Source organism: Lolium perenne, chromosome 4, assembly GCF_019359855.2.
Source record: "Lolium perenne isolate Kyuss_39 chromosome 4, Kyuss_2.0, whole genome shotgun sequence".
Taxonomy (NCBI): domain Eukaryota; kingdom Viridiplantae; phylum Streptophyta; class Magnoliopsida; order Poales; family Poaceae; genus Lolium; species Lolium perenne.
In genome coordinates, this window is record NC_067247.2 from 335,406,967 (window position 1) to 335,479,055 (window position 72,089).

General features: G+C 44.4%; 4 protein-coding genes, 1 long non-coding RNA gene and 1 pseudogene across 5 annotated transcripts; 3 read left to right on the top strand and 3 right to left on the bottom strand.

Annotated features, from left to right (window-relative positions):
- Window positions 1-19,627: 19,627 nt before the first annotated feature.
- Window positions 19,628-20,909, bottom strand: LOC127347896 (putative cyclin-dependent kinase F-2; annotated as a pseudogene).
- A 5,364-nt stretch (window positions 20,910-26,273) lies between these two features.
- LOC127347897 (uncharacterized) lies at window positions 26,274-27,396 on the top strand. Its single transcript, XM_071818256.1, has 2 exons — window positions 26,274-26,667; window positions 26,813-27,396. The coding sequence occupies exons 1-2, from the start codon at window positions 26,274-26,276 to the stop codon at window positions 27,394-27,396; spliced, it is 978 nt and encodes a 325-aa protein (XP_071674357.1).
- A 4,359-nt stretch (window positions 27,397-31,755) lies between these two features.
- On the top strand, window positions 31,756-33,048 carry LOC127347898 (putative cyclin-dependent kinase F-2). Its single transcript, XM_051374038.1, has one exon. It carries the CDS (start codon window positions 31,756-31,758, stop codon window positions 33,046-33,048), a length of 1,293 nt encoding a protein of 430 aa, XP_051229998.1.
- Window positions 33,049-33,761: 713 nt separating this feature from the next.
- On the bottom strand, window positions 33,762-34,541 carry LOC139839317 (uncharacterized). Its single transcript, XR_011756907.1, has 2 exons — window positions 34,117-34,541; window positions 33,762-34,010 (listed from the first exon to the last, which is right to left on the bottom strand). It is a non-coding gene; the product is annotated as an uncharacterized lncRNA (long non-coding RNA).
- Window positions 34,542-42,627: 8,086 nt separating this feature from the next.
- Window positions 42,628-43,758, top strand: LOC127296535 (putative cyclin-dependent kinase F-2). The gene has a single exon (XM_051326644.2). The coding sequence runs from the start codon at window positions 42,628-42,630 to the stop codon at window positions 43,756-43,758; it is 1,131 nt and encodes a 376-aa protein (XP_051182604.1).
- A 2,532-nt stretch (window positions 43,759-46,290) lies between these two features.
- On the bottom strand, window positions 46,291-49,382 carry LOC127296534 (pentatricopeptide repeat-containing protein At3g29290). The gene is made up of 2 exons (XM_051326643.2): window positions 47,425-49,382; window positions 46,291-46,817 (listed from the first exon to the last, which is right to left on the bottom strand). The coding sequence occupies exons 1-2, from the start codon at window positions 49,012-49,014 to the stop codon at window positions 46,650-46,652; spliced, it is 1,758 nt and encodes a 585-aa protein (XP_051182603.1). The 5' UTR covers window positions 49,015-49,382; the 3' UTR covers window positions 46,291-46,649.
- Window positions 49,383-72,089: the final 22,707 nt, after the last annotated feature.

Sequence of the window (72,089 nt, forward strand, 5' to 3'; positions counted from 1 at the left end):
ATGAAGCTATTGAAAATTATTATGAGAGAGGAAAATATGGTTGTAGAAATTTGCATGGTACTAAAACACCTCTCTATATGCTGAAAATTTTGAAGTTGCTCGTGTTTTATCTTCTTATGCTTGTCACTTGGTTCTTCATGAATTTATTTGTGTACAATATTCCTATGCATAGGAAGTGGGTTAGACTTAAATGTGTTTTGAACCTTGCTTTTTGATGCTCTCTTTTGCTTCAACTCTCATCCTTATGTGAGCATCATTAAAATTGCTAAGCCCATCTTAATGGCTATAAAGAAAGCACTTCTTGGGAGATAACCCATGTCTTTATTTTGCTACTGTTTTGTTGTGTCTTGGAAGTTGTTACTACTGTAGCAACCTCTCCTTATCTTTATTTTATTGCATTGTTGTGCCAAGTGAAGTCTCTAATAGAAGGTTGATACTAGATTTGGATTTTTGCGCAGAAACAGATTTCTATCTATCACGAATTTGGGCAGGGCTCTCTGTAGGTAACTCAGACAAATCTGCCAATTTACGTGCGTGTTCCTCAGATATGTACGCAAAGGAAGTACCTCTTGAAAATTCGTGTTTACTGGCTGTTCTGTTTTGACAGATTCTGTCTCTGTTTTTTTGCATTGTCTCTTGTGGACTTTAAGTAAGGCTTTCTAGACGTGGAGAGATGTAGCTAATGTTTTATTGAGTTCTTGCAATGTGTCACTACAGGACTAAAGTGCATTAAAGTTTTTTGAGTACTAACCCCTCTAATGAAGTTTATGAGAAGTTTGGTGTGAAGGAAGTTTTCAAGGGTCAAGAGAGGAGGATGATATATGATCATGAAGAGTGAAAAGCCTAAGCTTGGGGATGCCCCCGTGGTTCATCCCTGCATATTTCAAGAAGACTCAAGCGTCTAAGCTTGGGGATTCCCAAGGCATCCCCTTCTTCATCAACTTATCAGGTTTCTTCTATTGAAACTATATTTTTATTCGGTCACATCTTATGTGCTTTACTTGGAGCGTCTGTGTGTTTTTATTTTTGTTTACGTTTGAATAAATTCGGATCCTAGCAATCCTTGTTTGGGAGAGAGACACGCTCCGCTTTTTCATATGAACACTCGTATTCTTCGCTCTTACTTTTAATGTTCAATGACAAAAGTTGGAAGCTATTGCACTCATTGTTATTTGGTTGGAAACAGAAAATGCCTCATATTGTCTTGGATAATTTGATACTTGGCAATTGTTTTGAGCTATCATGTAGATCATGTTTACTCATGCATCATGTAGTTTAAACCTATTAGTGGAGAACTACCATAGAGCTTGTTGAAATTTGGTTTGCATGATTGGTCTCTCTAAGGTCTAGATATTTTCTGGTAAAAGTGTTTGAGTAACAAGGAAGACAGTGTAGAGTCTTATAATGCTTGCAATATGTTCTTATGTAAGTTTTGCTGTACCGGTTCATACTTGTGTTTGCTTCAAACAACCTTGCTAGCCAAAGCCTTGTACTGAGAGGGAATGCTTCTCGTGCATCCAAAACCTTGAGCCAAAACCTATGCCATTTGTGTCCACCATATCTACCTACTATGTGGTATTTCCTGCCATTCCAAGCAAATACTTCATGTGCTACCTTTAAACAATTCAAAAGCTATTATCTCTTATTTGTGTCAATGTTTTATAGCTCATGAGGAAGTATGTGGTGTTTTATCTTTCGATCTTGTCATTTACGCCGGACAGACTTTCACCAATGGACTAGTGGCACATCCGCTTATCCAATAATTTTGCAAAAAGAGCTGGCAATGGGGTTCCCAGCCCCAATTAATTAACTTGCATTAATAATTCTCTTCACATGCTTTGCCCTGATCTATCAGTAAGCAACTTAATTTTGCAAATAGGCACTCCTTCATGGTATGTGAATGTTGGAAGGCACCCGAGGATTCGGTTAGCCATGGCTTGTGAAAGCAAAAGGTTGGGAGGAGTGTCAACCATAAATAAAACTAAAATACATGTGTAAACAAAAGAGAAGAGGGATGATCTACCTTGGTGGTAGAGATAACGTCCTTCATGGGAGCCGCTCCTGAGAGTCTGGTTGATGAGGTAGTTAGAGTACCCACTACCATTCGTTGACAACAACAAACACCTCTCAAAATTTTACTTTTATACTCTCTATATGATTTCAAAACTTAAAAAGCTCTAGCACATGATTTAATCCCTGCTTCCCTCTGCGAAGGGCCTTTCTTTTTCTTTATGTTGAGTCAGTTTACCTACTTCCTTCCATCTTAGAAGCAAACACTTGTGTCAACTGTGCATTGATTCTTACATACTTACTTATTTGCATTCATCATATTACTTTGTGCTGACAATTATCCATGAGATATGCATGTTGAAAGTTGAAGGCAACTGCTGAAACTTACATCTTTATCTGTGTTGCTTCAATGCCTTTACTTTGAATTTATTGCTTTATGAGTTAACTCTTATGCAAGACTTTTTGATGCTTGTCTTGAAAGTACTATTCATGAAAAGTTTTGCTATATGTTATCAATTTGTTAGCAAACTATAGATCATTGCCTTGAGTCACTTCATTCATCTCATATGCTTTACAATAGTATGATCAAGGTTATGTAAGTAGCATGTCACTACAGAAATTATTCTTTTTATCGTTTACCTACTCGAGGGCGAGTAGGAACTAAGCTTGGGGATGCTGTTACGTCTCCAACGTATCTATAATTTCTGATGTTCCATGCTTGTTTTATGACAATACCTACATGTTTTGCTCACACTTTATAATGATTTTATGCATTTTCCGGAACTAACCTATTAACAAGATGCCACAGTGCCAGTTCCTGTTTTCTGTTGTTTTTGGTTCCAGAAAGGCTGTTCGGGCAATATTCTCGGAATTCGACGAAACAAAGACCCAATATCTTATTTTTCCCGGAAGATTCCAGAACACCGAAGGGGAGACGAAGATGGGCCAGGGGGCCCCACACAACAGGGCCGCGCGGGCTCCACCCTGGCCGCGCCGGCCTGTGGGGAGGGAGCCCTGGCGCCCTTCCGACTTCGCCTCTTCGCCTATAAGAGCCCTTTCGACCTAAAAACGCGATACCAATTGACGAAACTCCAGAAAGACTCCGGGGGCGCCGCCACCATCGCGAAACTCCAATTCGGGGGACAGAAGTCTCTGTTCCGGCACCCTGCCGGGACAGGGAAGTGCCCCCGGAAGCCATCTCCATCGACGCCACCGCCTCCATCATGCTCCGTGAGTAGTTCCCCCATGGACTACGGGTTCTAGCTGTAGCTAGTTGGTACTCTCCCCCCCATGTACTTCAATACAATGATCTCATGAGCTGCCTTACATGATTGAGATTCATCTGATGTAATCGGTGTTGTGTTTGTTGGGATTCGATGGATTGTTACATTATGATTAGTCTATCTATAAAGTTTGTGAAGTTATTGTTGCTGCAATCTTGTTGTGTTTAATGCTTGTCACTAGGGCCCGAGTGGCATGATCTTAGATTTAATCTCTATACTTATTGCTTAGATTGTATCTACAAGTTGTTTGCACATGTCTATGTCCGGAACCCGAGGCCCCAGAGTGACAGCAACTGGGATAACTGGAGGGGAAGGCTTAGATATGAGGATCACATGTTTTCACGGATTCTTAATGGTTTGCTCCGGTGCTCTATTAAAAGGAGTACCTTAATTTCCAGTAGATTCCCTAGAGGCCCGGCTACCACCGGCTGGTAGGACAAAAGATGTTATGCAAGTTTCTCATTGCGAGCACGTATGACTATATATGGAAAACATGCCTACATGATTAATAATCTTGATGTTCTGTCTTAATGCTATTTCAATCCTGCCCAACTGTAATTTGTTCACCCAACACTTGTTATTGGAGAGTTACTACTAGTGTAGATAGCTGGGAACCCCGGTCCATCTCTCATCATCATATACTCGGTCCTATATGTCATTGGAAGTAGTATCAACTATTTTCTGGTGCCATTGCTCTCATATTATCACCTCTGCTGTGTTATTATCAGCATTATCGCTCTCATATTACTGCTGCTTTTACATCACCCCTGTTACTAGTGCTTTTCCCGGTGCAGCTGAATTGACAACTCAGTTGTTAAGGATTATAAGTATTCTTTACCTCCCCTTGTGTCGAATCAATAAATTTGGGTTTTAATTCCCTCGAAGACTGTTGCGATCCCCTATACTTGTGGGTCATCAGTCATCTCACATGATGATCGGACTTGGTGTAGTTGATTTGGTTTGTGTAATCACTAAGACAACTCGAGAGATATTGTTTTGAGTGGGAGTTCACCTAGTTAATTTTAAGAATTAATAGTAAACTCAATTTGTCATAAACTTATTCTAAACTCTTTGCAAATATGTTGTAGATTATGGCAACCTCTACTATCAACTTTAATTCGTTCCTAGAGAAAGAAAAGCTGGAAAACAATGGAAGCAACTTTACGGATTGGTTCCGTAACTTGAGGATTATCCTCACTGTTGGACAACTGCTCTATGTGCTCGATGCACCGCTGGGTGACCCACCTGCAGAAACAACTACCGATGAGGCTAAAAATATTTACCTCACTCGGAAGAATCATTACTCCACGGTTCAGTGTGCCATCCTCTACAGTTTAGAATCGGAGCTTCAGAAACGCTTTGAGACCCACGACCCTCATGATATAATCAGTGAGCTCAAAATGATATTTGAAACTCATGCGGCCGTGGAAAGCTATGATGCTTCTGAAAAGTTCTTTAATTGTAAGACGGAAGAGGGCAGCTCCGTTAGCGAGCACATGCTCAAGATGTCTGGGCACGTGAAGAAACTCCAAGACTTGGGAATAACGATTCCTAACGCCTTTGGGATTCATCGTGTTCTTCAATCACCGCCACCTAGTTACAAGAACTTTGTGATGAACTACAACATACAGTGCATGGACAAGACGTTACCTGAACTCTTCTCAATGCTGAAAACTGCTGAAGTGCAGATAAAGAAAGAGCACCAAGTGTTGATGGTCAATAAGACCACCAAGTTCAAGAAGCAAGGAAAGCCTAAGGAAAAGGGTAAATTCAAGAAGGGTGGAAAGAAAGCTGATGCGCCTCCTAAGAAACCCAAGGCTTACCCTAAACCTGATACTGTGTGCTATTACTGCAAAGAAGAGGGACACTGGAAGCGGAACTGCTCAAAGTACCTAATAGATATGAAGAGCGGCAACATCAAAAAGAAAGGTATATCTGATATACATGTTATTGATGTGTATCTTACTAGTAATCGTAGCAGTGCCTAGGTATTTGATACTGGTTCGGTTGCTCATATTTGTAACTCGAAACAGAAACTACAGAATAAGCGAAGACTAGCAAGGGACGAGGTGACGATGCGCGTTGAAAATGGATCCAAGGTCGATGTGATCACTGTCGGCACGCTTCCCCTACATCTACATAAGGATTAGTTTTAAATCTGAATAATTGTTATTTGGTGCCTACATTAAGCATGAACATTATATCTAGATCTTGTTTATTGCAAAGCGGTTATTCATTCAAGTTTGAGAATAATGGTTGTTCGATTTATATGAATAATATATTTTATGGTCATGCACCTGTGATGAATGGTTTATTCTTGTTAAATCTCGATAGTAGTGATACACATATACATAACATTGATGCTAAATGAAAGAAATTAAATGATAATTTGATAATGCGTGAAGCACACGTTCGTTGGGAACCCCAAGAGGAAGGTATGATGCGTACAGCAGCAAGTTTTCCCTCAGTAAGAAACCAAGTTTATCGAACCAGTAGGAGATGAAGGCCACGTGAAGGTTGTTGGTGGAGGAGTGTAGTGCGGCGCAACACCAGGGATTCCGGCGCCAACGTGGAACCTGCACAACACAATCACAATACTTTGCCCCAACTTAACAGTGAGGTTGTCAATCTCACCGGCTTGCTGAAAACAAAGGATTAAACGTATGGTGTGGAGAATGATGTTTGCTTGTGAAGAACAACAAAGAACAGAGTTTGCAGTAGATTGTATTTCAGATGTAAAAGAATGGACCGGGGTCCACAGTTCACTAGTGGTGTCTCTCCAATAAGATAAATAGCATGTTGGGTGAACAAATTACAGTTGGGCAATTGACAAATAGAGAGGGCATAACAATGCACATACATATCATGATGACTACTATGAGATTTACTTAGGGCATTACGACAAAGTACATAGACCGCTATCCAGCATGCATCTATGCCTAAAAAGTCCACCTTCGGGTTAGCATCCGCACCCCTTCCAGTATTAAGTTGCAAACAACAGACAATTGCATTAAGTATGGTGCGTAATGTAATCAACACAAATATCCTTAGACAAAGCATTGATGTTTTATCCCTAGTGGCAACAAAGACATCCACAACCTTAGAACTTTCGTCACTTGTCCCTGCATTCAATGGAGGCATGAACCCACTATCGAGCATAAATACTCCCTCTTGGAGTCACAAGTATCAACTTGGCCAGAGCCTCTACTAGCAACGGAGAGCATGCAAGAACATAAACAACACATATATGATAGATTGATAATCAACTTGACATAGTATTCAATATTCATCGGATCCCAACAAACACAACATGTAGCATTACAAATAGATGATCTTGATCATGATAGGCAGCTCACAAGATCTAACATGATAGCACAATGAGGAGAAGACAACCATCTAGCTACTGCTATGGACCCATAGTCCAAGGATGAACTACTCACACATCAATCCGGAGGCGGGCATGGTGATGTAGAGCCCTCCGGTGATGATTCCCCTCTCCGGCAGGGTGCCGGAGGCGATCTCCTGAATCCCCCGAGATGGGATTGGCGGCGGCGGCGGCGTCTCTGGAACTTTTTCCGTATCGTGGCTCTCGGTAATAGGGTTTTCGCGACGGAGAGTTTAAGTAGGCGGAAGGGCAGAGTCGGAGGAGGCACGGGGGCCCCACACCATAGGTCGGCGCGGGCCCCATGCTGGCCGCGCCGCCCTATGGTTAGGGCGCCTCGTGGCCCCACTTCGTATCCTCTTCGGTCTTCTGGAAGCTCCGTGGAAAAATAAGACCCTGGGCGTTCGTTTCGTCCAATTCCGAGAATATTTCCTGTGTAGAATTTCTAAAACCAAAAACATCACAAAACAGGAACTGACGCTTCGGCATCTCGTTAATAGGTTAGTGCCGTAAAATGCATATAAATGATGTAAAGTGTGTATAAAACATGTGAGTATTGTCATAAACTAGCATGGAACATAAGAAATTATAGATACGTTTGAGACGTATCAAGCATCCCCAAGCTTAGTTCCTACTCGCCCTCGAGTAGGTAAACGGTAACAAGGATAATTTCTGAAGTGACATGCTGCTATCATAATCTTGATCAATACTATTGTAAAGCATATGAAGTGAATGAAGTGATTCGAAGCAATGGTAAAGACAATGACTAAACAACTGATCATATAGCAAAGACTTTTCATGAATAGTACTTTCAAGACAAGCATCATTAAGACTTGCATAGGAGTTAACTCATAAAGCAATAAATTCTTTGTAGAAAGTTTTGAAGCAACACAAAGGAAGATATAAGTTTCAGCGGTTGCTTTCAACTTCAACATGTATATCTCATGGATAATTGTCAACACAAAGTAATATGATGAATGCAAATAAGCAAGTATGTAGGAATCAATGCACACAGTTGACACAAGTGTTTGCTTCTAAGATGGAAAGAAGTAGGTAGACTGACCAACATAAAGTAAAAGAATGGCCCTTCGCAGAGGGAAGCATGGATTACTATTTTTGTGCTAGAGCTTTTATTTTGAAAACATAGAAATAATTTTGTCAACGGTAGTAATAATTCATATGTGTTATGCATAAGACATCCTATAAGTTGCAAGCCTCATGCATAGAATACCAATAGTGCTTGCACCTTGTCCTAATTAGCTTGGATTTACATGGATTATCATTGCATAACATATGTTTCAACCAAGTGTCACAAAGGGGTACCTCTATGCCGCCTGTACAAAGGTCCAAGGAGATAAATCGCATTTGATTTCTCGTTTTTGATAGATCTCAACTAAGGACATCCATACCGGGACAACATAGAAAACAGATAATTGACTCCTCTTTAATGCATAAGCATTCAACAACAGATAATATTCTCATAAGAGATTGAGGATTAATGTCCAAACTGAAACTTCCACCATGATTCATGGCTTTAGTTAGCGGCCCAATGTTCTTCTCTAACAATATGCATACTCAAACCATTTGATCATGATAAATCACCCTTACTTCAGACAAGACGAACATGCATAGCAACTCACATGATATTCAACAAAGGTGTAATAGTTGATGGCGTCCCCAGAAACATGGTTACCGCTCAACAAGCAACTTATAAGAAATAAGATACATAAGCTACATATTCTTTACCACAATAGTTTTTAAGGCTATTTTCCCATGAGCTATATATTGCAAAAACAAGGAATGAAATTTTAAAGGTAGCACTCAAGTAATTTACTTTGGAATGGCAGAGAAATACCACATAGTAGGTAGGTATGGTGGACACAAATGGCATAGGTTTTGGCTCAAGGATTTGGATGCACGAGAAGTATTCCCTCTCAGTACAAGGCTTTGGCTAGCAAGGTTGTTTGAAGCAAACACAAGTATGAACCGGTACAGCAAAACTTACATAAGAACATATTGCAAGCATTATAAGACTCTACACTGTCTTCCTTGTTGTTCAAACACTTCACCAGAAAATATCTAGACTTTAGAGAGACCAATCATGCAAACCAAATTTCAACAAGCTCTATGGTAGTTCTTCATTAATAGGTGCAAAGTACATGATGCAAGAGCTTAAACATGATCTATTTGAGCAAAACAATTGCCAAGTATCAAATTATTCAAGACAATATACCAATTACCACATGAAGCATTTTCTGTTTCCAACCAAATAACAATGAACAAAGCAGTTTCAACCTTCGCCATGAACATTAAAAGTAAAGCTAAGAACACCAGTGTTCATATGAACGAGCGGACCGTGTCTCTCTCCCAAACAAAGAATGCTAGGATCCGATTTTATTCAAACAAAAACAAAAAACAAACAGACGCTCCAAGTAAAGCACATAAGATGTGACGGAATAAAAATATAGTTTCACTAGAGGTGACCTGATAAGTTGTCGATGAAGAAGGGGATGCCTTGGGCATCCCCAAGCTTAGATGCTTGAGTTTTCTTGAAATATGCAGGGATGAACCACGGGGGCATCCCCAAGCTTAGACTTTTCAATCTTCCTGATCATATTGTATCATCCTCCTCTCTTGATCCTTGAAAACTTCCTCCACACCAAACTCAAAACAAACTCATTAGAGGGTTAGTGCATAATCAAAAATTCACATATTCAGAGGTGACATAATCATTCTTAACACTTCCGGACATTGCCCAAAGCTACTGAAAGTTAATGGAACAAAGAAATCCATTCAACATAGCAAAAGAGGCAATGCGAAATAAAAGGCAGAATCCGTCAAAACAGAACAGTCCGTAAAGACGAATTTTTTAGGGGAACTTAGCTTGCTCAGATGAAAAAGCTCAAATTGAATGAAAGTTGCGTACATATCTGAGGATCACGCATGTAAATTGGCAGATTTTTCTGAGTTACCTACAGAGAGGCCTACTCAAATTCGTGACAGCAAGAAATCTGTTTCTGCGCAGTAATCCAAATCTAGTATCAACCTTACTATCAAAGACTTTACTTGGTACAACAATGCAATAAAGTAAAGATAAGAAGAGGTTGCTACAGTAGTAACAACTTCCAAGACTCAACAAAACAGTAATAAAAACATACATGGGTTATCTCCCAAGAAGTGCTTTTCTTTAACGCCTTTCAGCTAGGCGCAGAAAGTGCAAATCAAGTGTTATCAAGAGAAGAAGCATCAACATCATAATTTGTTCTAATGATAGAATTAAAAGGCAACTTCATTCTCTTTCTAGGGAAGTGTTCCATACCTTTCTTGAGAGAGAATTGATACTTAATATTTCCTTCCTTCATATCAATAATAGCACCAACAGTTCGAAGAAAGGGTCTTCCCAAAATAATAGGACAAGATGCATTGCATTCGATATCCAAGACAACAAAATCAACAGGGACAAGGTTATTGTTAACCGTAATGTGAACATTATCAATCCTCCCCAAAGGTTTCTTTATAGAACTATCAGCAAGATTAACATCCAAATAACAATTTTTCAATGGTGGCAAGTCAAGCATATTATAGAGTTTTGTTAGGCATAACAGAAATACTTGCACCAAGATCACATAAAGCATTACAATCAAAATCATTGACCTTCATCTTAATGATGGGCTCCCAACCATCTTCCAACTTCCTAGGAATAGAAGTTTCAAGTTTTAATTTCTCTTCTCTAGCTTTTATAAGAGCATTTGTAATATGTTTTGTAAAGGCCAAATTTATAGCACTAGCATTAGGACTTCTAGCAAGTTTTTGTAAGAACTTAATAACTTCAGAGATATGACAATCATCAAAATCTAAACCATTATGAATTTATGATCTACAACAATGGGATCATTGTCCCCAATATTTTGAAAAATTTCAGCAGTTTTATCACAAACAGTTTCAGCAGTTTTAGCAGTTTCAGGCAGTTTTGCACGCTTTGTATTAGGAGTAGAAATATTGCCAACATCAATTATTTTACCATTGATAGTAGGAGGTTTAGCAACATGTGAAGAATCAACATTACTAGTAGTGGTAATAGTCCAAACTTTAGCTACATTATCCTCTTTAGCTAGTTTTTCTTCTCTTTCCCACCTAGCATGCAATTTAGCCATCAATCTAATATTTTCATTAATTCGAACTTGTATGGAGTTTGCTGTAGCAAATGACTTAATATCTTTATCTTCATTAGGCATAACTTTCAATTTTAAAAGATCAATATCAGCAACAAGACTATCAACCTTAGAAGCAAGAATATCAATTTTACCAAGCTTTTCCTCAACAGATTTGTTAAAAGCAGTTTGTGTACTAATAAATTCTTTAAGCATGGCTTCAAGACCAGAGGGTACACTTCTACTATTGTTTTAAGAATTACCATAAGAATTACCATAACCATTACTATTATTAGAAGGATATGGCCTATAGTTGTTACCAGAATTATTCCTATAAGCATTATTGTTGAAATTATTATTTTTAATGAAGTTCACATCAACATGTTCTTCTTGGGCAACCAATGAAGCTAAGGGAACATTATTAGGATCAACATTCGATCTACCATTAACAAGCATGGACATAATAGCATCAATCTTATCACTCAAGGAGGAGGTTTCTTCAACAGAATTTACCTTCTTACCTTGTGGAGTCCTTTCAGTGTGCCATTCAGAGTAATTTATCATCATATCATCAAAAAGCTTTGTTGTGGCGCCTAAGGTGATGGACATAAAAGTACCTCCATCAGCTGAATCCAATAGGTTCCGCGAAGAAAAATTCAGTCCTGCATAAAAGGTTTGGATGATCATCCAAGTAGTTAGTCCATGGGTAGGGCAATTCTTTACCAAATATTCCATTCTTTCCCATGCTTGAGCAACATTTTCATTATCCAATTGCTTAAAATTCATAATGCTACTTCTCAAAGATATAATTTTAGCAGGAGGATAATATCTACCAATGAAAGCATCTTTAGATTTAGTCCATGAATCAATACTATTCTTAGGCAAAGATAGCAACCAATCTTTAGCTCTTCCTCTTAAGGAGAAAGGAAACAATTTCAGTTTTATAATGTCTCCATCTACATCCTTATACTTTTACATTTCACAAAGTTCAACAAAATTATTAAGATGGGCAGCATCATCATCAGAACTAACACCAGAAAATTGCTCTCTCATAACAAGATTTAGTAAAGCAGGTTTAATTTCATAGAATTCTGCTGTAGTAGCAGGTGGAGCAATAGGAGTGCATATAAAATCATTATTATTGGTGCTAGTGAAGTCACACAACTTAGTGTTCTCAGGAGTATTCATTTTAACAGTAATAAAAATAAGTAAAGCAAACTAAATTAAGTAAAGTAAAACAAGTAACTAATTTTTTTGTGTTTTTAATATAGAGAAAGCAAACAAAACAGAAAATAAAATAAAGTAAAGCAAGAAATAAACAAAGTAAAGAGATTGGAAGTGAGAGACTCCCCTTGCAGCGTGTCTTGATCTCCCCGGCAACGGCGCCAGAAAAAGTGCTTAATAACGCGTGAAGCACACGTCCGTTGGGAACCCCAAGAGGAAGGTGTGATGCGTACAGCAGCAAGTTTTCCCTCAGTAAGAAACCAAGGTTATCGAACTAGTAGGAGATGAAGGCCACGTGAAGGTTGTTGGTGGAGGAGTGTAGTGCGGCGCAACACCAGGGATTCCGGCGCCAACGTGGAACCTGCACAACACAATCACAATACTTTGCCCCAACTTAACAGTGAGGTTGTCAATCTCACCGGCTTGCTGAAAACAAAGGATTAAACGTATGGTGTGGAGAATGATGTTTGCTTGTGAAGAACAACAGAGAACAGAGTTTGCAGTAGATTGTATTTCAGATGTAAAAGAATGGACCGGGGTCCACAGTTCACTAGTGGTGTCTCTCTCCAATAAGATAAATAGCATGTTGGGTGAACAAATTACAGTTGGGCAATTGACAAATAGAGAGGGCATAACAATGCACATACATATCATGATGACTACTATGAGATTTACTTAGGGCATTACGACAAAGTACATTGACCGCTATCCAGCATGCATCTATGCCTAAAAAGTCCACCTTCGGGTTAGCATCTGCACCCCTTCCAGTATTAAGTTGCAAACAACAGACAATTGCATTAAGTATGGTGCGTAATGTAATCAACACAAATATCCTTAGACAAAGCATTGATGTTTTATCCCTAGTGGCAACAGCACATCCACAACCTTAGAACTTTCTGTCACTTGTCCTGCATTTAATGGAGGCATGAACCCACTATCGAGCATAAATACTCCCTCTTGGAGTCACAAGTATCAACTTGGCCAGAGCCTCTACTAGCAACGGAGAGCATGCAAGAACATAAACAACACATATATGATAGATTGATAATCAACTTGACATAGTATTCAATATTCATCGGATCCCAACAAACACCACATGTAGCATTACAAATAGATGATCTTGATCATGATAGGCAGCTCACAAGATCTAACATGATAGCACAATGAGGAGAAGACAACCATCTAGCTACTGCTATGGACCCATAGTCCAAGGATGAACTACTCACACATCAATCCGGAGGCGGGCATGGTGATGTAGAGCCCTCCGGTGATGATTCCCCTCTCCGGCAGGGTGCCGGAGGCGATCTCCTGAATCCCCCGAGATGGGATTGGCGGCGGCGGCGGCGTCTCTGGAACTTTTTCCGTATCGTGGCTCTCGGTAATAGGGTTTTCGCGACGGAGAGTTTAAGTAGGCGGAAGGGCAGAGTCGGAGGAGGCACGGGGGCCCCACACCATAGGCCGGCGCGGGCCCCATGCTGGCCGCGCCGCCCTATGGTTAGGGCGCATCGTGGCCCCACTTCGTATCCTCTTCGGTCTTCTGGAAGCTCCGTGGAAAAATAAGACCCTGGGCGTTCGTTTCGTCCAATTCCGAGAATATTTCTTGTGTAGGATTTCTGAAACCAAAAATAGCACAAAACAGGAACTGGCGCTTCGGCATCTCGTTAATAGGTTAGTGCCGGAAAATGCATATAAATGATGTAAAGTGTGTATAAAACATGTGAGTATTGTCATAAAACTAGCATGGAACATAAGAAATTATAGATACGTTTGAGACGTATCATAATTCTACATACATGTGGCACTGTCGTCTTGGTTATATTGGAGTGAAGCGCATGAACAAACTCCATTCAGATGGATTACTTGAATCAGTTGATAGATGCGAGGCATGTCTGATGGGAAAAATGACTAAGACTCCATTCTCTGGTATTATGAAGCGAGCTACATACTTGTTGGAAATCATACATACTGATGTATGTAGACCAATGAGTGTAGCATCGCGCGATGGTTATCATTATGTTCTAACTTTCACATATGATTTGAGTAGATATTATTATATCTACTTGATGAAACATAAATCCGAAACTTTCGAGAAGTTTAAGGAATTCCAAAGTGAAGTAGAAAATCAACGTAACAAGAAAATTAAATTTATACATTCTGATCGTGGAGGTGAATATCTAATTTATGAGTTTGGCATGCATTTAAAAAATGTGGAATACTTGCACAGTTGACACCGCCGGGAACACCACAACGCAATGGTGTGTCCGAACGTCGTAATCGAACTTTATGGGATATGGTTCGATCTATGATGTCTCTTACATATTTACCATTATCTTTTTGGAGTTATGCATTAGAGACAACATTATTCACTTTAAATAGGGCACCATCTAAATCTTTTGGAACGACACCGTATGAATTGTGGTTTGGAAACAAACCTAAGTTGTCGTTCCTTAAAGTTTGGAGCTGCGAAGTTTATGTAAAGAAGTTACAACCTGACAAGCTCGAACCCAAAGCGGAGAAATGCATCTTCATAGGATACCCTAAAGAAACAATTTGGTATACCTGCTATCACAAATCCGAAAGTAAAATCTTTGTTGCCAAGAACCGATCCTTTCTTGAGAAAGAGTTTCTCTCGAAAGAAGTGAATGGAAGAAAAGTAGAAATCGACGAGGTTACTGAACCTTCTCTTGAAAATAAGAGTAGCGCAACACCGGAAGATGTTCTTGTGCTGCCTACACCTATTAGTGAGGAAGCTAATGATAACGATCATGAAACTTCGAACGAAGTTACTACTGAACCTCGCAGGTCGACGAGGGTTCGTGCCACTCCTATTTGGTGCGATCCCGCTTTAAATGTCATGATTGTAGAAAATAATGATGAAGACCCTGCGACGTATGAGGAAGCAATGATGAGCCCAGATTCCAACAAATGGCAAGTGCCCATGAAATCCGAAATGGGATCCATGTATGATAACCAAGTATGGACTTTGGTAGACTTACCTGATAGCCGCAAGGCTGTCGAGAATAAATGGATCTTCAAAAGAAAAACAGATGATGATGGTAATATTACTGTCTATAAAGCTCGACTTGTCGCGAAAGCGTTCCGACAGATTCAAGGGGTTGACTACGATGAGACTTTCTCACCTGTAGCGAAGCTAAAGTCTGTGATGATATTGTTAGCAATCGCTGCATTTTCCGATTTTGAGATTTGGCAGATGGATGTCAAAACGGCATTCCTTAATGGTGACATTGAGGAAGAGTTGTACATGGTACAACCCAAAGGTTTTGTCGATCTTAAAAATGCTGACAAGGTATGCAAACTTCAGGGTTTCATTTATGGACTGAAGCAAGCATCCCGGAGTTGGAACCAACGCTTTCATAAGGTGATCAAGGACTTTGGATTCATACAAACCCATGGAGAGGCTTGTATTTACAAGAAAGTGAGTGGGAGCTCTGTAGTATTCCTGATATTATATGTAGATGACATATTGTTGATTGGGAATGATGCAGAACTTTTAAGTAGTGTCAAAGGCTATTTGAATAAGTGTTTTTCAATGAAGGACCTTGGAGAAGCAGCATATATTTTAGGCATCAAGATTTATAGAGATGATCAAGACGCCTAATAGGGCTTTCACATAGTACATACCTGGATAAAATTCTAAATAAGTTTAGAATGGATGAGAGCAAGAAAGAATTCTTGCCCATGTTACCAGGTAAGACCTTGAGTAAAACTCAAAGTCCGGCTACTTCAGAAGAAAGAGAAAAGATGAACAAAATCCCCTATGCCTTGGCCATAGGCTCTATCATGTATGACGTGCTATGTACAAGACCGGATATCGCACATGCTGTTAGTTTGACCAGCAGATATCAAAGTGATCCAGGAATGGAACACTGGACAACGGTCAAGAATATCCTGAAGTACTTGAAAAGAACTAACGATATGTTTCTTTGTTACAGAGGTAACCAAGAGCTTGTTGTAACCAGTTACACCGATACTAGTTGGAACACTGATCCGGATGTCTCTAAGTCTCAATCCGGATACGTATTTATTTTGAATGGTGCAACAGTAAGCCGGAGGAGTGCTAAGCAAAGCGTTATGGCGAAATCTTCAACTGAATCGGAATACATAGCTGCTTCGGAGGCTTCATCAGAGGCGATATGGATGAAGTGTTTCATTACGAAGCTTGGTGTGGTTCCTAGTGTGTTGGACCCGATGACCATCTATTGTGACGACGTGGGTGTCATAGCCAATGCACAGGAGCCAAGGTAACACAAGAAGCTGAAGCATATAAAGATACGTTTTAATTCTATTTGCGAGTATGTCGAAGATGACAACTTAAAGATTTGCAAAGTACACACTGATCTGAATGTGGCAGATCCGTTGACTAAAGCTCTCCCTAGAGCAAAACATGACCTACACCAGAACGTCATGCGTGTTAGGTACCTTACAATGTAATCTAGATTATTGTCTCTAGTGCAAGTGGGAGACTGTTGGAGATATGCCCAAGAAGCAATAATAAAGTGGTTATTATTATATCTTTGTGTTTATGATAAATGTTTGCATCCCATGCGATAATTGTATTAACCGGAAACATTAATACATGTGTGTTATGTAAACATAAAAGAGTCCCTAGTAAGCCTCTTGTTAAACTAGCTTGTTGATTAATAGATGATCATAGTTTCATGATCATGAACATTGGATGTTGTTAATAACAAGGTCATATCATTAGGTGAATGATGATGGACATACACCCATAGTAAGCGTAGCATATGATCAAGTTATTTAGTTCTTTATGCTTCAAGCTTTAATATGCATAGTAACTTAATCCTTCGACCATGAGATCATGTTAATCACCTACACCGGATGGATACTTTGATGACACCAAACACTACTTCATAAATGGGTTGTAATAAAGGTGGCACTAAGTGTTCGGAAAGTATAGGGTTGAGGCACATGGATAAATAGTGGGATTTGTCCATCCTAATGACGGATAGATATACTCTGGGCCCTCTCGGTGGAATGACATCCAATTAGCTTGCAAGCATGTGACTGGTTCACAAGGGATATCATAGCGCGGTACGAGTAAAGAGTACTTATCGGTAACAAGGTTGAACTAGGTATGGAGATACTGGCGATCAAACTTCGGATAAGTAAAATATCGTGAGACAAAGGGAATTGTTATTTTATGTGTATGGGTCTTTCGATCACGAAGTCATCATTGAATATGTGGGAGCTATTATGGATCTCCAGGTCCCGCTATTAGTTATTGATCGGAGAGGAGTCTCGATCATGTCCGCATAGTTCTCGAACCGTAGGGTGACACACTTAAGGTTTGATGTCGTTATAAGTAGATATGGAATATGGAATGGAGTTCGAATGTTGTTCGGAGTCTCGGATGGGATCCAGGACATCACGAGAAGTTCCGGAATGGTCCGGAGAATAAGATTCATATATAGGAAGTCACTTTCCAATTTTGGAAATGATCCGGTGCATTTATGGAAGGCGCTAGAATGTTCTAGAACCTTCCGGAATAAATCACTATGGAAGGTGGAGTCCATCCGGGACTCCACCAACCCTAACCAGACAACCAAGAGGGAAGGTGGAGTCCATGATGGACTCCACCACCTTGGCCGGCCAAGGGAGAAGGAAAGGGAGCAATCCCACTTCCCCTAGGTTTCACCAATATGGCAGTTTTGGAGTTGGACTTCAATTTGATTTTGTGGCCCAAATCCTAGGGGGTTCCACCTATATAAAGAGAGGGAGAGGGCTGGCCACCACTTGAGCCGCACCACCCAGGGAACCCAAGGCTGGCGCCCAAGTGCCCCCTCTCCCAAACTCTAGCTACTCCCCTCCTCCCTATTCTCTCGCGGTGCTTACGGCGAAGCGCTAACGGAGATCTCCACCACCACCATCACCACGCCGTCGTGCTGGTGGGATTCCGAGGAGGATCTACTACATCCGCTGCCCGCTGGAACAGGGAGAAATACGTCGTCATTAACACCGAACGTGTGACCGAGTGCGGAGGTGCTGCCCGATTGGGGCACCGTCAAGATCTTCTACGCGCTTTTGCAAGCGGCAAGTGATCGACTACATCAACCACGAGATTTATCTCGTTAACGCTTAGCGATCTTCAAGGGTATGATGATCTTCACCTCGTTGCTACCATCTACTAGATTAGATCTTGGCTTGTTATTCGTTCTTGCGGTAGGAATTTTTTTGTTTTCATTGATACGAATCCCTACACCCTCCATTATTATTTAGTCTTTCTAGAGAAAATAAGACAAACTAGTATTGTATTTATTAGTACGACTTAGATATATAAACAACCAATTGAAACAACAACGCCCAATAAAGAGAGAAAACCACTTCATTTTCAGTGTTGTTGTTGACTAAAGCTAGAATGTAGAGTATTTCAGAACAAAATTTGGGACTAGAATATAGACTATTTTAGAACGGAGGGAGTATTTGTTAAGCAAATAGCTTTACAAACTACTTAGCGAAGAAGGTGTATGGCAAGAACTAATTCATAACAAATACCTCAACTCAAAAACTTTATCCCAAGTTAAGGCAAAGGTCACCGACTCACCTTTTTGGAAGGGACTTATGAAAGTTAAGGATGATTTCTTTCGTATAAGATTTTTCAAAATCGGCAATGGGGTAAGCACACGTTTTTAAGAAGATACATGGCTCGGTGACACACCTTTATCTCATCAATATGCATGCATCCTTAAATAACATAGTACAACGGAAAAAAAAAATTGGTGGCTGATGTTTTATCTCATAGCCTGCTAAATATAGAATTTAGATGAGCTTTTTTGGAGAATAGATGGGCAATGGCTGCACTTAGTGCGCCGACTCATGGATGTCCAACTAACATAACATAAGGATGTGTTTGTTTGGAAGCTAACTACCTCGGGTGTGATGTCCTATTGACTATTATCTATATTTGTTTCGCATCCAGGGCGACATCTATAGAAATTTTTGAAGAAGATGTTTGACTCCTTGTTACCAATATGTGATTGAAGCTTAGCTGGAGTGTGTCTTGGGCGTTATTCATGTTAGCACGGTTGCAAAATGAGCGACTAAACTTTGGCTAGATACAACGCTAAAATGCTCTAGCAATTACGCACATGAATAACGGAACAAGGGTGAAGACAACTCTTTGTCTATATTAATTATTAAGAAGTACTCCCCGTTCCAAAATGAGTGACTCAACTTTATTTAGATACAAACTAAAATACATTTAGATGCATTCATATCTAAAACAAAATTCACTTATTTTGGGACAGATGTAGTATTTTCGGATAATTTGTGAAATAGAACTACATGGCACGCTTCAAGCACAATCAATCATCAATTGAACACTAAAAAGTATTTTCGCATAATCTGCAGAAAGACAACTACAGTTAAATAATTACAGTTCGAAGTACCTCTTCTAGAACCTACGTACGTACATGGAACACTTCAAGGACAATCAGCCATCAATTATTGCACCTGTTACACGTTCTTACACTCTGCACTTCTACATTCAACGAGTTACATCATTTACAGTTCCAAGGCAAGGATGCCTGGTCTATTTTCTAGCATTTACATGGATCCATCAAATGTGCTTTCTCCCACATCGCCAGTGGGATTCTAAGTACGTTGCTCTCCTTGGGTGTCGCTCGGGTGACGAACTTGATAAGCGGCACATTCTTCTTCGTCGTAGCTGGAGCTGGAGGGACGATGTTTCTGATCCGCTTCACTTTCTTCGTTTTTTGTGTCTTGATCCGTCCCAGATTCTTCTTCTTCTTCGGTGTCGCCGGCCGAGAGAGCTTTATCCGCACCACGATCTTCCCGGGCACTGGTAACTTGTCGATCTCGGGCAAAAACCAGGGGAGTTGGAGCGCGGCGGCCGCCGTCAGCCGCTTATCAGGGTTGCACTCAAGAAGCCCTTTCAAGACTTGGAACCCGTCGTTGGACAGCATCTCTTCATGGAACAGCTCCCCCAGCCTGTCGTGCTGCGAGAACCATCGCATCGGCAGAAACGTGGCCGCGAGCGGCAGCGACGCGAACTCCGGCCACGCCTTCTCATCTGGCAAGCCAAGCAGGCTGAAGATCTCCCAGAGCTGGCTGACCTTGGCAGTGTGCCTGCTTCCGCCCTTGAAGCTGAACAGCATCTTGCCTCCCGCGAGCATCTCGGCCATGACGCATCCCAGCGACCATGTGTCCACCCGCGCGTCGTAGTCCGGCTTCCCCAGGAGCATCTCCGGCGCCATGTAGGGCGGCGTGCCTGCATCCCCATATGGTGTCTTCTCTGTCGCCAGTGACAACGCTAGCCCGAGGTCGCAGAGCTTGAGGATCTTCCCGTCTTCCCCGACGAGGATGTTGGCCGGCTTGATGTCGCGGTGGACGATGCCGCGCTCGTGCATCTTCTGGGCGCCGGTGAGAAGCTGCCACATGTAGCGGCGCACGACGGCCTCCGGGAGCGGCGGCCTCTTGGACAAGGATGTGTGGAGGCTCGGACCGACGTACTCCATGGCGAGGGAGAGCTTGGTGGTGTTCGGATCACGGACGAAGCCGTGCGATCCGACGACGTAAGGGTTTCCGGCGCAGGGCCTCGAGGAAGCGCCCCTCTTCTTGGAGCTCGCTGGCGTCGGTGTCGGGGCGGAGGAACTTGATGGCCACGGTCTTGCCGGTGACGCAGTGGCGGGCCTTCTTGACGATGCCGAAGGCGCCCTCGCCGAGGACGTCCGTCGCCTCGTACTCCTCCATGCTGCCGACGCGGACGCGCCTCCTCTTGCTGTAGTAATCATCTGATGATCCTTGTTCCGTCGCGTGGCCGGCGTCGAGGACGGCAGCATGTCGCTTGCCGACGGCCATGGTGGGTTTGTTGGTTGCTGCGGTGGAGGGGGGAGATGAGGTGTGGGAGACGGCGGCCGTGGATTGGGATCGAGGAAGCATTTGGCGGTGGATTCGCGGCATATATACACCAGTGGAGCCAAACGCGCAATGGCCTCGATCGACACAGAACTGGCCTCCTCTACCTCGACTCGGATTCAAGTTGAACGTACAGTCGTCGTTAGGGTTAGCTGCTTCGACAGGTTGCATCACCGGATTTGGGATTCCGCGCGAGGTGAATCCGACTCCAGTTCCTTTGCTTGGCGCCTGCGTCTTCAATTGTTTGCACGGCGTAAAGACACGACCAGAACTACGCGCGCGTCTTCCTTACGCGGGGAGATCGAGACGGCCGGATTGTGTCTGGTAATTAACCCTGTCTACTTCCTCTATGGCGGTGGCTGGCGCATAGCTGGGTACGGTGTACACATCCACCGTGCATGCATGTGTGCCAATGCTTTTTGTTCATCTGAGCAGAATTTTTGAACTGACATGTCATGTATGGTTGATTGGGAGGAGTGTGTTCCTGCTAATGGTCATAACCAAGTGTATGAACTTGTGTCTTGCGTGTTTGTAGCTTCGCAATGCATAAACAAAATAATCTCAGACATTCCTCAAGAAAATGATTATTTAGCTTTACGGATCAAAGATTTAACAAAGTTTCTTCCCATGGAAGGATAAACAAAAAAAAAAGGATGTTGCGGTTACACTTCCCATAGAAAATAATCAAAATATGCAGCTAGGGTTAGTTGTCGCGGGTGCGTTCGCGGACATCAGGGGTGAAGCCACCCTTTTTTGGTTCGGTGAGGCGTGGCAAGGCAATCGAATAATCTCAGACATCACGGCAAATACACGGCGATTTTACCTAGATTCAGGCATCTAGCAAAACTCGAGCGAGCTTACGCCATTCCTGTCTGATCTTAGATTACAATGGCTAACTTGCTTGCCGTGGTGTCTACGCATGGAGAAAATTAGGTGGCAGCGGGTTAGGCAGAAGCGCTTCGTTTCAGACCGCAATTTCTTTCAAATTTATCCATTTTATCGCCCTAATGGCAACAATTTTAGAAGGGGATTAGATATGGTCCGTTTGGGTTTTCGGCAGAAACCAAAAGGACTGTGAAAGAAGATTAAATGAGCAATAAGATTAAACGATTAGATGCTGACGTGGCAGAATACTAGAAAAGGTATGACGTGGAACTAAAACTCACGCAAGTGACATCCTTATTGTCGTTCTCCTCGTTGTTCGCCGAGAATCCGGAGAGAGTCATGCTGAGACTAGCCCTAATGGGAGTATCATAAGTAGTATTATGCATGCCATGTTGGCAAAAATCTGATGTGGCACACCAATTAATGAGGTGAGAGATGAGAGTGGTATCATAATATGATACCGTATCATAGCACGTAAAACAAGAAAACTTAGTGGCAAACACATCATGTACACAAATTTGCATTGAGATTCTAGAAAATATTAAATGTGATGATACTATGATACTATCTTATGATACTATGCATTGTGTGGGTAGTATCATAAACTAGTATCATGTCCATGATACTAGTGTATGATACTTCCCATTGTGACTAGTCTGAGGCCTGTGTTCGACACCTAGAGTTTTGTGAGACACCGACCGTTCCTTAATTATGGGACACAAATCTACGAGAATACAAACCAATGATTTGGCCACTTGTACTGATACCGTAAATTCTCATGTTCGAATGTATGTGTTTCTATACTGCATGTGTACTGGACCTGTATAAATATTATCTGTGTGATGAACCTGAATAAATATTTTAAATATACGCTGAAAAGTCTGAAAAAATAAAAATAAACATACCGCCGGCACACATGTGCTTATATCTCTGGCGAATAAGCCCCCGCCACTAGAACAAGCTAGTATCACCGGCGCACCAGCCTGGTACGCCAGTGGTAACGACTTATTGCGGGCGCACCGCGCTGATGCGCCCGTAGTGAGTGAGCTACCCCTGGTGCACAAGCCTAGTGTGCCGGCGATAAGCCGATACCACCGGCGTGTTTGCGCTGACGGGCACATATGCGCTGGCCATAGGGAAATTAGGTGCGACAGCGATGAGGTTTTTTCTAGTGGGGCTCCTCAATAGGTCGATGCTCATTTAAACTTGACAACCTATCTAATATATCTCACAAGGACAGTTTTGTAAAATTTGACTGTTAATTGAACACAGTGGACACAACTTTAAAAGCTTGTCAATAACAAGAGATGATGGTAGACCAAAATAATCAAGAGCTAATTCCACATCATTCTCCGCATATGTTGGCTGCCTCAATCACCTACCCTTTTAAACAATTTTTTGGCTCATGTATTCGTTGAACCTAGCAATGACGGTGGCTCACTTAGCGTTGATGAAGGCATTGCCTAGAATTTACTTAGACATATCTTTGGGTGAAAACTCATGATCTGACATGGTTGGATCCAATGACAACGGGTCGTGTGTTTCTTTTTGATGGTGTTGTGGTTAGAGCACCTCGCATGTTACCCTGAAGTTGCTATCAGGGGAGATTGATGCTATCGTTTGATGTAGCTGTTTTGTTGATAGGCTTTTTACATTTTTTAATAGTTTTGTTATGCGAGTCCTCGATGTCTTGACTTAATCTTAATATCGTGTTGGCGCAAAGGCCATATATAACCTGTATCAACTTGATATTGATATATTTATTTTGTAAGAAAATTTCTCAAAGGGACCAATGCGGAAAAGCTTTTGGAATTACTTAATTCTTGTATTTTTATATCATCGTTGCTACTGCATGTGTCGATATTGTAACTGAAAAAGACACCGCAATTTAGTTTCAGTTTGCCACTCCCTGTCAAAAACTACGCAGTAGCTAATGGAAGAGAATGACGAAAGAATAACATAGTAGGCACATATTGGAAGAATAGAAGAGCACACATTAAGTACATGTACTAGCACTCAAAAATAAATAAATTGAAACCACACTTTAAGTTTGATGTTCACCGACCACTAGTGAAATCTTTAAAAATAGGCTTATAAGTTAGAATTGACCATTCAGAATGGACGGAGTTTTTGGTGATGGAACTCGAAAATATATAAATTGAGACCACATGTTAACTTCAAAGTTCACCGATACTAGTGATTTTTTGAAGCCTTACAAATAGTAGAATGGATGGAGTATTTTGCCTTATAAATAGTAGAATTAATGGATGGAGTATTTTGGTAGTGCTTCTAGGATTGGTCGTAAGGAGTGTGGACTTTTGCCTCCCGGACACCATTACGTCCAGAATTTTCAGAAAGAGATCATATTAATTACTAGTTGTTTTTATTGGTAGACAAGTTTTTTTTTTTGAGCGGGGGAAAACGGCCTTTATTAATCAGAGGTAATCGATACAAGGAATCCCTCTGGCGGCCTAACTAGCCACACCCGGCGGCCTGGTGCATCATAAACTGCACTCCTAGCTAAACAGTGTGCTTCTTTATTCGAAATCCTAGCTTCGTGGCGGAACTCAAGAGCATCAAAGTCGCCCTTAGACTCCCTGATTTCTCTCACAATGTGAGCATAACTTCCGAAAGTCCCCTCGGCCAAGCTAGTGACAACATTCGTACAGTCCGTTGCCACCATAACCCTCCTGACGTGTATGTCCTTTGCCAGGGCGCAAGCCTCCCTGCATGCCAACGCCTCCAGAATCTCAGCGCTAGACTTTCCAGGGAACACGAGCGTCGATGCCCCCACAAACACTCCATTCTTCGTTCTGGCTATTGGCAGCAGGGGCGGAGCTACGTTGGGGCCTACCTGGGCCGTGGCCCGCCCAGGATCTGAACAATCCTTTGTTATTTTTGCTGGGCCGGCCCAAGAAAGGTTCAGTTTTATTGTAGAAATGAAGGCTTTTGTGCTGCTGGCCCACCCAGAATTCGTGCTACAGCTCCGCCACTGATTGGCAGACAAGTATTTCAGTGGAATAATAAAATCGTCCTTGTATAGGGGAAGCCCAGCCCGTCTAAGAATTTGAAAACGAACCTAGCTAAGCCCAGCTCAAGTCGATTTAGTTGTCTCGCTGAAAGAGAAAGGGATCAAATCGTACCTCCACCTCCGCCGCTCTTAGACCATATCTAACAGACCCCTTATTTCTCTGCCCCGTATAACGCGAGTTTTTCGCCCCGTATCCCAAAAGTGCGTCTTGCTGAACCATTCCGTCTAGCAGATCCCGTATTTCACCCTGTATTTTTAAAAATTAAAACCCCGGGAAAATGAAACCATAGTTCATCTTCATTGATCATACACTGGATCATACATATACATAGCGATCTACTGCGATCCTAGCTACTCGAGGATGATGAATGGCACGAAAGGCCCCCTGGCGGCAGCCTCCTCCTCCGCCCTGGCGGCAGCCTCCTCCTCCGCCCTGGCGGCAGCCTCCTTCGTCTGGAATTCAGCCACGGCGGCGATGGCCGCCGCCTGTTCGTCTGCCTCCGCCCGCGCCTTCTCGGCGGCCTCCACCTCGGATTCGGCCACCGCCCGCAAGTATGCCGCGTCCTCCTCTGCCTCCTCCGCTTCCTCCTCGCCGGCCTCCGCTTCCTCCTCGCCTCCGCCTCCTCCGCCGCTGGTGCTGCCGATGCGCGCCGCCCATGCTGCCTTCGCCGCGCGCTCACGCTCCCACTCAGCGCGCCACGCATCGAAGGCGGCGCCGCTCATCGGCTTGAGCGGCGGATCTTGTCGGTACCACCGCCCACCGGCGGCGAACTCCCGGAGCGAGTCCGGCATGTAATACGCGCCGCCGTACTTGCAGGCCGCACGGCGGCTCCCCGCGGCGGAGCGCTTGCATTTCAAGCGCCACGCGTCCTCCACGTTGTCCGGCGAGCGGGATCGCTTCGATCCGCTCGCCGGTGAGGCGCTACTGCGGCGGCGGGCGTCCATGCCGGGGCTGGGGTCGAATGCGGCGCGGGGGAGGGAGGAATTGCTCGCCGGAGCAGGGTGGAGGCCGCGGCGGCGCACGGCGGAGCTAGGGTTGCGAGTGAGGGGTTAACCCCTCACTCGCACCTGCGCCCAGTATAAATAGTGGGCGGAGGGGCCGATTTCCTGGGCCCCGTATTCTGCCGAAACGGGGCGGCCCGAATACGGGGCCTGCTTGACGGCCCAAACCGCGCCTGCCCCGTATGTCGCCGGAATTTTACGGGGTGGGCGGGTTATAAGGGGCATGTTAGACATGCTCTTACCACTCGCCGGTACTGCCAGCGCCCCAAACCACTACTCTTGCTCGCGGGATGAACCAAGAGCTAGGATGAGCTTCTTACCGGCGGCAACCAAGGCGAAAACCGCAACAGCAGGACTGACACCTGTGCACGGCGGCCTCCCGGTCCCGGATGAGATCGCCATCTGGGAGATCCTCGTCCGTCTGTCCCCCCAAAGCCGTCGTTCGCTGCCGCGCCGTCTGTCGCGCATGGCGCCACGCCACCTCCACCCGCGACTTCCTCCTGGCGCACCACGCCGGCCAGCCCACCCTCCCCCTCCTCCGCGGCTACAACATATGCGGCGACGGTTCTGAACGTGGGTCGCAAGACATCATTCCCTTCGACCACCAGGCAGGAGTCGCCGCCGCCGCCGACCAGCAACTACCGTCTGTCGCTCGGCTGAGTAACGCCATCTTTTTTCTAAGAGCCTCCTGCGACGGCCTCCTTGTCATATCCGGCTACAAAAGTAATCTCTCCATCTGCAACCCAGTAACTCGTCAGTATGCTCCCATCCAGCAGCTTGACGGTTTGGGGTTCAATCTCCTAGGGATGTACAGGCACAACCCTACCCACGAGTTTCCGACTATTGTTGTACCCGGCCCCCTGGTATCGGTATGATCAACTGCCATATGACGTTCAAAATGGTCTGGGTTCCTACGTCTTCACATTAGGCTCTGGCCAGCCTCCGAGGCACATAGCTAGGTCCCAAGATGTGAAGGAACTAATATGGATCCACGCATCTTTCTTGTTCCGTGGTAAGCTGCATTGGCACCTATGGCGGGATAAGAGCCCAAGCGACATGATTATGGTATTCGACACCACATCCGAGTCGTTCCAGAAGATGCATGCTCCGGCTGTTCCTGACGTCGCTAACCTATTTGAGATGGACGACATGCTTAGCATGTCTAGCTACAATGGCGCGACAGCAATTGATATCTGGGTGATGGAGGACTATGAACGCGAGTCCTGGACCTTCAAGTACCGGGTTGAATTACCAGTAGCAGATATCAAGGTGCGGTTTGCAGATTTTGATTATTGTTTCTGTGTGGTGACCGCATCGTGGGATGGTGACTTGCACGTGCTGCTCAAATCTGGCGAATGGCTGTTTCATGTTGACGTCAGTGGCAAGCTGGTTGCAAGTTTCCATCGTACAGGCCTCTTTCCTACATATCTTTGGCTTAAACAGACTCTAGTTTCGCATACATTCTTTCCAGCAATAAATGGTCATGATATGAACGCTTCGCCTTTCATCTGACAGCTGTTCAGGGAAGTCATGATTCTGAACAACCTGTCCACTAGGAGCCGGCTAGTTTTTGTACTACCATGTATGTGAATTGGTCCACTATGAGCAAGTGTTGATTATTACGTGGTTGCATGAAATTTATACTTCTGCGAATATCCTGGGCTGAAGAGGCTAACACTGCATCTTGTTCCTGTAATTACAAAGTCGTTTTGGTCAGCGCTTGAAATAGTTACCAAATGATCTGCTTCATGTCTCTTTCATCTTTGAGCTGAAGAATTCACTTGGGCACTTTGCTCACATAAAAAGTATCATTGTAATCTTGTTGACTAGCAAACTGAATCTGATTTTAGAAGAGCTTGGAGCAACTGCTTGTTAAATTCAGTTGTTGCATTATAGTGAACTTGTCAAGGAAAGTTGCTGTTGCAACTCGTTCTTCATGACTTAGGCACAGCACCGGGGTTCCCCAAGCCGGGAGCAGTCCTACACCCGGGGGCTACTTTCGGCGCCGTGGAAAAAGAGGGTATCCACGAACCGCCTAGAAGCGAGCCCGCTCACACGCCCGCCAAAAGGCCTCCATACACGGGAGCCCACCCTGGCTGCCGCTCATCCTGGGAAGCAGCTCCGGGGCATGTGCGGAATCTGTCCCTGCTACAGGAACGCTTTCCCCATATGCACGCTTTGGTGGGGCCAGAGAAGCCGCGACAAAGCTAGGCTTCCAGGGACTAGCCTCGGCCACATGTCCTACGTGGTTGAACTCGCGCGCCACGTTCTGGCCACGCCCCTAGTTAACATGTCCACACAACATTTTGTGGGACCCCTTACCAGTATAAAAGGAGGCCCAAGCTGCAGACATGCATGGGGGGTGGGGGGGAGTTGGAGAAGAACAAAGCTTATGAGGGAAGGAACTAGTTATGCCTTCCCGGGGAACATATTCTGTAGGAGTTGAGATCCACCAGATAGATAATAGTTGCAGCACGTAGGGTTTCGCACAACGCAACCTGAACCTGGGTAAAAATCATGTGTCTCTGTGTGACTATGTTTTTCGTCTTGCTCGTCGATCGAGCTCGTCATGTTCTGCGCCTGCCGAACCAAAAAGGGATCTTCATTCCCGGTGTTGGAATTATATGACACGACATGTGTGACAAGACATGATGGGTCACGGGAAGATGCTGCTGATTCTGCATGACAACATGGAGTCGACATCACACGACATCGTAACGAGCATGAGCTGGCCCGATTAAAAATCGAGCAATACAGGGCGATGAAAGCTTCCAAGGCTAATTTAATGTCTCCATCTCATGTGTTGTTTCTGTTTTAGGAGTCATCCGCGACTTTCCACTAGCTGTTCATCTCTCAACCGAGTCGTCAATCGACTCCGAGTAAAGAACCAAGGCTAGAGGAATGTCTCTGACGCAATCGGGGGCTAATTTATGACGATGGAATATACAACCGGGTATGGCCATCGGAACGAGTCGCTCTACAAGAATGGGGTGGCCCAATCTAGTCACCTCCATGCTGGACTTACTCTCATAGGTCGAACACGACAAGAAGGCCCATTCGACCAGACGAAGATCAGCATGAAGGCTATGGATCCAACGGTGATTAGTCAATTTAGGGTTTTGGTGACACGTTCGTACAATGTAAACCCTAGGTCAAGTCACCCTGTATAAGGCTTGGGCAGGAGAGAATTAAAAGGACATGCATTCGCCGACTTTGGCCTCCATCTACGCCTCCAATAACTTTTATCACATCTATCAATATAATCAAGCAGAAGCACCGCGAGGGGCCGAACCTAGGTACATTGTGTCATGTGTCAATATTGTCTAGGACATCCAATGTCGCCATCGCTCTCCACCTATCCTAAGCTACCCCTAGTAGCATTTGTCCCATGCATCGATACCACGACAAAGACCACGACCACGAATCACGTACACAGTTCCCACCTACCATTAGCGGTAATACTATGATGCTCCTCGCAAAGAAAATACATATTTGAATGATGGGGTGTCGCCCAACACACACACCCACTGGGACTAACCAAGTCTTACGAAGGAAGGAGGGTCTCAACATGGAATTTAGAAATAGAGTGTTACATGCAGATCTACTACATAAGCAAGAAGCAAAGTGTGCTCGCGAGGTCTACAGAACTTCGAGAGCTATGGCACATCGAATATATGAGGTGATTTGTTTGAAAGTTTTATTTATATAGAAAGGAGCCTTTCAAAAAAAACATTGATGGTGTAATGTGACAAAAAAGCTGCCCTCGATATTGCTCATAATCCAGTGCAACATAGTCGGACAAAGCGCATATAGAGATTGATCAACATTTCATCAAAGAAAATTTAGACCAAGGAATCATCTTTTTTAGATAAAGGGAATATATTAATATCGAGAGATACCAATTACACCCAGCTTCTGCAAAAAAAAGCGATACCCCAATGGTAGTACTGATGCACACGACCAAAAAAATAAAAAATAAAACTAAGAAACAAAAAGCCCCGCTACGGTATTCTAGCCCTAGCAGCAACAATACATCCACCACCAAGACAACATCTGAACTCCACGCTCTCCAAAAGCAACGCCTCTAAGAAGGGAACATTGCGCAAGCGCCATCGTCGCCCAATCCAAAGATCTTAGGTTGTCACTCTGAAGATAGTTCCCGCTCTTAAAACAATATCTCCAACAAGGTCATTGTTAGGCACAACCAATTTAGACTAGGACTTGCATTTTCAGTCTAAAGAAAAAAGACTTTGAACTACACCTGTGATGCCACCCCCACTTGCATATTGCCGATGTGAAATCCAGAACACCGAGCAAGTCCCTCAACAACATAGAGACTCAACCTCCATTGCTAGTCCTCCAATCTAGCCTTCACGATATTCCCTGCCTCTGCCTCTGATTCACCATGGACAAAAAATGGCATATGATGGTAAAACAGAACAGTGAGCTTCGCGCTGCTGTGCCTCCAGAACCAAATGGTCAGAATAAAATCATGGGTGCGCACGACCGAATACCACTCGATCCAGCAAACTCCAGGCATAGGGTGCACTGTTACATTCGTCGGTGGAGCCTTCAGAAACTCATCACTTCGGCCAGATATAGACGGACATGCCTCAGGCAGGTCTTCATCTTCGCATAGAGACCCTAGGACCACCACATTATTCAGGTCGGGCCCCAACGCTGTCTTCCATCCTAGGCCGGCTGAGGCAAAGCAGCGACACCAAGTGAATGGGCAACGCCTTGCAGCCGGCCGACCCTCCACCGGCGACAACCAGGATGGGCATGCCTTCCACGGCCATCGCCGGTTTCCACGCCACCCGAACTCGCCGGTAGGACTCGGTGACGGACCGTTAGACCCACCACCCCATCCTCAGGCCAACCATCTCCGGCGAAGTAGAGGGTCGCCTCCGCCATCAAACCCAGGGTTGCTTCCCCAGGCATCCTCATGCCGCAGGAGAAGCCCAGGAGTACCACCTCGCACCGACGGGAGGAGGGGAGAAGCAGCCGCTGCTGCGGCGCAGATCGAGGACTTAGCCGCCGCCTACTAGCCATCGTTGTCAACAGCGTCGAGGAGGGACCTGGCCGCCGCCACCTAGCGCAGCAGGAGGAGATCCGCCGCCTCCACGCCATGCGGGCTTTGCCCGGAGGTGCGTCGAGGAGGGACCTGGCTGACGCCACCCAGCGCAACAGGAGGAGATCCGCCGCCTCCATGCCACGCGGGCTTTGCCCGGAGGTGCCACCGGCGGCGGCGGGAGGTTGGGTCGAGTCGTACATTTGTACTTAGTTGCTTCTAATAAACTGCTTGTTGGTATATTGACTAGAGGCTTATCAGAAAAAAAAAAAAAGGGGTTCTAGTTTATGTTCCAAGATGGGTCTGTTTTGATCTCTTGCTTAATGTTTGATTTCAACAACAATGTCCTGTCAGGATATTTCCTTCTGCCGAGATGAACACTGGATGCACAAAAAGTATCGTCACGCATGCATGTACGCTGGAGGTGTACACCGCGCCCAGCATATAGGTCTGGTCTGTGGTCTCGCTTCTCTACGCCGTGCAAACGAAGACGCGGGCGCCAAACAAACGAACTAGAGTCGGATTCACCTCGATCCATTCGATCGCCAGAAAATGCAGAGCATTGGGCTGACCCCAGCGACGACTGTACATTCAACTTGAATCCGAGTCGAGGTCGAGGCCGGTTCTACTTCTGTGTCGAACTGTCGATCGAGGCCATTGCGCGTTCGGCTTCACTGGTGTATATATGCCGCGAATCCACCGCCAAATGCTTCCTCTCCCGATCCACGGCCGCCGTCTGCTCCACCTCTTCATCGCATCGCTCAGCTCCTCCCTCCACCACAGCAACCAAGAAACCCACCATGGCCGTCGGCAAGCGACCTGCTGCTGCCGTCCTCAACGCCGGCCACGTGATGGAGCAAGGATCAGATGATTACAACAGCAAGAGGAGGCGCGTCCGCGTCGGCAGCATGGAGGAGTACGAGCCGACGGACGTCCTCGGCGAGGGCGCCTTCGGCATCGTCAAGAAGGCGCGCCACTGCTTCACCGGCAAGACCGTGGCCATCAAGTTCCTCCGCCCCGACACCGACGCCAGCGAGCTCCAAGAAGAGGGACGCTTCCTCGAGGCCTGCGCCGGAAACCCTTACGTCGTCGGTTCCTACGGCCTTGTTCGCGAACCGAACACCACCAAGCTCAGCCTCGTCATGGAGTACGTCGGTCCGAGCCTCCACGCATCCTTGTCCAAGAGGCCGCCGCTCCCGGAGGCCATCGTGCGCCGCTACATGTGGCAGCTCCTCACCGGCGCCCAGAAGATGCACGAGCGCGGCATCGTCCACCGCGACATCAAGCCGGCCAACATCCTCGTCGGGGAAGACGGAAAGATCCTCAAGTTCTGCGACCTCGGGCTGGCCATGTCCCTCGCGACGGAGAAGACGCCGTACTACGATGCCGGCACGCCACCCTACATGGCGCCCGAGATGCTCCTGGGGAAGCCGGACTACGACGCGCGGGTGGACACATGGTCGCTGGGATGCGTCATGGCGGAGATGCTCGCGGGAGGCAAGATGCTCTTCAGCGACAAGGGCGGAAGCAGGCACGCTGTTAAGATCAGCCAGCTCTGGGATATCTTCAGCCTGCTTGGTTTGCCAGATGAGAGGGCGTGGCCGGAGCTCGCGTCGCTGCCGCTCGCCGGCACGTTTCTGCGATGGTTCCCGGCACGGCAGCACAACACGCTGGGGGAGCGGTTCCACGAAGAGATGCTGTCCCACGACGGGTTCCAAGTCTTGAAAGGGCTTCTCGAGTGCAACCCTGAAAAGCGGCTGACGGCGGCCGCCGCGCTCCGACTCCCGTGGTTTTTGCCCGAGATCGACAACTTACCAGTGCCCGGGAAGATGGTGGTGCGGATAAAGCTCTCTCTGCCGGCGACACTGAAGAAGAAGAATCTGCAGCGGATCAAGACCATACCTCCGGGTCCGGCGACACAAAAAATGAAGAAAGTGAAGCCGATCAAGAACATCGTCGCTCCAGCTACGCCGAAGAAGAAGGTGCCACGTATCAAGTTCATCACACGAGCGACACCGAAGACGGAGAATGTACTTAGAATTCCACTCGCGATGTGGGAGAAGGCACGCTTGATGGATCCATGTAAATGCTAGAAAATGTCCCTGGAACTGTAAATGTTGTACCAACTCGTTCCATGTAGAATTATACAGTGTAGAGCGTTCAACATGTGCAATTGATAACTGATTGTGCTTCAGAGTTACTTGAGCATGCTGTAAATTGTGCCATGTAGATTCTAGAAGAGGTACTTGAGCATGCTGTAAATTGTCCCTAATTAATATTGTCACTCTTGCCCATACATGTTTTTCTGTACCATCAAGGGAGTGGAAATGGTTAGCTATTTGTGAATGGATTCAGAGTTTCTGTAATGGAATTTGCATGTTCCTTAAAGTTGAAGTGCTACATGATCCTTTTCCTCGTACTAGTAGTCAATTTAAAGTTGTAACAACAGGCAGTAGTAAGTGGTAACCTAACCCTGCATCTTATTTTGGACCAGCTTTTGAGTGCATAGAAGATGGTTCTACTACTTTTTTTCAAAGTTGGACGGCTAGCTGTTTGATCGATCTGAAAAATCTGGTGTCAGCCCTGCTCCACATTTTTGTGCAAACCACTTCCTGATGAATCTGTTCTTTCGTAGCAAACAAAGCGCGTCGATGACTGATGTAGATCACAGAATCTAGAGCAACCCCCAGCGATGTTCAGACTTGCTATGTATCGAAACAAAACATTTGTTTTTCAAGCACGGAAATAACTGTTGGGGTTGAGAAAACTGAATATGTGAATGTGAGTGCCAAATCTCACAAAATAAGGTGTGGTCAAAACTTCAATGGTATTAGTAACAGACAAAATGATTACAGCTGTTTTCCAGAAATTATACTATCTGACATTTCCAAATCAAATCTATCGTCCCCCGTAAGTTTTGCAACATGGTAAATCCCAGGGATGAAATCCAGCCTACAGCCCTATACTACATGATGCCCCCCTCGCATCATCCTCTTTCTCGTTTACAGATGTTCCGGCCGCATCACCACCTTGGCTCTGGTATGTGTCCGTGAGTCTAGCAGAAACAAGAACAAGAGAGATACAGTATCAGAAAAAGTGAGGTTTGGAGTAACTGCTACAAGGACCTAATGAAGAGTGGAAAAGGTAAAATGAGCAATTACCTTGTTCATGTATGAGCTAAACTCGCTTGCAAACAGCCTCTGTAAAGGTCTAGTTCCCGGCGGGCACTTGCTGGAGGATAAAACCTTGTTATTCCGCACGTCGAGACCATGCACATAGTGTGTGATGCTCTGCAATTCTCTGCCGACATACTTCACCAAAGCTATCGAATTCCACGCTAGTCGTTCGTTAAGACTTAAGGCATGCACTACATTATCTTCATGTATGTCGATGACCGGGAATGCCGGTTCAAGCCGTGGCAGCCCGCCGTAGCCCTCGAAGCCCCAGAAGTCCCGGACGGACCGCTGCATCCTTCTTCCACTCCCCCAGGTCAGGTACCGGGCTCCATGTGGTGAGAACCAGGCTCATCACGGTAACTACGTCGGACTTGAGACGGCCATCATGGTAACCATCCAGGCTCACCAATGATGGTTGTTAGACTGTATATACCTAGCGTTATATATGTCTTGTATTGTACCTCTTGGTACCCATATATATATGAGATAGCCACACCCGTATTGGGTGTCGAGCAGTTTCCCAAACCCTTTGTTTTACATGGTATCAGATTAGGTTACGACATGTCTTCCGCTGCACCCGCCGCCACCGTCCCGATCGCATCGGCCGTCGCCGCCTCGCCGGCCTCCGCCCCGCCGGCCCCTGCCGTCGCTGCTCCTGCCTCGCCTTTCCTCGCCTCCCGGCCGCTGGCCATGTGGTGGCCACCCCCTGGCGTTGCACCTTCGGGTGCCCTAGCGGGAGCGGCTGCTTCATCTACCGCCGCCTGCGCTGGCGCGGAGGGCGCTCCCCGGCCGATCGCCAATGGTGGCTTGCCTTCCTCGACCACTGCGCCCCCACCGCCGTATGGTGGTCATCCACCGCCGTCGGCCTACGGCGCCCCTTCTACGCCGATCTACGGCGCCCACTATGCGCCGCCCTACGGTGCCTCCGCACCCCCCGTTAGTGCCCCGTCCCCGCCTGGCTGGCCGGCCCCGCCGCCAACCTACGGCGCGTCGCCCCACCAGCAGTACGCGGCACCTCCGCTGCCGCCCTATGGGGCTCCTGCTGCTCCGATCGCCCCTTATGGCGCCTATCCATCATCGGCGTATGATGGGGCAGCGCCTGCCTTTGGGGCCTCCTCGGCGCTCACCGCCCCTGCCGCCTCCTTGGAGATGGCTACGCCGGCGAGCTTCTACGTGCCACCGTCGCCCGCACATGCTACGGACCCCGTGGCGCCGTCGTCGCCCTTCTACTTCTCGCACCTTCTTCCGGTGAAGCTCACGCCGGACAATTACTTGTCGTGGCGTGCACAGGTGCTCCCACTCCTTCGGAGTCGGTATTTGGAGGGGTACGTCGATGGCTCGCTCCCATGTCCGCCGCCGTACCACCCGGCGCATCATACTTGGGTGGCCCAAGATCAGGCCATCCTTTCTGCCATCCAGTCGTCGCTCACGCCGAGCGTCTCGTCGCTGGTTCTCTTCGCCTCTACGTCGCGCGAGGCGTGGACCGCGCTTCACACTAGCTTCGCCTCCCAGTCTCAGGCGCGTGCCCATGCTATTCGCACCGAGCTGGGTGAGACCAAGCTTCATGACAGCAGCATCACGGACTACTTCAACAAGATGGCCGGCCTCGCCGACACTCTCGCCTCCATTGGACAGCCGCTTCGCTCTGAGGACTTCACCACCTATGTCTTGAATGGGCTCGATGAAGATTATGATAATCTCATTGAGAACATCAGTGGCCGTGATGACCCATTGTCGCGCCGTGAGCTGTACTCGCGCCTCCTCGGCCGTGAACAGCGCGTCAAGGTGCGCCATGCCTCCCCGAGCTTCTCCTCCGCCAACGCCGCTGCTCGTGGCAAGCCGCAGAAGCAGCCACCGGCGGGCAAACCGGCGTCTGGGCCTCCGCCGCAGCAGCGGTCTGGCGCGCCGCAGGTCACGGGCGGGAACCGCCCGCGTGCGTGCTGTCCCTCCTGTGGTGCTCAACAGGCGTGCCAGCTGTGTGGCCTCGACAACCACATCGCCTCTCGCTGTCATCGACGCTTCAAGCAAGACTTCCTCGGCATCGGCAACAATGGCAAGGGCAACGACAAACAGGCTGCAGCTGCTATGACGAGTCAGGATCATGGATACACTCCGTCCTATCCCATTGACTCGTCCTGGTACATGGATACGGGAGCTACTAACCACCTGACGAGTGAGATGAGTAAGCTCTCTACCCAGGAGCCATATCGCGGTCATGATCAGGTTCGCACCGCCAATGGAGCAGGTATGCGCATCTCACATGTTGGTCAGGCTTCCCTTCTTGCACATAATTCTCACAATTTGCATCTTCGTAATGTTCTTCGTGTTCCTTCCGCCACACGTAGTCTGTTGTCTATCCCTCAACTTACTCGTGATAATAATGTCCTTGCTGAATTTCATCGTTTTCATTTTTTCATAAAGGACCGGGACACGAGGGCCGTTCTGCTTAGAGGTCGTCTTCGCCATGGCCTATACGCGCTTGATGCACCGCCTGTACCACATGCTCCCCAGGTGTTCAGTGGTGTGCGTGTGTCCTCTACACACTGGCACGCACGCCTTGGTCATCCTGCTGCTCCCATAGTTCGCCATGTTCTGCACCGCCATGATCTTCCAGTTGTGTCCAATAAAAGTGTAGAAACTATTTGTGATGCCTGTCAGCAAGGCAAGAGTCATCAGCTTCCTTTTTCAGAGTCGAGTCGTGTGGTTAAACATCCTCTTGAGCTTGTGTTTTCTGATGTATGGGGTCATGCCCAAACGTCTGTTAGTGGCCATAATTACTATGTCAGTTTTATTGATGCTTACAGTCGGTTCAACTGGCTTTATCTTATTAAACGCAAGTATGATGTGTTCGATGTCTTTGTTCAATTTCAAACACATGTTGAGCGTCTTCTTAAGCACAAAATTCTTAATGTTCAGTCCGACTGGGGGGGTGAATATCACAACCTCAACTCGTTCTTTAATAAGCTTGGGATCGTGCACCGTGTGTCTTGTCCTCATACACATCAGCAGAATGGCACCGCTGAACGTAAACATCGACATCTTGTAGAAACCGGCCTTACCTTACTGGGTGGTCCAGCTTGGGTATAGTTCCCTTCACAAAGGATACAAGTGCCTACATGTTCCCACGAACCGCGTTTACATATCTCGTGACGTAGTGTTCGATGAAAATGTGTTCCCCTTTTCCGCACTTCCAAACAACACTTCTACACCCATACCACCTGTGCATTCCATTCCACCGTTGCCTGATCAATTTGTAGATGCTGCATATACTCCTGCGCTGCTTCCTAACCATACTGCAGGTATCGGACGCGGCGCTCGTCTTGAGCTTCTGGATGATCAGGCGCCGGACGCGGACGTGGATAGCGTCCCGGATGCTGTTCCCGTGCATGCCCCATGCATGCCGGGTCCCGCCCCCCAGCCCGCAGCTTCCCCGCCCGTGGCAGCCTCGCCCGCCACAGCTGCCTCGCCAGGCCCAGCGCCATCGCCGGGTGCCTCCGTCTCGGCCCCGCGTGGGCCGTCCCCGCCTGGCCCGTCACCGCCACGCTCCCCGCCGCTGCTCGAGCCCGGCTCCTCGTCGCCAGGGCTGGCCTCGCCACTCCCTGCATCTCCCGCCCTCGACTCGTCCTCGCCATCGTCAGAGCCTGGCTCGTCCTCTCTGATAACCCACAAGTATAGGGGATCGCGGCAGTCTTCGAGGGAAGTAAAACCCAAATTTATTGATTCGACACAAGGGGAGGTAAAGAATACTTATAAGCCTTAACAACTGAGTTGTCAATTAAGCTGCACCTGGAAAAGCACTAGCAACAGGGGTGATGTGAAAGTAGCAGTAGAAACACACCCCTTCTAGTATATATAGAGCCAAAGTTGAGAGGGCAGAGAGGCTCAAATTTTGAGTGAGAAAAGCAAGCCGGGAGCTATCTATCTAGTGCCTCTACACGATGGAGATGGAGGGCTCACATGCCTACTCCCACGGATCGATGCGCTGGCACCAAGGAAATCCTAGTCAATCCAATAAATTGCAGGCGTAATAATTACTGTGTTGAGGAGCAACCATAGCGCTGATTGAGGACACATGCAGATTCTACGGGAGAGACTTAATTATGGATTGTTACCTACTCCGTTCATTTCCTCTAGAAAGCTCTCTAGGACACATGCAGATTCTAGGGGAGCGACATCATCGACTGCTGAGATACGTCCCTCCAAAGAAATGCATCTCTGGTGGCAAATCCCCAATAATCACCTTCCATATTCCAGGTGAGCTACCAGACTAATGGAACAATGGTTTCCAATGCTTTCGGAAGCTGGTGGTGCTGACTACGGAATCAACGTCCCTCCAAAATTTTTACGTCCTCCACAAAATTAACGTCCCATATTTCAAGCGACCTACCAAATTAATGGATCGGTTCCAATGGTACCAGAAGCTACAAGCTCATACTTCACACTTTTGTTTTAAACTAAATTTATTCCCTATGTTCCAAAGGATGTCGCGAGAATTTAGCTACATTTAGATGTATCTATACACACAAATTTAACCAACTTTATCAAGAAAAAACAACCATAATAAATATTGGGGGCTTTATATACTACTACTCCCTTCATATACAAAAGGATGTATTAAACTTCATCAAAATATGCATGTATCTTAGTGTATCTAGACATGTTTGAGCATGTAGATACATTGAAAAGAAACTAACTTAAAAACAAAAGATAGAAGGATGGAGAATCGATTCATGTAACGCCAACGTGCCATGAAAAAAAAAAACCATGTATGTAATCTGCCTATATGTCACCGTTGCCTCATGCCGAACTGAGTGTCCTCCTGGCCATGAAATGCATTCATACTACATACGTTGCAACCTACCACAATCAGCTCTTGGCTACCATGGATGTTGCTCATCACTGCCCTTGTCGCTGATCAGTGCCGTTAGTTCACAAATAATGCCTCAAGGTGAAGACCAATAGTGTTTCAGCTAGCACCAACGGTAAAAAATTCTGATCGCTGCAACTAGAAACCACCGAAGAAGACCAAATTCAGTCTACATTGATGCTCAGGGCTGACTGAGATGAAACCAACAAACACAAAGACAAGAGCTCCAAGCAACAACACGTCAGGTCAAAATATCAGCTATTATATGGGCCAATGATTAGAAATCGCAAAAAACAAACTTCTCTCGCCAATCACAGCTACATAATTAAGTTTCCAAATATAATAAAAGAGACGGGCATGTTCATCAAGATTCAAGTACTGGATATAAATATACAAGACTTGTTTCTAATCCCTGCAAGCTGCTAACAATATCCATTCGTTCGGTTAGTCGGTCTCTTCAACAACACATTCCAGATTTTGCTACATCTTCTCACTTCAACACATCTACGAAAAATATATCAACATGAATTCAAAACACTTCAACTCCGGCCCGTGTGGCTTTTGTCGGCTGTCCAGCTCCTTCATCTTTGGTCCAAGCAACAACTGATCAACGCGTGCAAGATCTGTATGGCTTTGACGACCTATGTGCCCGTGGTTGGTTGTTCAACGACCTGAGCAGCGGATGATGCACACAAGTAAATAAACATCGGATTCGTAAGAGGTGGCCGCTTCAAAGTGCAAGATTTTCAAGTGAACACATGATGATTGAAATTGAGGTGCAAGGAACTATATAGTATGGTTATACACTAGCAAAGTAAAACAACAAAGTGATTACTTTGAGCTACTAACAAAGCGGCATCTCAAGATGTAAGAAATAACGGCCAACATGCATTGATGACAAGATATGCTTTTAACCTTGAAATATACAAGTTACAAAAGCAAAATAACGTCGACAGGAGACTACACTGAAAAACACCATCTACACAGCTACATTAGCGTACAGTCAGCCACTGCACAGATCTGTCAACGACCACCAACACGGTTAGGTACATGCTTAGTACTAGGTCTTACTAACTTCGGTACCAAGACAAAACAAGGCAACTTACTAGCAAAATTTCATGAACCAATGACAGGTCTCAGAGAAAGATATAACAAAATATCAGTATATGATCTCTCTCTTGCTACCAAATAATCTAATATGGAAGGAATGACAAATCGCTGGTAACAATACACACAAGGCACCAATTGAGGGAAACCATCCCTAGAATTTGAAGAAAAGGGCAGAAGACAACCCGGTTCACTGTTATTCCAAGAAAACTGGTCTAAACATAACTGGTTTTCATATCATTTTAAGTTGTGACAACCGAGTTAACTGTTATTCCAAGAAAACAATAATTTGAAGTTTTCAAATCATTCCACAAGAAGACAACTCAGTTCACTGTTATTCACTGTGATCTCATTTTATGCACCATTGCACAAGACAGTCAAAAATTGGCTTCAAGTATTGACTGATCTGGTTTCCAAAGTTACCAAAGAGCATGGTTTTATCATCTTTATACTGGAAATAAGTCCTTTCAAATTAGCAAGTATAAGTTTCTCTATTGTGCCCTTCTGAACCACAGGAAAAAAGCAGAAAAATTACATGAAAAGATGGCATGCAGTAATGGTGCGGACAACACCTCCACTACATCACAGGCAATAGCAAGGGAAGCCACCTTCCGCCAAACTTCTGTATGATCAGGATAAGAAAGGACTATGTAAGGAGATGCATTGATGGGATAGAAAACATTACAATGAGAAACAATTGTTCTGCTCTAGGATTCTGGACTATGTAAACAATATGACAAGCATCAACAATTAAAAAAAAAAGCAATGATCTTTATCCAAAAAATGCTGCGATGAAGCCATAATCCACCCAAACCAAAGAACATCAACCAAACAAGGAAACAACAATATGAAAAAACATAAGAATTTAAAATATTCATACTTGACAGCATCGTACATTAAAATAACTATGTCCTGTTACTCCATTTTCAGCGCAAAAGATCAACTAATGTCTGGTTTCTAATGAGAAACTCACTAAGGTACCTCAGCTTCTTCATGATCACCACCTCACTCCATTCATGATCCATCAATCCATACAGGTAACAAGAACCAGATACTGAAAAGGTAAGCAATAGCATAAGAGTGTGAAATCTTGCATCTTATAATAGCATACAGCAAAATTACATAAGGAAAAGTATGACTAAACCGCAGTATAATGTGATAAAACCAACAAGCTACTCAGTACTACATAGAGTGCACAAGGTTTGTTGTAAGAGAGTAATGCAACCTACTCAAGGATCTCAACTCAAGGTAGAAAAGGAATGATACACTTACCTCCAATTAATTGCAAATGGTTGCCTCCGAATAGTTCAACAAAGAGGGGCTGCCTATATTTGGCCACCATGGCTCCACCAACTATCATTCCAGCTGACACCAAGTGAATGGGCAACGCCTTGCAGCCGGCCGACCCTCCACCGGCGACAACCAGGATGGGCATGCCTTCCACGGCCATCGCCGGTTTCCACGCCACCCGAACTCGCCGGTAGGACTCGGTGACGGACCGTTAGACCCACCACCCCATCCTCAGGCCAACCATCTCCGGCGAAGTAGAGGGTCGCCTCCGCCATCAAACCCAGGGTTGCTTCCCCAGGCATCCTCATGCCGCAGGAGAAGCCCAGGAGTACCACCTCGCACCGACGGGAGGAGGGGAGAAGCAGCCGCTGCTGCGGCGCAGATCGAGGACTTAGCCGCCGCCTACTAGCCATCGTTGTCAACAGCGTCGAGGAGGGACCTGGCCGCCGCCACCTAGCGCAGCAGGAGGAGATCCGCCGCCTCCACGCCATGCGGGCTTTGCCCGGAGGTGCGTCGAGGAGGGACCTGGCTGACGCCACCCAGCGCAACAGGAGGAGATCCGCCGCCTCCATGCCACGCGGGCTTTGCCCGGAGGTGCCACCGGCGGCGGCGGGAGGTTGGGTCGAGTCGTACATTTGTACTTAGTTGCTTCTAATAAACTGCTTGTTGGTATATTGACTAGAGGCTTATCAGAAAAAAAAAAAAAGGGGTTCTAGTTTATGTTCCAAGATGGGTCTGTTTTGATCTCTTGCTTAATGTTTGATTTCAACAACAATGTCCTGTCAGGATATTTCCTTCTGCCGAGATGAACACTGGATGCACAAAAAGTATCGTCACGCATGCATGTACGCTGGAGGTGTACACCGCGCCCAGCATATAGGTCTGGTCTGTGGTCTCGCTTCTCTACGCCGTGCAAACGAAGACGCGGGCGCCAAACAAACGAACTAGAGTCGGATTCACCTCGATCCATTCGATCGCCAGAAAATGCAGAGCATTGGGCTGACCCCAGCGACGACTGTACATTCAACTTGAATCCGAGTCGAGGTCGAGGCCGGTTCTACTTCTGTGTCGAACTGTCGATCGAGGCCATTGCGCGTTCGGCTTCACTGGTGTATATATGCCGCGAATCCACCGCCAAATGCTTCCTCTCCCGATCCACGGCCGCCGTCTGCTCCACCTCTTCATCGCATCGCTCAGCTCCTCCCTCCACCACAGCAACCAAGAAACCCACCATGGCCGTCGGCAAGCGACCTGCTGCTGCCGTCCTCAACGCCGGCCACGTGATGGAGCAAGGATCAGATGATTACAACAGCAAGAGGAGGCGCGTCCGCGTCGGCAGCATGGAGGAGTACGAGCCGACGGACGTCCTCGGCGAGGGCGCCTTCGGCATCGTCAAGAAGGCGCGCCACTGCTTCACCGGCAAGACCGTGGCCATCAAGTTCCTCCGCCCCGACACCGACGCCAGCGAGCTCCAAGAAGAGGGACGCTTCCTCGAGGCCTGCGCCGGAAACCCTTACGTCGTCGGTTCCTACGGCCTTGTTCGCGAACCGAACACCACCAAGCTCAGCCTCGTCATGGAGTACGTCGGTCCGAGCCTCCACGCATCCTTGTCCAAGAGGCCGCCGCTCCCGGAGGCCATCGTGCGCCGCTACATGTGGCAGCTCCTCACCGGCGCCCAGAAGATGCACGAGCGCGGCATCGTCCACCGCGACATCAAGCCGGCCAACATCCTCGTCGGGGAAGACGGAAAGATCCTCAAGTTCTGCGACCTCGGGCTGGCCATGTCCCTCGCGACGGAGAAGACGCCGTACTACGATGCCGGCACGCCACCCTACATGGCGCCCGAGATGCTCCTGGGGAAGCCGGACTACGACGCGCGGGTGGACACATGGTCGCTGGGATGCGTCATGGCGGAGATGCTCGCGGGAGGCAAGATGCTCTTCAGCGACAAGGGCGGAAGCAGGCACGCTGTTAAGATCAGCCAGCTCTGGGATATCTTCAGCCTGCTTGGTTTGCCAGATGAGAGGGCGTGGCCGGAGCTCGCGTCGCTGCCGCTCGCCGGCACGTTTCTGCGATGGTTCCCCGCACAGCAGCACAACACGCTGGGGGAGCGGTTCCACGAAGAGTTGCTGTCCCACGACGGGTTCCAAGTCTTGAAAGGGCTTCTCGAGTGCAACCCTGAAAAGCGGCTGACGGCGGCCGCCGCGCTCCGACTCCCGTGGTTTTTGCCCGAGATCAACAACTTACCGGTGCCCGGGAAGATCGTGGTGCGGATAAAGCTCTCTCTACCGGCGACACCCAAGAAGAAGAAGAATCTGCAGCGGATCAAGACCATACCTCCGGTCCGGCAACACAAAAAATGAAGAAAGTGAAGCCGATCAAGAACATCGTCCCTCCAGCTACGCCGAAGAAGAAGGTGCCACGTATCAACTTCATCACACGAGCGACACCCAAGACGGAGAATGTACTTAGAATTCCACTCGCGATGTGGGAGAAGGCACGCCTGATGGATCCATGTAAATGCTAGAAACTAGATATCCTTCTTGTCCTGGAAATGTAAATGATGTAACTCGTTGCAGGTAGAATTATACAGTGTAGATCGAGCGTGCAATTGATGACTGATTTTGGTAGAAGCGTGCCATGTAAATTCTAGAAGAGGGCAAGAGGCACTTCGAACTGGATTAGTTGTCTTTCGATCTACAGATTATGTGAAAAGTTGTACTGTACTTTTGTGTTCATATGAGGTGCTAGCTGTCTTCACCCTTGTCATTTTGTCCATGTGCGTAATTGCATCATGATGTAACTAATTGAGCATGCTGTAAATTGCCCTTACATGTTTTTATGTACAGTCAAGGAGTGCCATGAATCAAAGGGGGGAAATGGTTAAAGTGTAGCAAGTATTTGTGAAACGGAGGGAGTATTTCTATAGTGGAATTCGTAGCCAATTTTAAGTTATAGCAACAAGTCGTAACCCTGTGTCTTATTTTGGACCAGCTTTCGAGTACCTACAAGATGGTTGTCCTACTTTTTGTTTTCAAAGTTGGACGGCTAGCTGTTTGATCTGAACAATCTGGTGTCAGCCCAGTGTTCTTCATTTTTGTGCAAACCTTCCTGGTGAATCTGTTCTTGCGAAGGAAACAAAGCGCATGGATGACTGGTGTAGATCAGAGAATCTGGAGCAACCTCCTGCGATGTTTAGAATTGAAATGGATCGAAACGAAGCATTTATTTGAAAGCGCCAAAAATTGCTGAAAGGGTTGAGAAAACCGATTATGTGTTTGCGAGTGCCAAATCTCACAAAATAAGGTGTGGTCAAAACTTCAATGGTAACACACAAAATGATTACAGCTGATTTCCAGAAATTATACTATCTGATATTTCGAAGTCAAATCCTAACGTTGAGTTTTGGAACATGGTAAATCGCAGGGATGAAATCGAGCATGTACTACATGATGCCTCCTTCCCATCACCCTCTTGTTTACAGATGATCCGGACCCATCACCACCTTCGCTTTGGTATGTGTCCGTGAGTCTAGCAGAGAGAAGAACAAGAGAAATACAATATCAGAAAAAATGAGGTTTGGAGCAACTGCTACAAGGACCTAATTATACTGCTACCTTGGAGGCTCTAGCTTGCAGGGAGGCGTTGGCTCTAGCTGAGGACATCCATATTCAGAAAATGATTGTAGCATCGGACTGTCTCCAAATGATCAACAATCTGCATGGAGAATATGGAGGTAGCTACAGCATGGTTACACAGGAGATCAAGGCGAAATCATCAGGTTTCTCTGATGTCCGTTTCCGACAGAAAACCGGGCTTCAAATTCAGGAGCTCATAGAGTGGCTCGTAGTTTTGTTTCTAGTAGTTCTGGTAGACAGGTTTGCTCCTTCAGCCTCCTCAAGGTCTTTGTATTCCTTTGTTGGTCAATCAATAAAGAGCCACTTTAACCCGAAAAAAGGGTACCAAGCTCCAGGTGGTGAGAACCACGTCGGACTTGAGATGGCCATCACGGTAACCATCCAGGGTCACGAACAATGGTGCCGCCGCAGACGCCATTTCTTCCGGTTGCTTCTTCATTGAAAATGAGCACGTTTCTGTTGAACAGCAGCCAGGCAGGGGGAGCCAGAGAAGATCGTCCGAAGAGGTGAAAAATGTCGGCCACTTGGCTGCATGCTTCTGATGGTTTCAGAGGGGAGCAAGGACTTGGATTTAAGGAGGGAATCGGCTTACTCCATCAAACAAACTAGGAATTGGTTTACTAATTCGATTCAAATTCGAATTAATAGCCGAGCTAAATACAGAAACATAGTAGTGTCATTAAATGATTGTATCTAAAAGTCATAACTACTTATTAGGTGGAGTTTCTTTTCCGGTGGTGAAGTAATAGCTGCTAATGCCTCCAAAAAAAGGTCTTGCATATCATGTTCATGTGCTCCCATTCCATATCTCAAACACCTCTCTAAATTTACGAAAATTTTCTAAGAATAAGCACATGGATACAACTGAATTATAAATCCAGGTTCAATTTACACTCCAGAACAAAATGGCGAAATCGGTGTTGACCGTGATAATAGGCCGAATTGTTGACAACCCAGTTTGAATTAGCTGCTATTCACATATGAATTTTTCTTACTTAGTATTTTGTTTCCAAAATGTGGATTAACTTTTGGATTTGATTTTTTATGACATAGTAGACTGATGTTGTATGAACTTGGTAAATTGTTTATAGAAGAACTCATGAGTTTTCTGGAGGTTGTTTTGAGGTTGGAGTATAGGGAGTACACAAAGGACAGGAGCACTACGTTAGAGTACAAAATGGTTGAAAAATAAAATCCATAATGGGAAACAATATTTTCCTAACAATATTTTAACACCAAAAGACAACACTTCAAGGCTGACTTTGCAAGAATTAGTTATCTTACGTCTTAAATCAGCATTAACTCATGTCACTCCCTTGTATATGTTCTACAGCATATACAATATTACGATCCATTGCATCAGAGTATGTATACTTAAAATTGGCGTCACACAACAATATAACAAGAACGGACTGGACAGAATGCAAGTCTTCCTTTGACCATATTTGTAGGAATTTATTGTGTGCCATCCTAACTGTTCCACTTTAATATGTATCTTTGCTCAAATAAGTTAAAGAAACTGCAGCAGAGTAGCGTAGTGACAGTAGGTTACATATGCAATTGTGTGTTTAGATTTGTACAACTAATAGCTATTGCATCTCAGTCAGGTCAGGAGGCTACTCAGCTGATGTGATGTGCTGCAGCATGAAGGACCTCGTCTTGCCATCTGGTGTCAGCCCAATGCTCTGCATTTTCTTATACACCTTCCTGGCTAATATGGGTTTGCCTCTCAAACAAAGCCCATGGATGACTGTGTTGTAGATCGAAGAATCTGGCTCAACCTCCTGCGATGTTCAGAACTAGGTGTCAAAATGGAACTTGAAAGCACCAAAAGTTGCTAATCAAGTTTGAAAAAATTAAAATTGTGAGTACCAAATATCACAGGGCTAGGTATGGTCAAAACTGGCTAAATACATACTAATGATTACTGTCCATTCCCAATAAGCTCGAATTCATAAGAAAATACACCCTTGCAATCTATCCATTTTTTAGGCTAGCAAAGTGAACACCAATCAATTAAATAGAAAATAAAGCCATGTGTGTGGAAATGAACTTCATTTGTGCAAAGAACACAAGTCCACTTGGAACAACAGATTCCTGAAATATATATATATTTTTTACTGTTACTAACATGAGAACTTCCTTTCATGTTGTTGACTGTTAACAAGATTACTACAGTCAATAACACAATTATACCTCGGCTTAACAGTGTTGACACCAACACTGGACGATTGCAATTTTGACATAATGTTAATGTAGCTTTGTAGAATTCAGAACCAAAGCATCAAATGATTAGACACTGGAACACTAGAGAAGCGCACAATAATGCTATGGGAAATACAAAATCATTACCAGTTCAACAGAAATAAATAACCAAAAATGAAATAGTACCTCCAGTATATCCTCTACTTCGTCCCAGAGAGATCCCCAAATGCAAGCTCTTATAACAGATAAATGTGTGAATGTATCCGGTGAGCACCTTTCACGAGTCATACGCTGGTACACTTTCAGAGCAACTTTCGGCTCGCACGCAACCTCACAAGCACGTATCACGTGATTGTAAGAAACCGCTGAGATTTGCAGCCCGTGTTTCTCCATCATCCACAACAACTGCAAAGCATGCTCCCACTGGCCGAGCCTTTCACAGGACATCAGAGCGATGTGGTAGAGATGGCTGTTTAAGACCGACGGATGCTTGGATTTAATTCCATGAAAAAGATCCAAGGCGTCCCAACATCGACCAGACCTATGTAATGCGGACAGCAACGCGCTCCACGTATACTGATCAGGCTCGAGTCCTGAGGATGTCAGAAGATGGTACATCCTAAATGCGAGCTCATCTTCACCAGCCTTCCCAAGGGAGTTGATGATGGAATTAAACGCGATGATGTTGGGCTTCATGCCAGCACTCAGCATTCTCCTGAACGTGGCCAGCGCAAACTCCCACCTGCCTTCTCTGGTGCACGAAGCCACGACGGCCTTCATTATATCCTCGCTTGGATCAAGCCCGTTGCGGAGCATTTCCTCATACGCAGCAACTGCTAGCTCGGACTGTCCGCACTGCACAAACGTGCTGACAAGCAGGTCGTAGGTCATCAGGGTTCCAGTTAAGGAGTTGCTCTCTGCTAGTCTTCTCCAGAGTTTCTCCACTTGCCTCCAGTCTTTCGCTCTCCCGCACGCAGATATCATGGTGTTGTACACAATCACATCGAGGGCTTCCCTTGATTCTTCGCCCTCTTCGATCTCACTGAACAATTGCAAGGCGGAAATGTAGCCCTCGGTTTTTGCGACAGCCTTCAGCATCAAGGTATATGTATGACCAGTTGCCAATCTTTTCTCCTGCATGAACTCGAACACCTTCCTGGCATCCGCAGGGTAACCTCTGCGGACGAAACTGGCCAAGAGGGAGTTGCAGGCGTGCGCGGTCGGCCTCAGGCCAGAGGCACGCATTGAATCAAACAGCTCCATGGCACTCCTGACCTTATTGGACTGGCCGAGCCTCATCAGCCTCCTGGACAGCATCTCCTCGTCCCGCTCTTCCAGAAAGTGCAGCCTTGATCCCCCATGCTCAAACTTATCTGAAACTGGCACTTCTTGCGCCGACTCTGAAACTGTCACCGGCCGAACACTTCTGGCGCGGACAGGTTCCTTCTCCACGGCAGCAGGCTTGACCGGACGCCGCCGGAGCCCGTGGCTCTTGTGATAGACGAAACCGCCAGCAACAGGCCGATCATCGTCGTCCATGCCACGAGTCCCCGAGCCAGCCTCCTCCTTGCGGGTGACGTCAGATTCAGGGACACACGGCGGAGCAGCCGCTCTACAAACACACACTCCTCTGGCCATCACCATGGCGCCGCTTACCCGGTGGGCTTCACCTCCGCTCCGGCCGCCGTTTCTTGATAGGATTCCCGTGCCACGCCGAGGCAGTTCGAGACTGAAGGAACCGCGGCTTGTGCTGCAGCCGCCCCAAACTGCAGCCATACCCGCCGCAATATGCAAACGGGATACAAAGATTTCAATCAAGAACCCCGAGCAATGGCGGAACCACCGTCGGGGAAGAAAAGCGGCGGCGCTCACCGCACTGGCTAACCGGCAGCCGGAGGGGCTCGCCGCGCGCGCCGTGAATGAAGCCGCGGTAGCTAGGGCTCTCCCACGCGGGGGACAAAATGGAGGAAAAAGGTTTGTGGACGTATCGAGTAGCTGGGGTGATGGGTGGAGACGAGGCTGCTGGAATGGAGGGGAATCAATGGAGGTCCAGGCCTCGTCCTCCGGCGTGCTCCGGTTCCAAATTGCGGCCGAAGGAGAAGGCAGGGGAGGTCAGCAAGGGGAAGAGTGTGCCTTATCCCCTTTTCCACCCCTTTTTTCTGTTTCCCAAAATTGGACCCAAAAATTGAAGAGGTTCCACAAAGTCTATTGACTTCAAGATTTTTCAAAGCAAATGTTGCTAGGTCCTACTTCCCAAAGCTTAAGACTTTTTTTGATATTTTGTAGATACCATATAAAAATATTTTTTATCATCTATCTAATGATATTAATTTTGTATTTTGCATGTTAATGATTTTTGGTAAAAATTTAGTCAAACTCGACATATTTGACTTTCTAAAAATAATACGGAGTATAAAACAAGCTTTGGGATAGAGGTAGTATTCGGTTTTATGTTGCATACCCACTAGGACAACGGGAAAGACCTATCGTCACAGTTAGAGTAATGAGCCGAGATGTAGTGAACCCTTTATTTTTTCAAAATTTTAGAAGTCATCTATATAAATCTTGACACGTTACAAACAAAATTATGGATGTACGCAATGATGTATCGTCTGAAATCCTAATTTGAAATATTTTATACTCTAAGCTACACAAAAATGGAAAAAGTGGATCTAAATTTGAGCAATGCATCCAAATCGAAATGCTTCAACTTGATAAATTGACGTATTCATCAAAATTCTTCTAGTTATGCCTTCTCCTCTTTATTTTTCATATTTTCTTATTTAATAATAATAATGGAATATTTGGAATTAGCAGAATTCTCAAACTACAGCGGGGGAACAAGTTCTTCTCCTCTTTTTATTTTTTATATTTACTTATTTAATAATAATAATGGAATACTTGGAATTAGTAGAATCCTCAAGCTACGGAACCAACTACTTTCGCACGGGGGAACAAGATCCAGAGCAATGACCATAAGAATTTGGAAAATATATCGAGGAGGTTTTGCACAGGTCTCTCATATATGTGCTTCAGTTTATTCGAAGTATCACAGTGGTGTAGTCGACTATTTGGGTAAAAATGAAGAAGATCAATTCTCAAATTTGGCGATGCTATCTCGAAGCCATCCCTTTTTATTTTTGTAGAGTGGTCAATTAGTGTTGTTCTAAGGAAGTGGTAGTTGTTCCAATACACAAAGAAAGATAGATTTGTGTAACGCGAGTGCTTTGATCAAGATGTAAGCCTCATGTGAGTGACTAATAAGAAAGTGATATGAGTCGTGCTCGGCTTCCTTTCTTTTTCCCAAGGATATTCTTATTCACTTATCTTAAAAATAAAAAAATAAAAACTTTACATCATATTTACTTAATATAGATGGAACTGAGATCTTGCCGTCTTCTTAGTTTGCTTCGGTTGTCCTCTTCGCTAACCAAAGTATACCACTAAGTCTAACATTTTTAAAGAAACAACCCCATATATATATATAGGAGACAAGGGATGAATGGCAGCTTTCAAACAAACTTTCAAGAACATAGGAAACCCTGTCTCAATGACTGAATCTAGTATACGAAGAAGGTCACCTAGGATAGGCAGACAAAGCTAAAACTTGTTAAGAAGCTGCCGGAGACGCTGTGGGAGAGCCACCTAGATTGTGGTAAGAGACTCGATGATATCTTTCTTCAATGTGGGTTTTGCCGGACCTAATTAACCCGGTAGATGGGAAATAAGGGAAACTCAATTTCAGCACTGAACAAAGTAAAACGGGATGAATTCAATCGCCAAGACCTGACACTAACTGATTCCATAAGCACGGAAAAAAGGGTTTACGAATCATAGAGAAAAAAAGTACTCTTCTTGTTATTATCAAGACCCATCAAATCATTCAAAAGCAAAGAAAGAAAGATGACTAAGCAAAGCGAAGGCCAAGCCTGATCTCCCTTTCCCATGATATGGCAGACCTAAAATAGGCTTTTCTTTGTTTGTATAATTTTTAAGAATACTATAATAAAAATGTGCTGGCTACTGGGACCAGCTAGATAGTGAACTTGCTCTTTAGCATAGGTAGAATTCACTACCTGGATAGTTCATCCTTGTTCCCATTTCTCTAGATCCGCCATCAAAAGTAAGTTCTCTTTCGAATCGATTTCAAAAAAGAATGCATTCAATCTTATGGATTCTACCTCCGAATAGCTCATGAACAAGGCGCTTGCGGCTAAGCAAAGCACAAATTGTAGTGGGCAGACTCAGGTTTGCAAGCAATGACCTTCCTATTCAATATCATGGAACGCCACTATTCGCAGGGTCTATAAAAAGTCCGTTTTGATTGAGAAGGTGAGAAGAAACAAGTTGGAAGGAGGAAAAATAACCCTCATTCAAGTCATTCGGCAGTTCATGCATCTCTATGTTTTGTCAGTATAAGCAGATGGGAAAACATGTATGTGAAACTTCATAGGGGGGCAAGCATCAAAGGAATAACAACATCATTCGATAGGCAGGACCAAGGTACACCGGTTTTATAACAAAGTTTGATTAGTGCAATTAAAAAATGCTCAATCTTTCTTCCATCCTTCCTACGTCCTCGAGCTTGCACCAGTCTCGCGCATCACTGCTTATCTAGATCTGCATCCTGATAAGGTGCATCTCGTTAAAAGATCTTATGTAAAACTTATTACCATAAATAAAACTCTAAAGTTTATCAAATTTTGCCATTTGTTACTTTTCTCGTCACCAAAAAGAGATGACCTATGTTTGTATGATTATTTGAAGACGGCAGCGGAATTTTTCAACACCCGGATTTTTAAGTTCAGATGCCTACTATGCCATTCCTCGCAATCACAGGAATATTATTTTTGCGATACATAATAGATTGATATCACAACACATCATTCATTACAATACATAATCGTCTTACAAATAAAGGATCACATGATCCAGTCTCATTACAATCATAGAAGTTCTATTGATCCATTACATAACACATAGCGGAAGCGAAAGTAGCGTACTAGTAGTCCATCTATTCCACATGCAACTGTTGACGTCAGGAGTGATCCTAGTTGTCATAGACGTCCTGCTGTCCTTCTTCCGGATTCTGGTACTCGTCTTCATAGTCTGGCCATTTGAATAGCCAGGGACACAGCCATGAGTACTTTAAAGTACTCGCAACTAATACTAAGGTAAAATACTATCAACTAGAGTAAGGGGGTTCTAAGCTCTAGATTCATTTGCATAAAGCCAGTTTTATTTCGTAAGCACTTTTAATAATCAAAGCCTCTTCAATTAACTAACTCAAGTGGGAATATTAGTGTCATTCCCACAACTTAGGGGTGATTCAGAGCCAAAGTCACCTTTCAATTCAAATCACAAGTCACCATTCATATTTTTAGAAAAAATCTGATGATGGAACAGTATGGCCTTTCCAACTGTCCATAACCGTGGACACGGCTATTCGAATAGGTTAAACTCTGCAGAGGTTGTACACTTGTGCCACAACAATTGCAATAGTTCGTCAGGGGTAACTGGCCCTGATTTATCGTACGCAGTACGCGAACTACCAATCCTAACTTTTCATTTACATATTCTAGTATAGGCACCTCTCCCCATGAGCTTGGTCTCCCAGTGAAGACACGCGGTCAGCCTGGGAACTGCACAGGGCTTGGGCCGGACATTCACCTCATTTCACGTCATTTCACATCACTTCACCAGTAACGGAGGCAGCCTCAGCATAACCCCTATGACGCTTGTTCAGAGGGAACCCATACTAAAATACATAAGTTTCCAGCTAAGCCTTACCCAGATTCAGGTATTGTGGGGGTACTTGAAAATTTGGAATGGTATCGCATCCGAACCCAACCATCAGTTTTGGTAAAATTCACCAAGTCATTCACAACTCATATTCACCTTCAAAATCTTTCAATAGAATGACTCATCATTCCAAGGTTTTCAAAGTCATTTCAATTCACAAGTTCCCAAATGGAGTAGTCACTTTTAATATTGAGCACTAGCATCTAGTTATGAGAGGTGCTAAGTATCTTGGAGCTTGCTAGGCTAAGTGTGATGTTCTTGTACTACTCTATAACTAAACCAAGTGAATCATAAATCAAAAAGTAACTTTGCTAAATAAAATCAAGTAAATCTTGTAAAGTAAAAAACTTGGGATAGGATCATAAAGTAAAATGTAATGGTGCCTTGCTCTTGTAGAGCTTTGCACTTGGCAAGAATATAACTTGCAACCAAAATAATTTGCATTAGTATAGCTTGCATTGGTAATAGCTTGCCTTGATTGGTGATGTGATCAAAGTTTTCTTGCTCTTCCTCTTGGTAGAAGACCTCTTCCTCTTGATAGTCTCCGGTACTAGCGTCTATAAACGAATACGAGGATACAATCACCAAACAACACTTAAGTAGTCTTAATTAGCCTTAATGGCTCACACAATTGATCTAGCATCACTACTTAACATTTATTCACAAATTATACTAGGGTTTCGTTATTTAACATATAGGAAAATAATTTCCTCTCATTGAAAAATTGAAGTTAGGGTTTCTCTTTGGTTTGGGAGAAATAATTTCCTCTCATTGAATTCTTCTCAAATAACCAGGGATGATCCCATGTTGACCAAGTTCAACACTTCACATTTATTATTTGAGAAAAAGTGATTTAAATGAGATTCATCATCTCATGTGATTTAAATAACCATTGCAAAAATTAAATACTATTTTGATTTAAATTCTACAAGTGAGCAAATATGAACCTAAGCAAAAGAGGTCATCACATTACTTCATAATACTTGAGAAAATGATTTAAATGAGGTGCTACACCTCATAGATTTAAATTCCTAAAATTTGAAATAGTTTAAATGGACTAGTATTGACTACATAGCCAATATTTTGCTCCTAGCCCATGGTCATGCACAGAACCCATATCATATTTTTACATAGTAAATTAGGGTTTGTTAAATGTGAATTATTTCAAGTGGATTCACTTCAAACTTCAAATTGGTTGATTTTTAAGATTTATTTGAATACTGAAAAGTATATGACTTGTTATTTTTGCTATTCAAAATCTACACAAGATCTAGGGTTGAAACCAGTGGCAAAATATAGATAATTTCATAGGCTTTCCAGAGATAGGTAGTTTGCTAAATTTGGTGCAGTAGTTTGAAAGTTATTCAAATTTAAATGGGGCATCAGTATTTGAAATTTGCTGAAACTAATTATTTGAAATAACTCAAGTGGGCTAGGCAGGAAACTAACTGGGCCGAAAGGGTTTGAACAGCGAAACTGGCCCAGTAACGACGCGGGCCTGCTGACAGGGGGTCCCACGCGTCAGTGGCTTTGATTCACCGAATCGGTTCCTGGCGATGTTGGCCGTCGGATTAGAGAACGATCGCACGACTGTGGATCGTCGTCACCGTCGGGGGAGTGGAGCTTGCTGCGCCGGCGAGGTAGGGGGTCGGCGGCGTGACGGAGGTTCCCGCGGGGTTCTGGTGGGTGCGAGGCGGCGTTGTCGACAGCGAGGAAACGTCTGGTAGCGGTGGCGAGGCCTGGGGCGGCGTGAATCGGCGATGGTGATCTGCGGGCTCCGGCGACCGTCGGCTTCAAATTGGAGCAGCTCCGGTGGAATTGGGACGAGGGAGGTGTTCGAGGAGATCAAGGAGGAGGAGGGGAGCAGATTGTGTGAAGGAAGAAGGGGCGGGGAAGCTCTATTTATAGGAGGGTGAGGAGGCCGGCGGGTGTTGTGAAGGGGCAAGCATGGCGATGGCGGTCGGAGGTGTGAAGGGGCAAGCTATGATGCGCGTCGTGTAGGCGACGGCTAGGCGGAGCTAACGCGCTTGAAGGGACAGCAGAGGGAGGACGAGAGCGTGCTTGCCACGCTCGAGTGTTCTCAGTACGGGCGCGGCAGAACTTCGATCATGTCTTCGTCTACGGCGCAGGCGACGGCCAATGGCGGTGTCTGGCGAGGTACTGGAAGGGTGTGGAGTGTGCACGCGCAAGTGGAGGGGAAGGGAAGGACGAGAGGCTCCAGGCGAGTGGCGTACTAGCGCGTCCAGGGTGTCGTCTGGGCGCGCTCACCGCGTGCGCTGGCACGCCGTGGCGAGGTACTGGGCGCACGCGTTCTGGCCACTAGCGTGCGTCTCCTTGCTTAGGGCTGGTACAAGCGTGCTTAGGGAAGTGCAGAGAAGCTAGTTGACATAGTGAGAGTGACCAGAGGGAGGTGTTGAGGTAGGGTGGCATGGTGATGTCTCCCATGGCCGGCATGGGTGTTGTTGTGATCATGTCTTCCCTTTAATCATCAATGCAAGGCTTGCTTTGGTGCAGAGAGGGTACCAGTAGGTTGATGATCACTATTGGAAAGGGGTTTAGGCTAAGAACCATTGGATATTAGGGTGTGTGTCAAATTCAGATTGATGCCTGCCAAGTGTTCGATGATATGGCCGCATGAAACTTTTTGTGGAATTTTGTAATTCTTTTTGGTGGAGTTCATTTAGATAATTAATGTGAAAGATTGGTGGTGGTGGTATTCAATTTGGTGAAGATTTGCAAGATTTCAAAATTGGTATGATCTTCTCATAATTTCAAAGTCTCCACTTGTCAAAACTATTCTGGTCAACCTGGTCAAAGTTAGCATGGGTGGTCAACATGAAAGTTTATCACCTTGACATGGTCTTGGATGACATGGCAATAGTTGACCAAGGTTGGTTTGAAGAAAAGTCAAAACCAGGGGGTAAAGTAGGGAACATTTTATAAAAGTCACATTTGACCATTATCACATGTATGTAGGTTTTGAGATTTGCTTTGGTTTGATTCTTGTTTCTTTGATGAAATTGTGTTTGTTTATCATATATAAGAGTTTTACAAACCATAGATCAAGCAATGGTGGCCTTTGGTGAAGATTTGCAAAATTGGCCTTATGTGTATGTGAGTGAAATTGGGATTATCTCACTATTTGATTTCTCTCCATTTGATTTGACTTTTCTTGACTCTAATGTGATTCTTATTAGTTTAGAAACATTTTCAAACCATTGAAACCATTTCAAATGGTCTTGTTCAAAGATTTGCAAAAATGGCCGTAACACATAAGAGGTGATGTGTCAAATTTCATTAAACTTGTAAATTGTTCATCTTGCTTTACTTGGGCATGGGTTAGGGTCCATTTAGTATTAGATTAGGTTTAGAGATGGTTTCACATCATTTGGTCAAGGTTTAAAGTCCTAGGTCAAAGTTTGGTGAAATGGCTATGTGTCACATATGCCTCTATGCATATGTTGCATTTGAGTTTTGATTTGACTTGGCTTGACCCAAATGGTGTTGTTGAGTGTTGAAATGGTATATAGGAGTGATCCCACCATTCACAACAAGTCTTAGGGTCAAGATTCCCAAATTCATAAATTTGCATTTTACTCTCATATGCCTCTATGGCATTTTAGTTCCTTTTTATTTTTCTTTGGATTCAACTTGGATTTGGTTTGCTAAGCACTAGGTAGGGTGTATGATGGTTTTCCAAATCTCTAAACAAAGTAGAAGAGCTTAGGGTAAGGATTTATAAAAATAGCCATAGGCACATATGCCTTTTTCTTATTTAATTTCCTTTTATTTTATTTTAACTAGGATGGTGAAAAGAGGGGTGAGGTTTAGGGTTTCAGATTATTTCAAACTACTATAACAAGCAATCATGGCAATAGCACAAGAATTAAGCAAGATCACTATGTATCACACTTAATTTAATAAAAGTTTTTGTTGGTTCCAAAATTTGGAACTAGGGAAATTCATTTGTTTTGTTTTGAATTTTTGGGATGTTACAAACCCTTCCCCCTTAAACAAATCTCGTCCCGAGATTTTAAGAAAAGTTAGGTTCCTAAGAGAGATTGAGCATTTTATTAACAGGAAGACATACTTGGCATGGTCTGGGATGCTTCCCGAGCTTCAGTGGCATTCATGTGGTAGAGGCGGCCGTTGTTGTTGTTCTGGTTCCTTCTACCTGCGAAGCGACGTTGTTGCTGAGCAGGTGCAACGGTATTGGCGGCTATCTTGGCAAGCTTATTGGGGCACTCGTTGGAGTAGTGACCCACAACTCCACATTCATAGCAGTTGATGGTTGCCTTGTCTTTGGGGATGATGGGGGTAGCATTGCTTCCAGTCCTTGGGGCAGTATTGGTGTTGTTGTTGTTTCCATTGTTGTTATTGCTGTTGTGGTGGTTGTTGTTGTTGTGGCCGTTGTTGTTGTTGTTGCCTCCGGGCTTCGGGGGTCCTCCGTTGTTGTTGGTGTAGTTGGGGGCGATAACTCTGAGCAGGGGGCTTGTTGTATCTTGGGGTAAATCCTCCAGAGGAGTTATTGCGGTACTTCTGGGTATGGTGGGGTCCACTCTGGTTCATCATTCTGCGCTTGCGGTTCTCATTGGCCTGATGCAGCTTTCCTTCCATCTGTATGGCTGAGTCCACTAGGGCTTCCAAGTCAGCGAACGGAATGTTCACTAACACAGTTTGCATCTCGTCGTGCAGTCCATTCAGAAATCTTTCCTTCCTTTTCTCGTTGGTGTCGGTCTCATCCGGGGCGTACCTTGACAGAGTGAGAAACCTGTCGCGATATTCCACCACGGACATCCTTCCTTGTTTGAGTTCCCGGAACTCGTCTCTCATCTTCTTGATCAGTCCTTGGGGCACATGGTATTTGCTAAACTTCAGCTTGAAGTCTTCCCATGTCATCATTTGTCCCGCATTCATTGCGCGGGCACTTGTCTACCAGGCTCTGGCAGGTCCTGACAGATAGTGGTTGGCGAACAGTACTTTTTCTGCGGCTTCAACTCCCGCAACTTCAAGGTTGTTCTCCATGGTCTGGAGCCAGTCAGCAGCATCTAGGGGCTATTCAGTTTTGTTAAATATCGGAGGGTTGGTGTTCTGAAAGTTCTTCAGCTTCGATCCAGGGTGATCGTGGTTTCCGTGGCCTTGATTGTTCTGAGCTATCTGTTGCAGTGCAGCAATATTTGCTTGGCGTTCAGCTCTTTCGGCTTCTCGGTCTGCCATCATCGTCTGCAGCAGTTGCATCATGGCCTCCTGGGTGGCGTTGCGGGTTGGTGGGGCCATCTGAACATTGAGGTAGATGATAAGATAAGAGGGAAATTTCTAGGGTTTGTTTTGTTAAAGTTTAAAAAGTTCATAATATTGAAAACTTGAGTAGTGTTGCGGGGGTAAAACCAACAACACCTTTTCATTCATACCAAGCATCATATATTACAAATCTAACACACCGTTGGTTTGAAGAACCATTCATCGCTCTACGGTACAAGGGGATCATGATACAACTCACACATACGAAAGTGCTTTAAATGAAACTACTCTTCAGGGGGGGGGGAATGCTTCGTCTTCACGGGTAATGTGCTTGGCGGAAAGCGAGGGCGTTGTTCAACTCCTTGCGGGTCTTGTACAACATGTAGTCGAGGTAGGCAACATAGTGGTTCATCTCCGGGTGCGGGGGAATCATTATTGGTCCTCCCATGGGGTCATGTCCGGGGTAGTAAATGAAGCGGGTATTCTCGAGCTTGTTGATATTCTGTCCACACAGACGGGCAATTGCTTCTTGCATAGCTCTGACTAGTCCTTCCTTCCAAGTGCTTCCCGTTACAGAAAACCAGATGGTTTCCCATATTGGGGCTCCAAGCTTTCCTCTCAGATCTGTAGTAACTTCCCACCGAGGTTGTCCTCCTGATGGATTGTTGAGGGGTATTCCGAAGAACTCGGGATACGGGCGTCCTAAATACTCAACCAGTTGTTTCAAATCCTTCTCGAACATGAGGTTTCCTCCATGGCCAAGCTGATAAGACTTGCAGGTGTACTCCATCTGTGAAGAATTATGATGAGTAAGTTAGAGAAGTGTGTCAAAATTTTATGTAGTAGTAGAAGAAGAATAGAGCATAACTTTCTTATTTTGAAGAAGATTTCAAGGATAAGAGTGAGAATAGGTTTTCATAAATAGTCACTTCATTTGTTTTGAAACTAAAGTTTTCAGACGTCCATTCTAACTAGGGTCTCCTAAGGTCAACAATGTCTCTGATACCAACTTGTCAACACCCGGATTTTTAAGTCCAGATGCCTATTATGCCATTCCTCGCAATCCCAGGAATATTGTTTTTGCGAGACATAATAGATTGATATCACAACACATCATTCATTACAATACATAATCGTCTTACAAATAAAGGATCACATGATCCAGTTCCATTACAATCATAGAAGTTCTATTGATCCATTACATAACACATAGCGGAAGCGAAAGTAGCGTAGTAGTAGTCCATCTATTCCACAGGCAACTGTTGACGTCAGGAGTGATCCTAGTTGTCGTAGACGTCCTGCTGTCCTTCTTCCGGGTTCTGGTACTCGTCTTCATAGTCTGGCCATTTGAATAGCCAGGGACACAGCCATGAGTACTTTAAAGTACTCGCAACTAATACTAAGGTAAAATACTATCAACTAGAGTAAGGGGGTTCTAAGCTCTAGATTCATTTGCATAAAGCCAGTTTTATTTCGTAAGCACTTTTAATAATCAAAGCCTCTTCAATTAACTAACTCAAGTGGGAACATTAGTGTCATTCCCACGACTTAGGGGTGATTCAGAGCCAAAGTCACCTTTCAATTCAAATCACAAGTCACCATTCATATTTTTAGAAAAATTCTGATGACGGAACAGTATGGCCTTTCCAACTGTCCATAACCGCGGACGCGGCTATTCGAATAGGTTAAACTCTGCAGAGGTTGTACACTTGTGCCACAACAATTGCAATAGTTCGTCAGGGGTAACTGGCCCTGATTTATCGTACGCAGTACGCGAACTACCAATCCTAACCTTTCATTTACATATTCTAGTATAGGCACCTCTCCCCATGAGCTTGGCCTCCCAGTGAAGACACGCGGTCAGCCTGGGAACTGCACAGGGCTTGGGCCGGACATTGACACGCGTACAGCACGCGACCGTTGGGAACCCCAAGTGGAAGGTGTGATGCGTACAGCAGTAAGTTTCCCTCAGTTAGAAACCAAGGTTTATCGAACCAGTAGGAGTCAAGAAGCACGTTGAAGGTTGATGGCGGCGAGATGTAGTGCGGCGCAACACCAGGGATTCCGGCGCCAACGTGGAACCTGCACAACACAAACCAAGTACTTTGCCCCAACGAAACAGCGAGGTTGTCAATATCACCAGCTTGCTGTAACAAAGGATTAGATGTATAGTGTGGAAGATGATTGTTTGCAGAAAAACAAGAGAACAAGTATTGGCAAGAGATTGTATTTCAGTATAGAGAATTGGACTGGGGTCCACAGTTCACTAGAGCTGTCTCTCCCATAAGATAAACAGCATGTTGGGTGAACAAATTACAGTTGGGCAATTGACAAATAAAGAGGGCATGACCATGCACATACATATTATGATGAGTATAGTGAGATTTAATTGGGCAGTACGACAAAGTACATAGACCGCTATCCAGCATGCATCTATGCCTAAAAAGTCCACCTTCAGGTTATCATCCGAACCCCCTCCAGTATTAAGTTGCTAACAACAGACAATTGCATTAAGTATTGCGCGTAATGTAATCAGTAACTACATCCTCGAACATAGCACCAATGTTTTATCCCTAGTGGCAACAAAGACATCCATAATCTTAGAGGTTTCTCACACTCCCGCATTCACGGAGACATGAACCCACTATCGAGCATAAATACTCCCTCTTGGAGTTACAAGCATCTACTTGGCCAGAGCATCTACTAGTAACGGAGAGCATGCAAGATCATAAACAACACATAGATATAAATTGATAATCAACATAACATGGTATTCTCTATTCATCGGATCCCAACAAACACAACATATAGAATTACAGATAGATGATCTTGATCATGTTCGGCAGCTCACAAGACCCGACAATTAAGCATAATGGGGAGAAGACAACCATATAGCTACTGCTATGGACCCATAGTCTAGGGGTAGACTACTCACACATCACTCCGGAGGCGACCATGGCGGCGTAGAGTCCTCCGGGAGATAATTCCCCTCTCCGGCAGGGTGCCGGAGGCGATCTCCTGAATCCCCCGAGATGGGATTGGCGGCGGCGGCGTCTCTGGAAGGTTTTCCGTATCGTGGCTCTCGGTACTAGGGGTTTCGCGACGAAGGCTATTTGTAGGCGGAAGGGCAGGTCAAGGGGCGTCACGAGGGGCCCACACCACAGGTCGGCGCGGCCAGGGCTTGGGCCGCGCCGCCCTATGGTTTGGCCACCTCGTGGCCCCACTTCGTCTCCTCTTCGGTCTTCTGGAAGCTTCGTGGCAAAATAGGACCCTGGGCGTTGATTTCGTCCAATTCCGAGAATATTTCCTTACTAGGATTTCTGAAACCAAAAACAGCAGAAAACAAAGAATCGGCACTTCGGCATCTTGTTAATAGGTTAGTTCCAGAAAATGCACGAATATGACATAAAGTGTGCATAAAACATGTAGATATCATCAATAATGTGGCATGGAACATAAGAAATTATCGATACGTCAGAGACGTATCAGCATCCCCAAGCTTAGTTCCTGCTCGTCCCGAGCAGGTAAACGATAAACAAAGATAATTTCTGGAGTGACATGCCATCATAACCTTGATCATACTATTGTAAAGCATATGTAGTGAATGCAGCGATCAAAACAATGTCTATGACATGAGTAAACAAGTGAATCATATAGCAAAGACTTTTCATGAATAGTACTTCAAGACAAGCATCAATAAGTCTTGCATAAGAGTTAACTCATAAAGCAATAATTCATAGTAGAAGCATTGAAGCAACACAAAGGAAGATGAAGTTTCAGCGGTTGCTTTCAACTTATAACATGTATATCTCATGGATATTGTCAACATAGAATAATATAATAAGTGCAATATGCAAGTATGTAGGAATCAATGCACAGTTCACACAAGTGTTTGCTTCTTGAGGTGGAGAGAAATAGGTGAACTGACTCAACAATAAAAGTAAAAGAATGGTCCTTCAAAGAGGAAAGCATTGATTGCTATATTTGTGCTAGAGCTTTGATTTTGAAAACAAGAAACAATTTTGTCAACGGTAGTAATAAAGCATATGTATCATGTAAATTATATCTTACAAGTTGCAAGCCTCATGCATATTATACTAATAGTGCCCGCACCTTGTCCTAATTAGCTTGGACTACCGGGATCATCGCAATGCACATGTTTTAACCAAGTGTCACAAAGGGGTACCTCTATGCCGCCTGTACAAAGGTCTAAGGAGAAAGCTCGCATCGGATTTCTCGCTATTGATTATTCTCAACTTAGACATCCATACCGGGACAACATAGACAACAGATAATGGACTCCTCTTTTATGCATAAGCATGTAGCAACAATTAATTTTCTCATATGAGATTGAGGATATATGTCCAAAACTGAAACTTCCACCATGGATCATGGCTTTAGTTAGCGGCCCAATGTTCTTCTCTAACAATATGCATGCTCTAACCATAAGGTGGTAGATCGCTCTTACTTCAGACAAGACGAACATGCATAGCAACTCGCATGATATTCAACAAAGAGTAGTTGATGGCGTCCCCAGTGAACATGGTTATCGCACAACGAGCAACTTAATAAGAGATAAAGTGCATAAGTACATATTCAATACCACAATAGTTTTTAAGCTATTTGTCCCATGAGCTATATATTGTAAGGTGAAGAATGGAAATTTAAAGGTAGCACTCAAGCAATTTACTTTGGAATGGCGGAGAAATACCATGTAGTAGGTAGGTATGGTGGACACAAATGGCATAGTGGTTGGCTCAAGTATTTTGGATGCATGAGAAGTATTCCCTCTCGATACAAGGTTTAGGCTAGCAAGGCTATTTGAAACAAACACAAGGATGAAGCGGTGCAGCAAAAATCACATAAAAGACATATTGAAAACATTATAAGACTCTACACCGTCTTCCTTGTTGTTCAAACTCAATACTAGAAATTATCTAGACCTTAGAGAGACCAAATATGCAAACCAAATCTTAGCATGCTCTATGTATTTCTTCATTAATGGGTGCAAAGCATATGATGCAAGAGCTTAAACATGAGCACAACAATTGCCAAGTATCACATTATCCAAGACATTATAGCAATTACTACATGTATCATTTTCCAATTCCAACCATATAACACTTTAACGAAGAAGAAACTTCGCCATGAATATTATGAGTAGAGCCTAAGGACATACTTGTCCATATGCAACAGCGGAGCGTGTCTCTCTCCCACACAAAGAATGCTAGGATCCATTTTATTCAAACAAAACAAAAACAAAAACAAACCGACGCTCCAAGAAAAGCACATAAGATGTGATGGAATAAAAATATAGTTTCAGGGGAGGAACCTGATAATGTTGTCGATGAAGAAGGGGATGCCTTCGGCATCCCCAAGCTTAGACGCTTGAGTCTTCTTGATATATGCAGGGGTGAACCACTGGGGCATCCCCAAGCTTAGAGCTTTCACTCTCCTTGATCATGTTGTATCATCTCCCTCTCTTGATCCTTGAAAACTTCCTCCACACCAAACTTAGAACAACTCATTAGAGGGTTAGTGCACAATCAAAATATACATGTTCAGAGGTGACATAATCATTCTTAACACTTCTGGACATTGCACAAAGCTACTGAAAGTCAATTGAATCAAAATATCCATCAAACATAACAAAACAGGCAATGCGAAATAAAAGGCAGAATCTGTCAAAACAGAACAGTTCGTATTGACGAATTTTATTGAGGCACCAGACTTGCTCAAATGAAAATGCTCAAATTGAATGAAAGTTGCGTACATATCTGAGGATCACTCACGTAAATTGGCATAATTTTCTGAGTTACCTACAGAGAATTTTGCCCAGATTCGTGACAGCAAAGAAATCTGTTTCTGCGCAGTAATCCAAATCTAGTATGAACTTTACTATCAACGACTTTACTTGGCATAATAAAACACTAAACTAAGATAAGGAGAGGTTGCTACAGTAGTAAACAACTTCCAAGACACAAAATAAAAACAAAGTACTGTAGTAAAAAAACATGGGTTGTCTCCCATAAGCGCTTTTCTTTAACGCCTTTCAGCTAGGCGCAGAAAGTGTGTATCAAGTATTATCAAGAGACGAAGTGTCAACATCATAATTTGTTCTAATAATAGAATCAAAAGGTAACTTCATTCTATTTCTAGGGAAGTGTTCCATACCTTTCTTGAGAGGAAATTGATATTTTATATTACCTTCCTTCATATCAATGATAGCACCAACAGTTCGAAGAAAAGGTCTTCCCAATATGATGGGACAAGATGTATTGCATTCAATATCCAAGACAACAAAATCAACGGGGACAAGGTTATTGTTAACGGTAATGCGAACATTATCAACTTTCCCCAAAGGTTTCTTTGTAGAATGATCAGCAAGATTAACATCCAAATAACAATTTTTCAGCGGTGGCAAGTCAAGTATATTATAGATTTTCTTAGGCATAACGGAAATACTTGCACCAAGATCACATAAAGCATTATAATCAAAATCTTTAACCTTCATCTTAATGATGGGCTCCCAACCATCCTCTAGCTTTCTAGGAATAGAAGCTTCGCGCTCTAATTTCTCTTCTCTAGCTTTTATGAGAGCATTTGTAATATGTTGCGTGAAAGCCAAATTTATAGCACTAGCATTAGGACTTTTAGCAAGTTTTTGCAAGAACTTTATAACTTCAGAGATGTGGCAATCATCAAAATTCAAACCATTATAATCTAAAGCAATGGGATCATCATCCCCAATGTTGGAAAAAATTTCAGCAGCTTTATCGAGGCGCTTTCAGTAGCTTTTAGCAGCTGTGCAGTTTTTCGCGCTTTGCGTTAGAAGTGGAAACATTGCTAACACCAATTATTTTATTATTAATAGTAGGAGGTGCAGCAACTTGTATAGCATTAGCATTACTAGTGGTGGTTATAGTCCAAACTTTAGATATATTATCTTCTTTTTCATTTTCTTCTCTTTCCCACCTAGCACGCAATTCGGCCATCAATCTTATATTCTCATTAATTCTAACTTGGATGGCATTTGCTGTAGTAACAATTTTATTATTAAGATTTTCATTAGGCATAACTTTCGATTTCAAAAGATCAACATCAGCAGCAAGACTATCGACTTTAGAAGCAAGTATATCAATTTTCCCAAGCTTTTCTTCAACGGATTTGTTAAAAGCAGTTTGTGTACTAATAAAATTTTTAAGCATGGCTTCAAGTCCAGGGGGTGTGTTCCTATTATTGTTGTAAGAATTCCCATAAGAATTACCATAGCCGTTGCCATTATTATAAGGATATGGCCTATAGTTGTTACTAGAATTGTTCCGGTAAGCATTGTTGTTGAAATTATTATTTTTAATGAAGTTTACATCAACATGTTCTTCTTGGGCAACCAATGAAGCTAACGGAATATTATTAGGATCAACACTAGGCCTACCATTCACAAGCATAGACATAATAGCATCAATCTTATCACTCAAGGAAGAGGTTTCTTCGACAGAATTTACCTTCTTACCTTGTGGAGCTCTTTCCGTGTGCCATTCAGAGTAGTTGATCATCATATTATCAAGAAACTTTGTTGCTTCACCAAGAGTGATGGACATAAAGGTACCTCCAGCAGCTGAATCCAATAGGTTCCGCGAAGAAAATTCAGTCCTGCATAAAAGGTTTGGATGATCATCCAAGTAGTCAGTCCATGGGTTGGGCAATTTTTAACCAAAGATTTCATTCTCTCCCATGCTTGTGCAACATGCTCAGTATCCAATTGTTTAAAATTCATTATGCTACTCCTCAAAGATATAATTTTAGCAGGGGGATAATATCTACCAATAAAAGCATCATTGCATTTAGTCCATGAATCAATACTATTCTTAGGCAGAGATAGCAACCAATCTTTAGCTCTTCCTCTTAATGAGAAAGGAAACAATTTTAATTTTATAATGTCACCATCTACATCTTTATACTTTTGCATTTCACATAGTTCAACAAAATTATTGAGATGGGCAGCAGCATCATCAGAACTAATACCAGAAAATTGCTCTCGCATAACAAGATTCAGTAAAGCAGGTTTAATTTCAAAGAATTCTGCTGTAGTAGCAGGTGGAGCAATAGGTGTGCATAAGAAATCATTATTATTTGTGGTTGTGAAGTCACACAACTTAGTATTTTCAGGAGTACCCATTTTAGCAACAGTAAATAAAACAAACTAGATAAAGTAAATGCAAGTAACTAATTTTTTTGTGTTTTTGATATAGCAAACAAGATAGCAAATAAAGTAAAACTAGCAACTAATTTTTTTGTATTTTGATTTAGTGCAGCAAACAAAGTAGTAAATAAAACTAAGCAAGACAAAAACAAAGTAAAGAGATTGGGATGTGGAGACTCCCCTTGCAGCGTGTCTTGATCTCCCCGGCAACGGCGCCAGAAATTTAGCTTGACACGCGTACAGCACGCGACCGTTGGGAACCCCAAGTGGAAGGTGTGATGTGTACAGCAGTAAGTTTCCCTCAGTTAGAAACCAAGGTTTATCGAACCAGTAGGAGTCAAGAAGCGCGTTGAAGGTTGATGGCGGCGAGATGTAGTGCGGCGCAACACCAGGGATTCCGGTGCCAACGTGGAACCTGCACAACACAAACCAAGTACTTTGCCCCAACGAAACAGCGATGTTGTCAATCTCACCGGCTTGCTGTAACAAAGGATTAGATGTATAGTGTGGAAGATGATTGTTTGCAGAAAACAGTAGAACAAGTATTGCAGTAGATTGTATTTCAGTATAGAGAATTGGACCGGGGTCCACAGTTCACTAGAGGTGTCTCTCCCATAAGATAAACAAAAGATGTTGGGTGAACAAATTACAGTTGGGCAATTGACAAATAAAGAGAGCATGACCATGCACATACATATTATGATGAGTATAGTGAGATTTAATTGGGCATTACGACAAAGTACATAGACCGCTATCCAGCATGCATCTATGCCTAAAAAGTCCACCTTCAGATTATCATCCGAACCCCCTCCAATATTAAGTTGCTAACAACAGACAATTGCATTAAGTATTGCGCGTAATGTAATCAGTAACTACATCCTCGAACATAGCACCAATGTTTTATCCCTAGTGGCAACAGCACATCCATAATCTTAGAGGTTTCTGTCACTCCCCCAGATTCACGGAGACATGAACCCACTATCGAGCATAAATACTCCCTCTTGGAGTTACAAGCATCTACTTGGCCAGAGCATCTACTAGTAACGGAGAGCATGCAAGATCATAAACAACACATAGATATAAATTGATAATCAACATAACATGGTATTCTCTATTCATCGGATCCCAACAAACACAACATATAGAATTACAGATAGATGATCTTGATCATGTTCGGCAGCTCACAAGACCCGATAATTAAGCATAATGGGGAGAAGACAACCATCTAGCTACTGCTATGGACCCATAGTCCAGGGGTAGACTACTCACACATCACTCCGGAGGCGACCATGGCGGCGTAGAGTCCTCCGGGAGATGATTCCCCTCTCCGGCAGGGTGCCGGAGGCGATCTCCTGAATCCCCGGAGATGGGATTGGTGGCGGCGGCGTCTCTGGAAGGTTTTCCGTATCGTGGCTCTCGGTACTGGGGGTTTCGCGATGAAGGCTATTTGTAGGCGGAAGGGCAGGTCAAGGGGCGTCACGAGGGGCCCACACCACAGGTCGGCGCGGCCAGGGCTTGGGCCGTGCCGCCCTATGGTTTGGCCACCTCGTGGCCCCACTTCATCTCCTCTTCGGTCTTCTGGAAGCTTCGTGGCAAAATAGGACCCTGGGCGTTGATTTCGTCCAATTCCGAGAATATTTCCTTACTAGGATTTCTGAAACCAAAAACAGCAGAAAACAGCAACTGGCACTTCGGCATCTTTTTTTTTTTGACCAACCACTGTGAGGCAAAAGCCCCACAGCAAAACTTTATTCAAAATATAAAAAAGTCTTATGTACAAAAACTAAAAAGAGGAAAAAAGGAAGGAAAAAACCTACCTAGGGAAAAAACCAAGACTCTAAGGCAGAGTCCTAATCCACTCTATCAAAGTGTCCCTATGCTTGACTTTAATTCTATATCTCAATAAGTACATGTCATGTATAAAACCAGCCTTCCACTTTGCAAAAGCAGGCTTCTCACTTCGGAAGATCTTCCCATTTCTGACAATCCAAATGTGCCAACACGCCAACATGATCACTTCCATAAAAAATGGCTCTGCAAACTCCTTCCTAGCATGATCCATAATGAACTGCACATCATCACTGGCTGCCCAATCAATTTGGAGATAGTTCCAGATCCTCACACTGAAATTACACTCAAAAAAGAGATGAATCCTATCCTCATGCACATGCATAGGACATAATTCACAGTGATAGACATCTGTGACATTCCAGTGTCGGCGCTGCAGCAAGTCTCTAGTGTTTAAACGATCCACCAATAAAAGCCAAGCAAAAACCTTAATTTTCATCATACAACAAGACTGCCAAATCCACTTATATACCTTGGGAACCTTAAGATGCTCATGAATATGAGAATAAAATTTAGCTGAAGCATAAGCACCACCCCAACAGTATGTCCACTCATCCTTATCACCAGTGATTGGATTTCTCTCCATCAAACTCTGCAACTCTTGTAGTTCTGTGAAAGTCATTGAGACAAAGGAGTATAGAACAATTCTACAATATTTTACATATCATAAACTTCAGCGGCCATTATTTCCTTATTCACCACAAAAGAGAATAATCTTGGAAATTTGTTTTGAAGAGTAAGAGGGACTCCATCAATTAGCCATTTATCTGACCAAAAAAGAAAAGTATCTCCAGTACCCAGCTTTACCCTTGCCACAGCTCTGAAGTTATCTACCTGTCTGACCACATCCTTCCACCAGAATGATCCACACAAATTCTCAGCATGAGGAATTTTACCATCATAGTGCTTTTCCCATATTAACTTTACCCAAGGCAAATCTCTTTTGTTATAGAATTTATCTAGAAATTTGATAAGCAAAGCTGCATTCTGTTTCTGGAAATTAATAATTCCCAGACCACCTCTTGTCTTTGGCTTACAAATCATTTCCCATGCTGCAAGAGATTGCTTTGGTTCACCTTCTCTATCTCTCCATAGACACTGCCTCAAAATCCTATCCAACCGAACAAGAAGACCCACTGGCAATTGTAAAGAGCACAAGAAATGCAAGGGCATAGAAGCAAGAGCAGAATTAATCAGCTGTAATCTAGCCCCTTGAGAAAGAAAGCTAGAGCTAGCAGATAATTTCCTTTCCAGCCTACACACTAAGGGAGACAACTCAGTAATTGTAGGCTTCACAGTCCCCAATGGCAAACCCAAATAAGTAAAAGGCATCTTCCCAATCTGACAACCAAAAACCTCAGCTAACTGCTCCAATATTTCCTCAGGCACATTTATAGGGACCATTTGGGACTTGTCAAAATTAATTTTCAGACCAGTAGACTGTGAGAATTTATTCAGAACCTCCTTCAAGGCTTGTAATTGGTCTTTATCTGCTGGCAGAATTAAAAGTGTGTCATCAGCATACTGGACTATTGGAAAATCCATATCATTAGTCTCAATAGGTCTACTTAATTTTCCAAGGTGCACTAACTCATTAACTGCTGACTGCAACAAATCTGATCCAAAAAGATAGAACAAAGGAGAAATAGGATCCCCTTGTCTTACTCCTCTTCTACACTCAAACTGCTTGCCTGGGACACCATTTAAGAGTATAGATGAAGTTCCTGTGGATAGAATAGCCTTAGCCCACCCCAGCCACTGGCTATTAAAACCTTTATGTTTCATGACCTGCAGAATTGCCTCATGTTCTATGGTGTCAAAGGCTTTGGCAAAATCCAGTTTCAGTATTATAATAGGTTTTTTGGACACATGGCAGAGATACATGTATTCAAAGGCCCAAGCAAGGCAGTCTTGAATTGTCCTATTCTTCAAGAAACCATACTGATTTTTATGCAAACATTCAAGAATCCTTGATTGCAATCTATTCGCAGCAAGCTTAGTCAAAAACTTAACACACACATTGGTAAGAGAGATTGGTCTAAAATCATTGACTATCAAAGAGACCTGTTTCTTTGGTACCAATGTGATATAAGATCCATTTATATTTTGCAGCCTTATAGTCCCATTATGAAAATCCTCAGCCAACTTATAAAAATCCTTTTTAATAATATGCCAACATTTCTTCAAGAATAGCCCATTGAAACCATCTGGGCCAGGAGCCCTATCAATTGGCATTTCCTTCACCACATCATCCATTTCTTTTTCCAGAAAGGGAGCAGTTAATTCCTGAAGACCATCCACTCTTTTAATCAAGGAGTGTAAATTAAACTGCATGGAAATACCCTCTGATCTCCCCATCCTATTTTTATACTCAGCCCACAACAAAGCTGCCATGGCATGGTGATCAGTTACTTCATTTCCATCTCCATCATGCAGAACTGCAATATTGTTTCTCCTGTACCTTTCAGTAGCCATGGCATGAAAAAATCTTGTATTATCTTCCCCCTGTTTGATCCACCGAATGGTACATCTTTTTTTCCAGTAATTACATTCTGCCAACAGAAGATCCTCCAAATGTAGCTTCACAATCTACCTAAAGTTAAACTCTTCTCTATATAAGGGCCTCTCCTCTTCTAGAGTGTCCAAAATAACAATTACCTTATTACAATTTTGAATCAATCCTTTGAGCCTAGCCAGGCTCAAGTGCCATTTTTTCAATTCATGCCTTAGACCCTTCAATTTGTCTGCAATAACAGCAGAACTGTATGCCTTAGCAGAACCTCTTTCCCAAGATTGTGTGACACACTCCTTGAACCCTGGCAAATCCACCCAATAATTCTCAAACCTGAAGATCTTGGCCTTGGGTATATCAGTGCCAATATGAACTACACAGGGAACATGATCAGATCCTTTCTTGGCCAAAGGCAGAACCACAGTGTTAGGATATACAGAAATCCAGTACTGACTAGTAAAAAACAATCAAGTTGTTCCAATAAAGGCTCTCTTTGCATGTTGGACCAGGTGTATCTTCTTCCTTTCAAAGGCAACTCAAGTAATCCTAGATGTCCAATAATCTCATTAAACAAGAACATATCATTGACATCCCCTCCTGGCTTATTCCTATTATCTTGGGATCTGATGAAATTAAAGTCTCCCAACAGCAACCAATTTGCAGAGCAAGGAATTGACAAATTATACAACCAAGAGACAAATTGATCCCTTTCCACTCCTTGACAAGGGCCATATACACAGACTAATGTCCAGTTCTCATTGTTGTGAGCAGAGACAAATTCTATCCTGATTCCAAAACGATGCACTTCCACCAGGGAACCAGCAAAGACAGATGAATTCCAAATCACCAAAATTCCCCCAGACGCTCCCACTGATGGAGAAAAGGCAAAACTATCAAAACGTTTAGGACAAAAGGTCCTAATTAAGCGCCAATCAAAACTTTCACATTTTGTTTCTTGTAGGCATACTATATGACAACCACTTTCATCAATTTTCGCTCTTAATTCTCTCTGTCTACCTTCAGAATTTAAGCCTCTAACATTCCAGCATAAGACACTCCATTTTCTCTTACTTAATGTATACATAATAAAAACCCCAGGAGAGAATGACAGCATACAGGGAAACATAGTATCCCCCATTCAAGTACCCATTGCATCTGATAGAAAGTGGTCTTAAAATCTTACAGAACACAGCATACCCACACTGTTGAGAGCACCAACCATAGCATAGTACCCACACCACAAAA

Bases quoted from the DNA above. Each gene is read 5' to 3' on its own strand.
- LOC127347897 (XM_071818256.1), top strand. From the start codon at position 26,274: ATGAGATCGCCATCTGGGAGATCCTCGTCCGTCTGTCCCCCCAAAGCC. The intron at 26,668-26,812 runs GTTTGGGGTTCA...TCTTCACATTAG, and splicing joins TCCCATCCAGCAGCTTGACG to GCTCTGGCCAGCCTCCGAGG.
- LOC127296534 (XM_051326643.2), bottom strand. From the start codon at position 49,014: ATGGCTGCAGTTTGGGGCGGCTGCAGCACAAGCCGCGGTTCCTTCAGT. The intron at 46,818-47,424 runs GTACTATTTCAT...TGAACATCGCAG, and splicing joins AAGTAGAGGATATACTGGAG to GAGGTTGAGCCAGATTCTTC.
- LOC127296535 (XM_051326644.2), top strand. From the start codon at position 42,628: ATGGCCGTCGGCAAGCGACCTGCTGCTGCCGTCCTCAACGCCGGCCAC.
- LOC127347898 (XM_051374038.1), top strand. From the start codon at position 31,756: ATGGCCGTCGGCAAGCGACCTGCTGCTGCCGTCCTCAACGCCGGCCAC.